The sequence below is a fragment of the Tachypleus tridentatus genome, chromosome 7, assembly GCF_004210375.1.
Source record: "Tachypleus tridentatus isolate NWPU-2018 chromosome 7, ASM421037v1, whole genome shotgun sequence".
Classification (NCBI taxonomy): domain Eukaryota; kingdom Metazoa; phylum Arthropoda; class Merostomata; order Xiphosura; family Limulidae; genus Tachypleus; species Tachypleus tridentatus.
The window spans coordinates 17992095-18064183 of record NC_134831.1 but is presented as its reverse complement, the minus strand read 5'-3'; the positions used below and the strand labels follow the sequence as shown (position 1 = coordinate 18064183).

Genomic DNA, 72089 nt, shown 5'->3' with positions numbered 1-72089 from the left:
ACTACATCTAATAAATTCCATATGCTGTTAAAACAGTATAAAACGTAATGCTTTTAGTTGAGCTTTACATATGCTAACTGAAATCCATGTTAAATATGAGCCCTAAAAAGTATGTACAGTACTGTAATCTCTTTTATAAAAATATATCGATCATGTTATTGTCATTTTTAATTAATTTGATTACGTAATATTGAAGAACTTAGATCATATATATTTGTATGTTTAATTATTTTCACAAATTATTAATGTATTTTTGAACAAATGTTCTTAGAGTACATGTTTATAAAAAAAGTAGAATAGATATACGTACTCATTTTGGGAATTAATCTGATATTACATGAATTTGTAAATAATTTGTTTACAGCTGAAGCTTGCTATTTTATTTCACATGAAACTGTAAAATAATTTTCTGAATTGAATAACGTTATCGAATGTTTTTATTTGTATTTTCTCAATAGAATGAATATTTATCAACTTAAAATGAAAGCATATGTACCACGTTTCAAGTGTAAATGTTTTTAGTCGTTTATATTTCTCGCCTCTTTTTATTTCTGGAGCTTTTGATTTCACACAACCTGTCAAACTCTTGTTGTTTATTTACTATTACATATTAAAGATGAAATGGTTATTTCTTACTGTTTACTTTTTGACACAAAGTATAGTGAAAATGATGTAATCAAATTTATATTTAACCTTATCTGAAGTCAAATGTCAAGCAAAATGTGTCCACTTCACCACTTGGTGATGCATATTAACACACACAACCTTGTTTTATTTCGACCATCACAATGTTTATTGACTCCATTAATTTTCTTTCTTTTCGTTTACAAACGTCAACCACCGTCACCACCTAATGAATATAGAAGCATATGGTTAGAGTTGGTTTCGACTTCTCTCTTGCTCCAACAGTCTCGATACAATACTTTCAATTTTGTTCGTTTGTTTGTTTTGGATTTCGCGCAAAGCTACACAAAGGATATCTGCGCTAGCCGTCCCTAATTTAGCAGTGTAAGACTAGAGGGAAGACAGCTAGTCATCACCACCTACCGCCAACTCTTAGACTGTTCTTTTGCCAACGAATAGTGGGATTGACCGTCACATTATAATGCCCCCACGGCTAAAAGAGCGAGCATGTTCGGTGTGATGGGAATTCGAACCCGTGACCCTTTAAAGAGAAAGGTTCTTGTGTTCTCTTTCAACGCTATTTGTTGTAGTTTGGATTTGTAAAAAAACTGAAGTTTAGAGCACATTATGTTTTGATTCCCAATGTTTACTACGATGTTTTACAATATTACTCAAATATTTGTTTTGATAATTGCATTAACGTGATCAAATTACGCTTCAAAACTTCGCCATTTTTAAGGTTAAATCAGCTTTCTTTCATTTTTTTTCTTTCGGAGGAAGGGGATTCTGGATATTAAATTCATGTTAACGAGAGTAAACCATGACGTAAAACATACTTTATAATGGACGGTCAGTTTTACGGATAAGCCAAACATCTTTTACAGTTTTAAACTAAAAATGGTTTCAAAAATGGTAAACGAGTGTTGAGATAAAATAAAAGAGCCTGACCTGTGGTGTACACAAATATCATGCAGGCCAATTAAACCATACCACATCGGCCTCTCTTTCTTCATTGGCTGTATATTTGGAATCATTCTCTTCTTGGAAGTCGAGCTTCTGTCTGAAAAATTTAGTTCCTCAAGGAACAGCATTGTGGAATCAGGATAGATATATATTTGTAAGTGGTCAGGATGTCATCAGTTTAATGACATAGTTGGTTGATATTTATTCCCAAACTGGTACTGATCACCAGCCACGCTTCACGATGACATCGCTCCAGTCTTCTCTATCAAACTAACTGTCGTTGGTTAGTTGTTTTCTATTTCTTTTTTCTGAGATGAAAAAGAAACTCGTCGCAAGTTTTGTGTGGTACAATGTCCAATTCTACCAAAAGGTTTCGTCCTTTACTTCCAACAATATTCTTTGATCAGTTGAACGCCAGTTTGGCTAATTCTCTTCATAGTCTTGCATACAGTTCATACTGACATATAGATTCTTCCTCTAGTTTAATACATGTAACATCCATGATCAGACAAAGCTTTGATTTCTACACACCAGCCACGCAGTATTTCGGTTCTGAAACCCATAGCTAAGTAATGCTGTTACTAATGACCACCTTCAGGTTTGTAGACATTATGCTGATCTGGCACATCCGAATGAATTGGGTAACAACCAGTTAGAGTGTAAACCATCACCTAGTGATATTACTCTGATTGATTTCATTTTCAAAAAGATAAGATGTTTGTATTCCTGTAGTATTTCATTTTATACGTTTCTCCAAATGATTTTCATAATTATTTCCAACAGTATACGCCTACTTTATTTTCCGGTAGAAACACTTAGGGCGGAATACAAGCAAACATTAGTCATGCACATTAAAACAGATCACGAGCACTTAGTTTAATTTTTCTTTGAAACTTAGATATTCGGTTCTGATTGTTTCTGCGATTTTTGATATATTGTATCTTTTATTTTGGTGGCTTATGATGAAACTTACATGTCATTTGTATTTTTATGTATTTCTGTAAGTTGCTTCCTATAAAACTTGTAAGATGTCATCATTTGTAGCTCAAGAATACACTAACAAAGTGCTGCCATTAAGATAACTTATAAATACTTAAATTCAATATACAAATGGAGGAGATTAGAAAATAAACTTGGCTCGGGTTGACTGGAAAATGATGGTTTTTATATCTAGCTTATCAGTAAAGAAGTAAAATGGTAATATTTTGATTAATAGCTCGTATTTTATCTTTATGAGATTATTAAGTTCTATGCATGTCTGAGAGGGAAAAGACGTAATGAACAAAATGACATTTCGTTTTTATAAAAAATATACTATACAAAAATAAAATTTTTACCCAATAAGATGACAGAGCAAACTTAGAGTCTCAAAGCACATTATAAATGGGTAATAAGTATTCATAACTGCCTTACTGTGGAATATTTAAAGCGTATTACATTTACTGATACTAAAACATGAACCAGTTGCGGCTGAGAGAAGAACTGTACAGAGAAGGAATGTACAACCAAGAATAATAAACGATTAAGTATATTACGATAATACTACATAAATTTGATGTTTGTTTCCTTGAATGTTAAATAACATTATTTTATAACTTATGATTTACGCCATTTGGCATGGTCTAACGTAGCCAGGTCGTTAGAGTTATTGACTCGCAATCTGAAGTTCGTGGGTGTGATTCTTGATTTAGCATAAAAATTTTCGCTCTTTCAGCCATAATAGGGACATTACAATGTGATAGTCAATCAGACTGTTTGTTGATTAAAGAGTAGCCTGAGAGTTAGTGATCGGTGGTGATGACTAGCTGCCTTCGCCCTAGTCTTTCACTGCTAAGTTAGGGACGGATAGCGCAGATAACCCTCGTGTATCAATCAAATTAAACCATTTAGCACAAAATTATTTTGAAAGTCTAAGACTTTAAATATTTATATAAATCAATAAATCTCAACTTGAAAATATCATACCAGTCTCCTTCATGCTGAAAATGACTAATATATTCAAACAATGACCTATCTATCATATACACCATTGTGCAAATTAATTGAAACAAGACGGAAAATTACGATTTTTTCAATTTTTTGCGTTTTATTTTTGAGAATCCAAAAATTACTCACAAATTAATACATGATATGACCGCCTTTATTTTTCAGAAGATTATTAATCCGCTTTTGCATCGAGTCCACGAGTTGACTGCAATCTTTACTAATTTTTCGATCGCGGTACCACACCTCAATTATGGCCTCAATTAGCTTATCTTTCGTAGTACAGTCTTTTCCCGAAGTCATTCTTTACAAATCGCCCAAAGATTTTCAATAGAATTTAAGTCCGGAGAGTTTCCAAGGCAGTCCAGCACCTTTATTCGCGTTGTAGTCATAACATTCTTCACAAGTTTCGATGTGTGATACGAAGCCAGGTCTTGCTGTAAAATGTCAGATCCATCTGGAAATCTCTTTTTCAATTCCGGAACAATTCTTCTCTGCAAAACTTTGATGGACTGTGGTCCTCGCATCATACCTTCTACGATATGTAAGCCTCCGACACCATAGTAGCTGAAAAAGCCCCAAAACATCTTCTTCAAGGGATGTTTTACGAACTGATTGATGTGAGATTCTCGAAGTTTCTCACCTGGAGATCTGCAAACATGCAGACTTCTTTGACCCTTATGAAGAAATGAGTTTCATCACTGAATAACACCTTCCTCCATTGTTCTTGCGTCCAGTTCTTGTATTTCAGACCCCATTGATACCGTTTCTTGTTCATTGAGTTGGTAAGAAGTTGTTTTTTGACTGGTCTCCTTGTTCTTTTACCATAATTTCGAATGACGTAATATTCCTCAAAATTTCGTCACATATCCCAAAAATAGATCGACCGTACTGCAAAACACAGCTAATGACGCCGTCTGTGTGAAAAAATGACTATTAAAGGAAATTAGCGGTTCCAGCGAGCCTACACCGGCCGCCATGCTGAAAATATTGTAAAATGACCATTTGTTTCAATTAATTTGCACAAGGATGTATATATTTTTAATTCCATGAAAGTTCAGCTTAAAACGTCAATACGTCTACTACTTTAAGATAAAGTAACAACTTTAGTTTGTTTTAGAGAAAAGTAACATTAGGCTATCTGGTGTGAACACTGCGGGGAATCGAATCCCGGATTTTAGCGTTGTAAGTACTTACACGTACCGCTGTTCCCTTTAAGGGCACAGCGGAATAGATGTGACATACAGTGCTAGAAACTTGGTTTCGATACCCCTGGTGAGCAGCACACCAGTTGTGTAACTTCGTGCTTAACTTCGAACAATAACAACAACAAAAATAATGATAGAAAAATCAATATTTATGAAACTCGAAACTTTCCCTGTCTTTGGAAATCATTTTAATGGTGGCCAGTGACTCCTAGCTTAAAAAATCGTCTAACAGTTTATTATGCTTTGGAGCTATTACATCTAGTCTAGATTGGTGCTTTAACTTAAAATTATCCTACACATACTCTTTATCGCTAATGACATAATCACATTCTTTACCAGAAGTTAGATCACGTTAGTCTATAAATTACTTTACTTTACTGTCTAAAAATCTAATAAAAACTACTCAAAAGTTTCTTATATTAAGTGTGTTCACGCGAAACCGATATTAATAATTATGACTTACACACGTAGCATTTGAAACATATTGCATAAAAAATGATTTTGGGTAATCAAAGCATATTACTCCAATGTAAAAACCACTGTTATATGATTTGATTTACTCAACCTCAGTTCATTTTTCTGGAAATCACTTTATTTGATCTCGAAGTCACGAGCCATTCATCCGTGCACCTAATTAACGTTTGATGTATGTAACTTTACATGTTAATAATTCACTGCATTTTACTTCAGTATAGGCAGAAGAGCAACTTGGCGTCAAAGTCACATTCCTAGGAATCCAGTTGTTGATTGATAAGGTTTCCAAATATCTTGGACTACACCTCTGAAACATAGGTTCGTTTTTAGAACGTCGTTAATGTTTGGAGTTGCCTGACGAATGTGATACTCATACCACATTAAGATACGCATGCAAATAAATAAAATGGCGTATTTTCATTGGCCAGTATCCATTCATCTGAAGGACCTCTACATGAAATAAACATCATCTTTGTGATTTAGCAATGGGTCAAACTTTATGCTTTATTTTTCTTCCAACTTCTCATAGGTTATCTCTGATCTGGAAATACAATTTCATAATGATACTATAAACGGAAAGTACGAAGTATAAAATCATTAGGTGCAGCAACACTCAAACAATAAATCTATAATTGTGTACTTGATGCTTGAGTCATTACAGTTTAGCCACCAAGTTCAATTTTAATATAAAAAAAGAAAAGCATTACAATACACGCATTATTCACTTGTCATACTTCTTATTGGTTTGAACAAATGAATATAATTTAATGTGTCTATCAGCGCACAATTTAGACGTATGTCTTAATATAGTTTTGTCAAATGTGATGTAATCAATAAGTATCTATTTTTATATATTTTGAAGTTCCAACATAAGGCTATAAAGATGCGGTCAATATATGACCTTACAACGACAGTCAATATATATATATATATTTTTTTTTTGCAAATATCTACCACATTTTGATTATAACCGTGTTTTAAATTTTAGAAAAATCAATGAGTATTGGAATAACGTACTACACTAAAAAGATTTGAATATTCTGAGAATATTTGATTTGTTATTATGATTTGAAAGTTCGTCATCATAATTTCTATTTTATATTACTTGAAAATAAATGCTTCTTATTATAATTAAGCCGCAATTAATTCACTTTATCAGTTGATTCGTCGTTTGCAAAACTGCTAGATCTAGTGCAACATTAACTAAAATAATTATGTTGTTACAAATCTGGAATACAAGATTATTAAGGAAGATTTGTTTGACCTTAACCCTTAATCTGTTTTCATAAATAACCCTAAGATTTTCTTCGTCTCCAGTGGTAATTTTCAAGGTCATTTTGTACCCTTAAAATCTGAAAGAATGACTACTATTAATATGATTCTCTTCCATAGGAGCGACTTTTCTTACCGTGACCCCTTCAAAATTCAGATTTTTATTTTTACACCACCTTAGTATGTATATATATATATATATACCATCATTTTCACTATAAACTCAATGATCTTATGTCATATTCTGCAGACGAATATTTTTATAAACGTTGCATAAATTCATTCTATAATTACAGTTTATTTAAGGAGACAGGTTTGTTTGCTTGTTTTCAAATTTCGCGTAAAGCTACACGAGAACTGTCTGGGCTAGCCGTCCCTAATTTAGCAATGCAAGAATAGAGGGAAAGCAGCTAGTCATCACCACCCATCGCTAACTCTTGGGCTACTCCTATTCCAAATAATATTGGAATTGTCCATAACAATATAACGTCTCCACAGCTGAAAGAGCGAGCATGTTTGGTAAAACGAGGGGTCAAAACCGTGACCCTCAGATTGCGAGTCGAGCACCCTAATCACTTACATGGCCATGCCGGCCCTAAGGAGATAAAATAATTTGTTTTTAGCTTGAAAATTAATATCATATTCACAAACATTATGAATTAGTTTAATAAAAATTAAATGTTAATTAGATTAACCAGGGTCACTCGCTTGCCAAAATAGTAAGCCCCGTTTAATTTTCAAATTACATTATTCACAGCAATTAACTATATGTTAAGATAAAGAGCCCCATTAAATATATATATGTCTTTTATAACGAAAGGACCGTAAAGCCTCACGTTATATTTATGACGTAGGCAATAAGTGTCTGACCATTACCAAACTTAAAGCTCGTCATTATATTACTTATGATGACACTCACTAATCAAACTAATACCACATAAACACTTTTGGCAGGTTCAGAACACACATCATTTCAGTAAGCTACAGTATTACTAATAGGCGATTATTCATAAAATTTATAACCACTGCAAAGAAATAAAATGGGCTCCAACTGTGAATTTTTAATACGCCGCCCTTATTAAAATTCAATATTACAGCTTCTTGTCTCGTGCTCTCATTGGTTGCTCTTAAACCTGTGTTGAAAATTTCTAATAAATACCTTTCTGCTAAAACGAAGTAAACAGCAAGAAAGTGAATCCCAAAATCTATGTTACCAAGATATTTATGTTGGTTAGATAAATGTAAGGTAAAAATTAAATTAATTTTTGCGAGATAACACAGATTTCTTCTCTCAGTAAATCGTTTGTTTGTTTGTTTTCAATTTCGCGCAAAGCTACACAAGGGAGGGTTATCTGCGCTAGCCGTCCCTAATTTAGCAATGTAAGACTACAGGGAAGGTAATTAGTCATCACTACCCACCGCCAACTCTTGAGCTACTCTTTTATCAAGGAAAAGGGCGAGTATGTTTGGTGCGACAGGGATTCGAACCAACGACCCTCGGATTACGAGTGGAGTGCCTCAACCACCAGGCCATGCTGAGCCTTTCTGTAAAATAACCAATAATTTGTTTTTCTTCGACTCACACTCTGAGAGGCTCGGCATGGCCAGGTGGTTAAGGCACTTGACTCAAACTCTAAGAGGCCCGGCATTGCCAGGTGGTTAAGGCACTTGACTCGTAATCCAAAGGTTGTGGGTTCGAATCCTCGTCAGACCAAAAATCTCGCTCTTTCAGCCATGTGGGCATCATAATATGACAGTCAATTCTGTTATTTTTTTGTAAAAAAGTAGCCCAAGAGTTGGCGGTGGGTAGTGATGACTAACTGTCTTACCTCTAGTCTTACACTGCAAAATTAGGTGCAGATAGCCTTTTTTAGCTTGGGGTAAAATTTTGTTCCATGAAAAGTACAGTTTTCAAATTTATGTCTTTGATATCCGAAAAATCGGAAGTCTATCGTAAATAAGTTAAAAATAAAGACCTAATATAATCAATTATTTTATCTGGAACTCTTGTAACAAAATTATCATTAAGGTTTGGTTCTAGTAAAGCATAAAGCTCCACACTAGATATCCGTCCCTCCACTCACCATTTGTATCGAAACCTGATATTTAGCATCGTAGGCCTAAAAACATAGCACTAAGCCACTGGACATGGGGCTTACCCATAAGTGAAGACGTTTAATTTCTTAACCCTTCCACACACAATGCTTTTATATAAAATATCTGAGCATGCAGTTTAATAGTTATTTTAAGATGTTCTCGTCAATAGTTAAGGAGAGTGATTTTCTTTGTCAGCAGTACGAAATTGTCCAGAATACATAAAATAATTAATAAATTTTGTATTAAATCTCTTATTTGTTTCACTTTCATTATTTAGAATTAAATGTGTCATTCTACTTCTTTTCGCTTTTTTTAAATGACTAATCACCGTGGATTGGATCCAGATACGATTTTCTTAACTTATTTCGTTTTCCCCATCTATCTCTGGATCAAACAATCCATGTTTTTTTTTTTTGTTTTACTGCCTTTACTTCGTTCGTTGTTTTAGTAATAAAAAAAAAGATTTTTCTTCTCTTTGCTCCATGATTGTTAATTAATGTGATCTTTGTGACTTCATTCAAAACTTTATAGTCTGACTATACATAAACGTTCGTAATAAGCTCACTACAAGGTTCACGGTTCTGCCCAATTAGCATTTCTAATAGAAGAGGTTTTTAACGATTTCCGATTTCCTGGTGAATTATGTTGACATGAATCACAACATTAACAAAACTACCCAACGTAATTGGCTTATTTTAGCATATCTGTAACATATTACCGTTCAACCACCGGCTAAAGCATTGACATTTTATGAGAAGCCACATGAAAAATTTTAGTTTTGTGTCAGGCTCAAAATGCACTTTGTTTCAGTCAACTACATTCCGACTAATATATTAGGTTGAGGAATAATTCGTGAGCGTTTTTAAATAATTTCATTCAAGCATTACATGCAAGACTATACAATACTTCAATGCATGAACACATTACACCCAAAACATTTATTATGATACTTTATTTCATGTAATACCTACGTATATAGTATGCATTGTTTTAAACGAAATTGCCAGAAATTAAATGCGAAAAGCAGATGGTGTCGAAAATGCTCGATTTTGTCCACTTAACATTCCATTTAATGAGCTGAAAATGAAAGTAAAAATTAAAGACATATGAAAATCAAACACACCATCTATTAGAGCAAAAAATTATCTACCAAATGACATGAAATATTTTGCGAAAGCGTTTCATTTATGAATATATTTTTTTAACTTGAAAAAACGCTCACGAATTATTCCTCAACCCAATAACATGAGAAATTACCTATAAAACGTTTGTATAAAATGTATACTATCCGTAAAGTAGTGAAGTGGAAATATTTAATGCATGATCCGCCTTTAAAATAGTATTATAGCAGTAACATTGGGCACATTCTATATGCAGAAGCATTCAGAACTGGTGGACATGTTTAAGCTATAACAGAAATACTTTGCACTGATTTTAACCAAGCTGCAATTGTGCGTGATCTGATGATTTGTAAATCGGTGTGAGAAGCCTTTTCTTAACTTGTTGAGAAACACAAACTTCCAATATGATTGTAGATCATAGAAATTATGAATAGTTAAACTGTAATTAAAAAACTTTAATGATGGGTTCACACGTTAGGCAATTTAGCAACACTTATCTTCCAGTGGTTTATAACTAGCGTTATAAACTCAAATATTTAGGACTTGGTTATCAAAATTGATAATGTGCGGTAGTCCATTGTTTTTTTTGAAGCCAAAAAGAAACACTCAAACCCTTTCCACAAATTGAATTTTTCAAACAAACGTCCAAAGATACGGATTTCGAATAGATTAGTTATTTTTATTTTTCATATGTGTGTGTGTGTTTTTCTTATAGCAGAGCCGCATTGGGCTATCTGCTGAGTCCACCGAGGGAAATCGAACCCCTGATTTTAGCGTTGTATTTTATTTACATAGTATTTCAAACAAACAGCAATTTACCCACTATACAGAGAGTTGCAGGACACACTGTATAATTCTATTTGTAGTTTCAACACCGCAATACGTGCAAAGGGTTCCAGTTGATGTCAGGACCTCAAGAAAATTACTTAGATGTTTCCATGACTTTGAGAGCAGAATGTTAGCAAGAAACTGGTTAAACACAGTTAATGATTGTTGAATGGCTATAAATTCCACAAAATGCAGTTAGCGAGAAGTGTAATCGTGCTTAGACACCACAAGTACACAGTTGTGGACAGGGCAGACCGTTATTTGACAACTTTAGACAACCTCTTGACAATATGGTCTCAAAGCAACTGGTGGACCTCAGCTTTTCAATTGTTTTGGTTTGTTTTGAATTTCGCGCAAAGCTACACAAGGGTTATCTGCGCTAGCTATCCCTAATTTAGCAGTGTAAGACTAGAGGGAAAGCAGCTAGTCATCACCACCCACCGCCAACTCTTGGGCTACTCTTTTACCAACGAATAGTAGGATTGACCGTCACATTATAACGCTTCCACGGCTAATAGGGCGAGCACATTCGGTGTGATTGGGATTTGAACCAGCAACCCTCGGATTACTAGTCGAGTGCCTTAACCACCTGGCCATGCCGGGCCCTTTCCAATTGAATTAACAGTTACAAGCAGCAACTCAATAGCAAATCAGTATTGTTTCTGACTTTCTGAAACGAGACATGCACTTATTTGGAAAAATTATCAGAACTAGAGTGAACTCCAATATTAATGAGAAAAAGACGCACTTCTGGTGGTAGTTGTATAGTAGTTTGTTTGAACATTTATCAGGTTTAATGCTCACTTTTACATTTACGTATTACATAAAGGTTCTACGAATATCATGCTGTGTAAGGATGCAGTCTTACAACCATTAATATTGTCTGTTAGTTTGTTTGATTTTAAGTTTTGCTCAATGCTACTCGAGTGCTATCTGCGCTAGCCGTCTCTAATTTAGTAGTGTAAGACTAGGAAAAAGTAGTTCTTCATTACCACCTACCGCCAACTCTTGGGTTACTCTTTTAGCAACGAATAGTGGGATTGACTGTCACATTATAACGCCCTCATGGCTGAAAGGGTGAGCATGTTTTGTGCGACGGGGATTCGAACCCACGGATCTTAGATTACGAGCCGTGCGCCCTAACCACCTAGCCATGCTGGGCCCATTATAGTTGTCATATATGGGTGCAATTAAACCATACCCTACTTCTTATGGATTATAACACTTTCGGAATGAAGGAATCGAACAACAATAACAAATCACCATAATCATCAGACTTGAATCTGATTAAAAACGTATGAGATACTTCGGAAAGAGACTTGTTCGCACGTGGTTTACCTCAAGATAATGGACATGAACAGGGAATAACTGTGATGTAGAAATATTACTCATTGATTTGCTGACTTTAGGCCACATCAATGTACGAGTTGAATTACTTTCTGATAATTTTCTCGGACTCTCACAGTATCTAAAATAAATAGACATGGACGTTAGATAATAATAGAACAAATAATGTGATCGATTACAGGACACTTGGTTTTGGAAGTAACTCTAATTAATAGCAGTTGTGCATTGTTTTAGTTGCAGAATGGAAAACACTGGTTGTATAATTATACGTTTCTTTATGTGGAAACTTACAAAATACGAACGTTTGTGCAACATTTTTTGAGGTATACGCATTTAACGTGGCAATCAAATTTCTATAATGAAAATCAATTGAGAAAGAGCAGTTTTTTCAGAATTATGAATAATAAAATTATTATTTATATACTCTTAAATGTAATATAAAGCTTGATTAAGAAATAGTAAACGCAGCTGGAGTACCCGTCCTCTGGCCGGAATTTAAGTAAACAAATATGTGATTAATGAAAGGTTATCTTAGGACATGAAAAGTTGCTTCCCTTATATGCAATTGTAGAAAACGCAAAAGCACCCATAAAAAGTGCAAAGCACAAAATGTGAAACCGCAAACTTGCATTTATCTCCGCATGAGCAGATTGTCATGCCAAATTTTGTGAAGATCCGTCAAAACAGGACAAAGTAGTGGTAATAAACGTAAAAAATGCCCAGAAAATTCATAAAAAGCAAAACTTAAAATTTGTATCTTTCTCCTCATGGACCTAATGGGACTCCATACCAAATTTGGTTAAGATACATTCCAAATCCAATAAAGTTGTCACATGGACATACAACAAACAAGCCCGGCATGGCCAGGTGGTTAAGGCACTCGACTTGTAATCCGAGGATGGCAGGTTTGAGTCTCCGTCACACCAAAAATTCTCGCCCTTTCAACCGTGAGAGCGTTAAAATGTGACGGTCAATTTCACTATTTGTTGATAACAGAGTAATCCCTCTAGTTTTAGGGACGACAGGCGCAGATAGCCCTTGCGTAGCGTCGGGCGAAATTAAAAAAACAACAACAAAAACACAAGGAACGGTACTATTATATTTATACAGACATATTCAAACCAATTATTCAATATATAAGATAAATATTTGGATAAATACAATTTATACTACTCAATTTTTACCTTCACTTTTGTTAAGTTTCTACGACTAAAAATCAAACAAGCTGTTATAAACAGAGAAAATGAATTAAAATCCATAAGTCATGCTGCTTAACAGCTGCTTAGCATTTAAGCTTAACAGCTGATCAGAGTTTAGGCTTAAGACGATAAATATCGAGTTTTACTACCTGTGGTGGAAAGGGCACAGTTCGCCCATTGTGTTCATTTTTGATTTACAACAACGACCAGCAAGCAACCAATAATCATTGTGAAATATCTACCTTCAAGTGATAACAAAATACAAGTTTGGATAAGCTTCTCATAGCAGAGATACGTTTATTGAAAACATTTTCACCTTTTTATCTTATTTTTAGTTAGGGATTGTAATGAATTACTGATTATGCTACGGAAAGCAGGGTATTTTTACCTTGAACCTAATATGCTGATGTTGATTAAACACATATATAATACACTAATGGATTACTACCAACACCTAGAGGCCTGGGATGGCCAGGTGAATTAAGGCGTTCAACTCGAATTCCCGTCCCACCAAACATGCTCGCCCTTTCAGCCGTGGGGCGTTATAATGTAACTGTCAATTCCACTATTCGTTGGTGAAAGAGTAGCCCAAGAGTTGGCGATGGTTGATGATGACTAGCTGCCTTCCCTCTAGTCTTACACTGCTAAATTAGGGATGGCTAGGGCAGACAGCCCTTGTGCAGCTTTTCGCGAAGTTAAAAAAACAACAAACAAACAACTGTATTTCACAATAATAATAAAAGAAAATTATAATTTCAACGTATACATATTTAATGAGGTTTGAACTAATTCAAGATTTCTAAGACATTTAGGACAACTTGTGATATGTAAATTTCAACGTCTAATTAAAATTATACAAAAAGCTTTAAGAATGTCTAACAGTACATCCACAATAATACATAAACCTTAAAAATTCTAAAACTTTATGATAGTTTCATTCGATACATGTTCTGTTCTTCGTAGATGTTCAACCAGAACACAGCAATTATAAAACTGTCAGAATAATGAAAGAATTTTTTACAGAATTACAAGTAAACGACGATGAGATATTTATATTTTTTTCAAAACTAATTACATTTATAATAACATGTTGTAGTCATGATTTTTAGTAGCAATATGTTTTCTTTATTATTTCGAAGTAAACATTTGATGCTATTAAAACTGTAGCGTCGCTAAACATATATACGTTTTGAATTTCGCGCAAAGGTACACGAGGGCTATCTGAGCTAGCAATACCTATTTTAACAGTGTAAGAATAGAGGTAAGGTCGCTAGTCATCATCACCCACCGCCAACTCTTGTGCTACTCTTTTATTAACCATCACATTTTAACGCCCCCATGGCTGAGAGGGCGAGATGTTTGGTGTGACGGGGACTCAAACCAGCGATCCTCGGATTACGAGTCGAGTATTTTTACTTTACCACATGACCTTTCCAAGTCACGGATACATGTACAGATTTATGTAACTGTTTTATTTCCATAAATGTATGATTGAACTGTATTAATACATATTAAAGAACGAGTGGTTTATGTTGAAAAAAATAATGTTTCTTTAACGGACACAAAGTGATTTCGACTACCTGACATTACAAGTTTTAAATCCTAACTTAATCACATAAATTAAATTTAAAGTCAGGACAATATACAATGATATGTTCTCATACATAGATTAATCTAGGTTAGTATGTTATATAGCTAATCGAGCTCATAGCTTTATAGTACCTGCGATTGTTTAGTGAAACACTGAATAACCCGCATTGTTTGAACAAAAACAAATTATCAGGGATCGTGCCAAAATTATCTTGTTAAAGCAGTTTCAAATGGATAATGCCCGGCATGGCCAGGTGATTAAGGCACTCAACTCGTAATCACAGAGTCGAAGGTTCGAATCCCCCTTGCATCAAACATGCTCGCCCTTTCAGCCGTGGAAGCGTTATAATGTGACGGTCAATCACACTCACTATTCGTTGGTAAAAGAGTAGCCCAAGAGCTGGCTGTGGGTAGTGATGACTAGCTGCTTTTCTTCTAGTCTTACACTGCTAAATTAGGGACGGCTAGTACAGATAGCCCTCGTGCAGCTTTGTGCTAAATTCAAAATAAACAAACAAACCAAATAGATAAAAACTTGAATTAGATGATATTTTAAAATTGTGAAAAAACACAACAACAATACTATGGAAGTTTCAAGAATAGACGTATTGTTTGATTATGGAAAAAAAATACATAAAAGTAACCTTTTTAGATCAAAATGTTCACGAAAAAAATATTTATTTTTGTTCTAGCGGGTGGGATGTCACGTAGTTAACATTAGTATAAAATTTAAATACAGTAACTATCTTACAGTGTGGGTGACATTGTTTGTAATTAAGTACAAAGATACACAATGGGCTACCTGTGTTCTGCCCACCACGATTATCGAAACCCGTTTTCTAGCACTGTAAATCCACAAACGTAGCGCTACACTGCTGGAAGCTACAGTGTGGATTTGAAAATTAAATCTTCTGGCTGTCATTAGATGATCTCTCGGAAAAGAGCCAGTTTAAATTATATTAAAGAAAATTTTATTAAACAGTATTTTCAAGCAATATTAGGTTTCTGTAAAACAAAATTTAATGAACAGTAGTTTCGTTTAACATCTGGTTTCTGTCTCGTATAAAACAAAGTTTCACTGAAAAGTAGGTTAGTTTAATGTCTTGTTTCCCTATTTTCAAAACAAAGTTTTACTGAAATGTTTGGTTTCTGGACTATGTAAAACAAACTATTACTGAAGTGTAGTTATGTGTGATGTCTGGTTTTCTGGTTTATGTAATTAACTGAATAAATAAAATTTAATTTCCATTCTTAAATAGAATAAGTTTAAACTCGAGTTACTTTACGTAAATATTCATAGAATATTTGTTTGAAATATTATCAGTCCTCCGAGTGTCAAGCAAGATGTCTTCGTACTGAATAAAGACGTTCATGTATGAACTTCATCAACAAAATGAGCATTCACAACCTGATACACAGAACAAAACGCATTTACTTTACTAAGAAACAATTATACTGCGTTACATACAGAACAACTGTTAACAACATAGAGTCAGAGGTAACAGAATAACTTTTTACCAACTGATACAACGAAAAAAACAACATTTTAACTGAGTAAAAAATGTTTGCGAGGCCTATAGCTTATAAAATGTGCTACTATAATATAACAGTACTGAAAACCCACAACAGTGTTGGTGTGATATTTTATAATCTTTGTTATAATATAGTTACAATCTAACATAATTTTATAATCTTTTTTTCTGATATTTGTTGTCCTAAAAATGATATTATTCAAACAGATGCAAACAAAATAATGTAATTACTAAGTTAACATCCTCAATAAATACTTTATACGACATTACGTGTTTTACAAAAATCAAATCAGAGAGCAGTGCACAAACAGTGAAGCGAGCTTTGGCCTGACGTCATTTGTGGAGCCCCAACACGAACCACGTCAGTATAGCAATAATCATGTTTTAAGCGTCATTACCAAGACACCACAGAAATCAAAGTTAATATCCTTCTAGCATTTAAATATTACATTTCAATAAGTTGAACCCAAGGTTCTTTGTCATGTCACTTTTTATGATGGACACTTGATCATAAGCGTTGAATCAAAGGTGTAAGAAATCCAGAATATAATGTTACCCAACGGTAACTACACGAAGTAGTAAGTGTGGTTACACAGTGTCTTCACATCTGAATATTTTACACTTATTTTTATACTTCCAACCAATTTCACTGCAGAATTACTCTAGATTTATAAACGTTTCCCTGTATTCTCTATAATGTTAGACAAACGTGTTCGTGAACCCTTCTCAAAAGAAGGTTGTTAAAGAAATTACCATCACTTAAACCTCGTGAATAGTGACGTAAGATGTTTCATTTACCGCAGCTTCTTATAAACATTTTTACAATTTCTTTGTATTGTAGAGTCATTGTCAGTAAAACAATCTGAAAAACGTCTTTCAGTAAAATTCAGGATTTTGTTTCACTCATGTTCATTTTATAGTGCGATTCGTAATGATGATATATGATCATTTGCTTTAAATGCAGCCGTTTTTACGAAGGTCCAGTTTTATGCGTCCCAATTCTTGTTGTGTCTGGAGTTGTGCTTATCACGTTAGATTAGTGTCGCTGTAATAACGACACATCTTGGTCAAACGTGACTGAATGCCAGTAAAGAGAAGATGTGGGATTTTTAACACTTCCACCGTCTCGGCTGGTAGTAATAAAAAGACGTCGATAGTGATAGAAATGACACTTCTATTGTTGTCTTAACTTACATCTTTTAGAAAGAAATGCCATTTCCATTATAATCGTAGGATCTTTGTTTCTGAAGTCCCATGTGAAAAATAGTCAAGCAGTCGCACAAAGTAGAATTTACGAATCACGCTTGAAGTATAATGAATTAATTATATTAATAATACCTTACATATAACACGATTGATAAATACACGAATTTGTTATATTTAGTATATGAACGATTCACATCACACTTGAAATATAATGAATACGTCATATTCAGAATACGGAACGTACAACACAATTAATTAATACAAGAAACTGTCATATTTAAAAATTCGTATAATACTTAAAATGTGCATATTTAGAATGAAATATACGAATCATTCTTGAACTATACCGCACGAATTCGTTTAACACAAATTATACAATCTTTCTTATTTTATAGAGATATGAATGTTCTGTGACGAGAGCCTACAAATCGTGCTGTTAAAGCACAGTGTTAGTGCCAAGTAGCACAAAGTATAAGAATCACGCGCGACAATACCTAATTAGTCACGTTTATTCTGCAGAATATGTGTTAAGTTTGCAAAACATGAATGCGATCGTTATCATTGTGTGTGTGGATATGCTGGAATGATAGGAGGTTACTACAGTATTCTTCCTTCTTGGAGATGTAGGGTGGGTTTCATCATGAGAGACCGAAAGCTGCGTTTTGTTATTATTGGTTACACTTTTAGTCCTAAGGGAAATCCAAATATTTTTTTTCCGAAGAAAAGATGGGTAATAAACCCACATAGAAGCGTAAGTGTGCTAGTGGCACTTACAAAATATCATTATTTAGTTTGGTACTCTTAGACGTGTACGTTCCTCCTACTGTTTCCCGTTCTACACGCTCGAAGGTTTGTCTGCAAGGATGGTTTTGTCGGGCGTAACAGGATATCACTTTGCGAAAGGCTTTCCGGAAATTTTCGGAAAGGAAAGCGTAAAGAATTGGATTAACGCAGGAGTTCATGTAAGCCAAGATGTGAGAAGAGATTTGCAGAGCGATGGTGCTTGCTTCGAGTTCGTACTTTCTCAAGCTCTTTAGCACCAGAACGATCTGTATGGGACACCAGCAAATTGCAAAGATCAGAACGACAACCACAACCATCCGGGTGACTCGCTTCTTTGATTTATGGCTCTCTGCGCTCATTTTACCTCCTGGTGCTCCGTGAAACCATAGCCGTTTCAACATGAGCATGTACAGAGCAAAATCAAGACCAGAGGGATAACATAAGAAGACAGGAAGAAAGAGATTTGAAATGCCACGTGGTTGTATCCCTCGTCGGCGAGGAACACGCACACGGAATGCTCCTTCTCTCTGAACATATAATTCATTAGCCCATGAGCTTGTAAAACTGGCACGCAAGCGACAATGATGCAGGACCACGTTATAACTATGGCGATATAAGCGTTTCTTTCCGTGCGGATAGACATTGATGTAATAGGATGTACGACGGCCATAAAGCGATCTAAACTCATTAGAACTAGAGTGTAAATGCTGGCGTACGCACACACAAACACTAGGTACTGGACGATACGACACCAGATGTCACCGAACGGCCAGTACGGAAGAGAATAGTCCCATGCTGTAAAAGGGACACAGAAAATTATAAAGAGGAGGTCCGCCATAGCCAGGTTGATGATCAGAAGATTGGTAGTTGACCTCATCTGGGGGTTAAATAGGACAACAATAACCACTAGAGAATTACCGATCAGTCCAACAACAACAATGATACCAAAGAGAACTGGAACCAATATACTGAGAATTCGTTCCATTTCTTCAGCTTGATCATAATCTAGATCTTCGTGTATGCTGATGTTTTGGGAAACAGTGAAATTACTTATAATGTTCGTTTCCAGCAGGGTTGAGTTTAGGACATTGACAACTGAAGGTGTCGTTCTTTTATACTGTGTCTCCTTCAGGGAACTGAAGTCTTGAACATCAATTTCAATGTCCATGTACTCCATTATGTTTTGTTTTGTTTTTTAGTACTGTTCCAATCGGATATCCAAAACAAATGACGTATACTCTTCCACTTGCAAGTTAACAAAATATCTGAAAAACAAAAACCAAAATTGTATTAATTCTGAGTAGCCCCGCAAGTGTTTTTTTTTTTATACATCTCATCAATTGCATTAGTATTAATTACAGTCCATAGTTTTAACTTGATAAATATTGCATATGTTATGATAAACCAAGTAAAACATTGGACTTTTTACTTACGAAAATCGGTTTAAGAAACGATTTTCAAATGAGAGTCCATATACAAAGTATAACTACTTAGTAAATAATAAAAGCATTATAGGCTAAAAAGCATTATAGACTTCCTCAAGGTATCAATTTGAAACAAATCAGTTTGGTACTACAGATCTTATCGTTTTAATTAAAAAACCAGTTAGGTTCTACAGATCTTGTAACTTTAATTTAAAAATCAGTTGGGTGCTACAGATCTTGTAGTTTTGATTTCAAAATCAGTTAGGTGCTACATAATTTGTCCTTTTAATTTAAAAATCAGTTGAAGATACAGATCTTGTCGTTTAAACTTTAAAATCAGTTGGATGGTACAAATCTTGTAGTTTTAATTTAAGAATCAGTTGAATAGTACAGATCTTGAAGTTTTAATTTAAATATCAATTGGATGGTACAGATCTTGTAGTTTTAATTTGAAAATCACTTGGGTGCTACAGATTTTGTCCTTTAATTTAAAAAATCAGTTGGATGGTAGAGATCTTGTAGTTCTAATTTAAAAATCAGTTGGGTGCTACAGATTTTGTCGTTTTAAATTAAAAATCAGTTGGGTCATAGAGATCTTGTAGTTATAATTTAAAAATCAGTTTGGTGCTACAGATTTTGTTCTTTTAATTTCAATACCAGTTTGGTGCCACAGATCTTGTAGTTTGAATTTAAAAAATCGGTTGGGTGGTACAAATCATGTCGTTTTAACTTAAAATCGATTAGATGGTGCAGATCTTGTCGTGTTAACTTAAAATCGGTTAGATGGTACAGATCTTGTCGTTTTAATTTAAATATCAGTTGGGTGCTACAGATTTTGTAGCTTTAATTTACAAATCAGTTGGGTACTACAGATTTTGTAGCTTAATTTAACGTTTAATATTTTTTGCTGTGTATAATGAATCTAAATCATATCAGTTTATTTTATTTGAAGTTTTGATTTAAGAAATGTTGATTTTTTAATTTTAAAGAAAAAAAACGTTTTTAAAACTGTCTTGATCTTTCTCGGTATAGTTTTCCATACCGTTTGATTGTTCTTAGATTTTAGTTCGTTTTTTTTGTTTGTTTTTAAGCACAAAACCATTTAATGAGCTAACTGTGGTATGCCAATTACAGGTATAGTACCTCAGTTTTTATTATTATAAATTTTCTAAAGTCTCTTCTTAAAGACAAAAAAATATCAAGTATGTTTATGCTTTTATTTTAACAAGACGTTTGCTCACACAATAACGCACACATAAGTTTCACCCAAAGTGTGTTTCCTGATTTTGAGTTTCTATTATCTGAGCCAAAAGGTGTTAAGAGTTATTTACGACAAAGTGATTTTAGCCTCAAAATAGAGATTTGGATAAAGCTTATAATACAATCATCTGCAAATGTATATAGTATTAAATGAGTCTACTGCTTTCTGATCAGGCCCGGCATGGCCAGGTAGTTAGGGCAGTCGATTCGTAATCCAAAGGTCGAGGGTTTGTATCTCTGTCACATTAAACATATTCGCCCTTTCAACTATGGAGGCGTTATAATATAATGGTCAATCCCACTATTCGTTGGTAAAAGAGTAGCCCAAGAGTTGGCGGTGGGTGATGATGACTATCTCCTTTTCCTCTGGTATTTCACTGCTAAATTAAGGACGGCTAGCTTTGCGCGAAATTCAAAAACAAAACACAAACTATACGTTTTCATAATTGTTATAGCGTATGTAGAAACGAGTTACGAATCCATCAAGTAACTGAAGCTATAAAGCAACTAAAATGTTAACTCATAAATAAGTTCAGATAGTCCTCGTGTAGCTTTGGCCGATATGCCAAAAACAAACAAGAAAAAAACAATCAATGGCTCAAAAACTTGATTTAGCCACATGTGAACATTGTTTCTTATGACCTCGAAAATCGTACTTTTGTGCAAGTTCAGTTTTACAGATTTTAAAACGTGAACATTTTTATTTCACTTGGATTCCTGTGAAATATTTACTGTATTTTTATCATTCTCCTTACTAGTTTATCCTTTACGTTTCTTCGACCTTTTAAAGGTCGAGTTTCTGTTTGTTTGTAATTAAGCACAAAACTATACAATGGGCTATCTGTACTATGCCCACGACGGGTATCGAAATCCGATTTCTAGCGTTGTAAGTCCGCGGTCATACCACTGTCTCTCACTGGAGAACAAACGTCATGCTGCATTTGACGCAACATAAGTATTACAATATAGCTTTCAGTTCTAGTTTATCCTTCACGTATCTTTCACTTTTTGAATGTCGAGTTATACTTGATGAAACCTAAGCATTTCAAGGCTGTTGAAGTATCATGTCATTTATCTCAGTGATTTATTCTGAGTCGATAATATAAAATTTTGAAAGGCCCAAAATGTCTCATTAAAATTCCGTGGCGACTTATTGGTTTTGATTAATCATATTTTAATCCCATACGTGTGTATTATTTTCTTTGTACGTTTCAAAGCATAGTGTGGGCCCGGAATGGCCAAGCGTGTTAAGGCGTTCGACTCGTAATCCGAGGGTCGCGGGTTCGAATCCCGGTCGCACCAAACATGCTCGCCCTTTCAGCCATTGGGGGGTTAATGTGACGGTCAATCCCACTATTCGTTGGTAAAAGAGTAACCCAAGAGTTGGCGGTGGGTGGTGATGACTAGCTGCCTTTCCACTAGTCTTACACTGCTAAATTAGGGATGGCTAGCGCAGATAGCCCTCGAGTAACTTTGTGCGAAATTCAAAAACAAACAAACCAAGCATAGTTTATATAGTAATATTTGAAATACCGAAAACTTTTTTAATGTTGCATGACTTTAATAAAAAATAATAATTATTATAAAATTTGTTCTTGAAGGCTTCCACTCGCAAAATAAAATCATATCTTTTTAGCATATTTAAATAATGAACTTTATCTTATTTGGAAAGTGTTACTGAATGATGACCACTACAAATACTTATTACGATTTTTCACTCTTAAATCTGATAACAGAACATACATCAAATACCAGAATAAAAAGGTCACTCCATTAAAAGGTTAAATTTATTGATTATCCCTGATGTACGTGTGTATGTATGTGTATGTGTGTGTATATATATATATATTTATATAAGTAACCAACGTGTTTTCCATTATTGACTGTTTCCTTTACCAGTGATAAAGGTGTCAAAGAAAAGCCATCCAGAATCTTCAACTATTTTTAACCTCAGGTAAACGCAGTATCATTTTCTTGAGAGACTGATGTTGTGCAGGATTCTCTGACAGCCACAATTCATCATGTACATTGCAATAACTAGAAACTAAAGTCAAGGATAGATGAATCCAGAGAACCACTATCCTGTGTGATAGATCGTCTCCTTCTCTCAATTAAGAACGATCGCAGTATTTCGGAAATAGATTCATTATCCCCTCCCGTTAGGAGATACGATTACAACAAGAAATCATAAACATGTCGACAAGCTGATATGACAGTATTCTTTGACAGGTTGTTTAGGCATAGTATTCATGATGAAACTTCAAGGCGGAAGACTTTCGAAACGTCGTCCTCTACACTTGTGGCTTCATAACAGGCAACTGAAACTGTTTTGTTCTACAAATGATAACCTTCTTTGGAAATATATCTTTAATTACTGCTTGTCGTGTACTTATATCAGCCCCGGGCTGTACGAACAAACGAACAAAAATCACTGATTACCAGTTACATATATGTAGTTTTGGCTAAAACATCAACTGGAGACATCATTTTATCATTTACACTTAATATCAACGTGCCAACGTCCAATAAAGGTGAAAATATATGAATAATATATATATATATCAACCACAATATTGATACCTGTTTTATAATGTAACATCACAACAGCATTACATAATAATTTTCGTCTAATTTGTAGAAAATCGCTATTTTTTCTTAATTCCACAGTGAATGTTTATCAAACTAAATATTCACTAATAAACACCACAGTTTTTATGAATTATATAAAATCGCATAATTATTGGTTTAATACTTGTTCTTAATTTTTGTTCCTATAAGTATTCACAAGTTTTGAATATCAGATTCAAAGAAATATGACAAATACCAGGAAGATAAATAGCAGGGGATATTAAACTAAAGTTTCCTTTGAAGAAAATCAATTGCCAAAAAATCTGATGTACTAGAGAGAATAACTCACACCATCTATCAACATCATGGTGACAAAAAGCAATTAAAGATTTGCCCCAAATAAGGATCAGAATATGATGATGATGAGCAGCCAAGGCTTTGCTCCAGATAAAGATCTGATTATGATGATAAATCAATCTTTGCTCCAGATAAGGATCAGAACATGATAATAATAATTAAAACTTTGCTCCAGTAAAGATTATATACACTCAAAAAGACTTTATACAAAACGATATACTTGTAAGTGTTTCACAATAATCTCACTATCTTAAAGATAAACTTGGTCTACTTAATACGCTTGACCTAATTTTCCTGTTCGCATTTATTTTCTCACAGAAGAATTTGTTTTCGTAGTATTTTATAAATTTTCTTTTAAACTGCAGAACTTATGTACATGTTAAGCCATAAATTTAAGCTCGTTCAACAAACAGGGTGAACTGATACTTGGAAGAGTTATTAAAGGAATTATAATAAGATAATTAAATTTCTTATGTTGTGGCGAGAATAAAGTTAAGAAAAATATGTTCATTGAATCAAAGTCAGATTGGTGCCATAGTAACTGCAGTATCTACTACAGTAGTATGTTTCAAACAGTGTTGGATTTATTTACCTTCAAACTTTTCATAAGTACAAAGTCTACAAAATTCAGACTTTTATGCTGAGAATTTTCTGCAACCTAAAATAATTCAAGTCATCACATGTCATTATGAGTGATTTACACGTGGCTGATTAGAACAGCATAGTTAAAAACCTATAGTACTGTCCAGTTACTTTGTATTCGGTTAAAATTCCAGTTTTTGTCGTCTAATCATTTATCGGTGTTGTAACATTTCTGGTTTGCGATCTCTACTCATTTTTCTGTGTTGTAATGTTTCTGGTTTGTGTTCTATACTCAGGATCCTATGGGGAATGCTTCTAACTGAGAGGAATTAAAGTGAAAAGTAATAATTACACCAAAGAACCATTTCTTTTGTTCTTCTTGTTTTTACAACCAGTAAATCGCTAACTGGTGTCAAACAAAGCTGGTGTTTCATTAAACAACTTAATTTAAGATGTCTTAGAGCAAACACTTTTAAGGTAACTTCCATTTAGTGTACTTTTCTGCTAGAATGGCAAAATAAACCACAGGACTGTGTACAGAACATTAATGGGTGGAAAACCCATACAACATTTTTATGCCACTCAGCGGTAAGCCTAATAATCTATAGAGCTGAAAATATTGTTTCGATATCCTCGGTGTACTAAGCACAGATAAGCCGTTGTATAGCGTTATTCTTAAAAATTCATTAATGATATTCTGTGGTGAGTGGACGTACATTCGTTATTCTGAAACAATATGTTAGATAAGAGATAAAGTTTTTGAAAAAAAACTTTTAACTTTTCTTAATGAGAAACTAAAACATCTCCCACAGAAACAATGTAATAACCGTGTAGAAATACCCAGAGACTTGTCGTTGTTTCGACATTTTACTAATGCAGACGAAAGGCGTTGAGTTCGGTGGGATAGAAACAAGAAAAAGGTACAATTAGATATTATGTAATGATACTTGTATTTCGTAAACATTAAGCATTTGTTCTTTAAAGCTTGGATTGCATTTAATAACGTACTGCCTAATGACATATAACTTACTCTTTTTGAATCTGAAGTCAAGCTACTCCAGAGCCATCTGCGCTAGCCATCCCTAATATGGAAATCTTTGGTAGCATTTTACCAACGAGTACTGGAATTAATTGCCATATTATAATGTCCTCGCAATTGAAAAGCCCTAAAGACTACGAATCAAATGTCCTAACCACCAGACCATACAAAACAGCATCATCTACCAAGGATTCATATTAAACGAAACAGATAATATTTACTGAGGCGATCCAATTATAAATCTAGTATCAACTAAACTCAATGATTCTGGAAGTGGGTATTGGAGAGATGTTACTGAATTTATTTTAAAGTAAAAAATATGTTTAAAATTCTCCCTTTAGTATGTGTTGTAACCAATATGACTTGGATAGCAGATTATATAAAATATTAAAAAAAATCAAAATATAAAAAGTTCGCACCACGGATATCGAAACTCGGTTTATATCTTTCTTTTTAAGTCCGCAGAGATAACGCTGTGCCATTAGGTGCGGGGGACTCACGACCCTGAAGACCATCACAATTGACGTGTGTTTGATAAAATGACATTAGAATTTATACACATAAAATATTTCAGGAGTTTCGATCAATGAAAATACTAGTAAACCGTTACCTTTTGTATTAATAACAAATGAATTTGGAAGAGTTAGTAAATGCTTTATTTACTAATTTTTAGATCGTTAGTTAATTCCGTATTTATATTTATATATGTTACAAGTGTTGCCCGCGAATTGTTAGGAACTGATACATAATTACCAGCAAACTTTAGCAATTATATTAGATTGTTTTTTTTTTAGTTATTTAATATCACATATAAAAGAAACAGTATCATTTGCTAATCTGAAATCAACTAGTGCGACTGTAGTGTATTAGACTGCACACATTTTGACAGAAGAAAACTGTATTATTACATGTTTTTGTTAAGCAATCAAACTGAGCAACTTTAAATACAAAATAAAAATTTATCGCTCTTCTTTGAACGATTGTAAGTAGCATATCGTCACATCAGTTTTTGTATTTGAATTTGTAAATAAGCATGCCCAAGTAGCTAAGACAAATATTGTAACAGTCTCAAGAACCTATGATTGATGTTTGCGACTTTTGCATTTGGACTTCAGATGACATATGAATACGAGTTGATTCCGGTTCACGTGAAAGTAAAATCAGTTTTTAATTACTTTAGGTGTTTTATAAAATCCCTGTAAGACGTCAAATAAACTATAATTGTTATAAATACTAGTCTTACAAAATATTTTGTTTATTTCGTAAATAACTCTATTGCTTAATTAATTTTTTATGAAGCACACCTTTAAAGTTAAAAAAAGATTAATTTATAAAAACTCTTTATTATTTTGTTATATCTTCTTATCATATTTAACAAAATAACAAATATACACGTTTTCTGATGTTAATATTAGTCTTAAGCGCACACATACCTTAAAAAGACACCAATGTTTCTTGATGACGAGAAACCCACTGGAAATAAAAATGTATCTCAGAACGGCTGGTGTGGGTATTAACACTTTTATTGAAAAGGAGAGAACAACGTTTCGACCTTCCTGGGTTATCTTCAGGTTCCTTCCGTTCTGAGAGACATCAATGTTTTCTTCATTCTAATGTTATAATTTATTTAGCGACATTCTGGCCTCAGGCCACATGAAACAATGACGAGAGGCCTAAACATTTTTTAATTCAAATAATCTATAAGCTTTCATCTCTATTGTTTTTTCTTGGTTTTCAGCATATCAATAAGACAATAAAATTTAATTAAAAACTTTAATCGTTGTTATTATCATATTGTACTTTAATGATCACTTGTCGTGAAAGTCCCAGAACATAGCAACTGAGGTCCAACACATACCAAGTTTAATTTTGCATTTTTATTACTTGATTTTTAATTATAAAGTTCAGATTAAAGCTTCCCTTAGATTTTTTAATAAATTTAATAATCTGATAATGAATATTTTTTTAAAGCTTTCGTTCCACTCTAAGCTGTATAATTATACTGTATATATATATATATTCAAGAACGAAATATTACTTATGTTTCTAATGATAAACCTATACGAAAATCAAAGCTTATATTTAAATTAAACACAAAATACCGAATGATTAGATGCAGTTGGTAATTATACCAAGAGATCTGACTTACATTGAGCTAACAGTGTAGCGTTTTGACTCAGAACCAGCAAAAAGAATCATCAGAAAATCGTTAATTATCTATCGTCCACGAAAATCATTGTAGTGAAAAGTTAATTTAGAATTCATAATCTAGCTTTGAGCTTGTATATGTTAATGCGTTTGTGGTTATACAGTCGTTATTAGAATTATATCCGGAAAAAAATATTTTGAAGCTTTTATTATCTATTATATTATATTATTATTATCTATTATATTATATTGTTATTATCTATTATATTATATTATTATTATCTATTATATTATATTGTTATTATCTATTATATTATATTATTATTATCTATTATATTATATTGTTATTATCTATTATATTATATTGTTATTATCTATTATATTATATTATTATTATCTATTATATTATATTATTATTATAATTATCTATTATATTACAGTTCTTTTGTCGCTAATACGTTTTGTTTTTTTTACTTTTTCATAAAATCTGCACTTTTGTCCAAGGTTATTTGTTTTGTAGCTAAGTATAAAGCTACACAATGGGCTATCTGTTTTTAATTTGTCTTATTCATAACGTATGTTATAATTTTAATAACCTGGTAATTTAACAATGTTTTGCGCATTTTCCTATTATTTTTTAAAAAACTAACGGATACATTTTATTTCATATTTCTCAACGTGTTTGTTTGTTTTTGAATTTCGTTCAAAGCGACACAAGGACTATCTGTGCTAGGCGTCCTTAATTCAGCACTGTAAAACTAGAGGGAAGGCACTTAGTCATCACCACCCACTACCAAATCTTGGGCTACTCTTTTACCAACGAATAATGGGATTGACTGTACATTATAAAGTCCCCCCATGGCTAAAAGAGCGAGTATGTTTTGGTGCGAAAGAGATTCGAACCCGCGACCCTCAGATTTCAAGTCGAGTGCCCTAGCCACCTGGCCAAGTGTGTTTTTTTAAACTTACACTGACGTTTTACTATAGCTGAGGAACATTTATAATGAACACACTGAAAACACATTCAATGGCATGCAATACGATAAACTCAGATAAACAGTAAAGCAGCCTGTAATCAAAATCTGATTACCCGCGAAACGATAATTTTACAGACCAGCTATACTATTATTCCCTGAACCTTGGTTCTGTGGATGAGCGCGCTGGTGATAATACACCATTTGGCTAAAACCGTTCAGCCAAATTAATAGTTTCAGTACAATGTGTACCTGGTATTGTGACTGAAGATATTATCAAAATATTAATACATTAGTAACTAAACAGATAAAAAAAATCTGAAAATTTTAACGTTTTAATAAGAAATTGTCTTTTTATAACAGAGCCCAGTGGCACAGCGGTATTTCCGTGGACTCGCACTGTTATAAACCTCGTTTTAATACCCGAGAAGGGGGGCAGAGCGTGGATAGTCCATTATACAGCTTTGTAATTAATGCCATACAAACAAAAAATATTCTTATAATATCATTTATTAAACGTCAGAATTTAGGTATCATAAGTATTAACAGTTTTCTAAGGTAATACATCACTGTAAGTGAATTCATTACTATCATCAACTGTGACATCAGTGAATCAATGCTATAAAAAACGTATAGTAACACGTTAAGTACGTTACGTAAGAATCAGTAGTGACCGTTTGATAGTCTGTGGTTTTACTTTAATATATAAAGTTTAAATTTCATCATTGTTTCATTTCTTCAGAGCGTTTAGATTTTGTTTTTTAGCATTTCCTACCGTTAACGTTTATGGTTCTTCTCAGGGGTTTTGTTTTATCGGTGATTTTGCTAAACATTTACCAGATTAGTCTTTATTTTTATACCCCAGTCATATAACATTTAATTTCACCCCAACAACATTATGCGGTTATAATACTGGTCTCTGTTTCTACTTGGTGCAGTCAACAGACATTTCAGGCTTATCTTAGAAAACCCAGAAGAGTTATAATGATTCTGAAAGTGTATAGGCTATGATGAATAGCATATTCCAGCAACTAATAACTTCCTTGTGATAAAATTAAGCTTTTTAAATACTTATTTAACGTACAGCAAGATATCTAGATTACTTACGTAAACTAGAAAGAAATCCGTTGTTAAATGCCTTTTCGCTTGTGCAAATGACGTTCATTCGTTAATTAAATACGTGAAATAAAATTAATAATATTACACTTATTAAATAAAAAGCGCTGAAAACTACATTAACTATCAGAAACTCTTTAAATAATGAAAAAAATACGCGAATATTGACGAATTTATTATCATTCGTAGCAATAATTTGATGAATTAACTAAACGTTAAAAGCTAAAATATTTATAATACTCCAAAACTTATTAGTGTGGGAGAAAAAGATAAAAACATGAATGTGTGAAATTTATTTTATTTTTACAGGAGGAAGCGGTTTAGCAATATGTTATTAAGGATATTCATACGTTTTAAAAATTATAACAAATATAAAATTGATATACCAGTCCGATAAGTTTACGGTGAGTTAGTGTTTATTTTTTTACAATATATAACAGCGGGGGCGTTATAATGTGACGGTCAACCCCACTATTCGTTGGTAAAAGAGTAGCCCACGAGTTGGCGGTGAGTGGTGATGATTAGCTGCTTTCCCTTTACTTTTACACTGCTAAATTAGGGACAGCTACCGCAGATAGCCCTCTTGTAGCTTTGCGCGAAATTAAAAAGCAAACAAATTCAAAATGTCTCGTGATTCAATATGAAAGGGAGATTTGTGTTTTGAAATGTCAAAATAAACCGCAAATTCTACACCGATATATTGTTCCTATCAGCCGTCCCTAACTTAGCACTGTAAGGCTAAAGGGATGACCAACTGCCTAGAGTTGGCGGTGGGCTACTTTTTTACCAACGAATAATAGAACTGACTATTACTTTATAACGCCCTCACGGCTGTACGAGTAAACATGTGTGGTGGAACTGGGATTCGAATCGGGACCCTGAGATTACGAGTCGAATACCCTAACCACCTGTCCATGCCAGGCCAAACAATTTGAAAGATATAGCAGAATATAAAGTTATTATGTCACAACCATAGTATGTCTACTTTTAGGTTCAAATGCCACTGAATGCATATTTATTTTATTATCATTTAGCTTATTATTCATGTATATATATAGCATCAGACTCCGACAGAAATTTTTGTAAATTTATTTTAGATTTTTCCAAAGTAACAACACATAAAATAAAATAATATTTATAAGAATTTTAGAATGATATCACTTTTGCAAGTTATTTTTTTGTTTGAGTTGCTTAGCTTAATATGTCTGAAATGTAAAGCTAGAATACCAGTTCTGGTAATGTTTAGGGTAGCCAAAAGAAGTAAAATCACAAATCATAAACGCTGTGAGATAGCGAATTCTACATCTTTTTGAGTGAATATATATGTGTTATTAAACTGATACCAGCTTTCTTAGCAGTGACGTACAGACGTTGATAATGAAGTAAAAAGATTATGTAAATTTATGACCACATGAGATGACCATAAGCTTCGTAGACGGATTCACGAGACAGTGAATTATTGTTGTTTGTTACTCGGTTTTGTTATTATATATTAATATATTAACAATTAATAACAATTATTATATATTAATAACAATACTGATTTTGGAATATTGTGTTCTTGTTGTTGTGGAATTAGTTTTTCTTCTACTGGTTCTTTTTTCCTGATTCCATTTCATGAAATAATTAATACTGATATTTAGTTTCATTCATTGGTATCAAGTCTTGGTCTGGCCCGTGTTTACAAACTGTGTTTTTAGTAGGCTCTAAAGTTTATTCCTACTCTTGTCACAGTTTAATGAGATGTTTTTGTTTGTTTTTTGTTGATCCGTGGTTTTAGCGACGTGTTATGTTAGATTATTATAACACTAAACTTCGAGGTTTGATCTCTGCGTTTGGCATAACGAAGGTGGCCCATTAGGTAGGTTTACGTAAAAAAACAAACAGAATTATGTCTATGTGTAAGAATTATAAAGTAAGAATTAACTTTGTATAAACAAATGTTACATAATATTTTGAACTCTCATCAGCTGACCTCGAAAAATATATTTTCCTTTCATAGAAATCCCCAGAAATGGAATATTACAAAATATTTATTATAGAAATTAATATAACAAAAATTAACATTAAGGTATAACTTTACCCTAAAACGGCGTTTTCTTGAAACATTGAGTGTCTACTTTTAAGCCTTTATTTGTCGGAATTTCCGTGCAAAGATATTACCTCACCTGGTGCTATTATCATATTACCTCAATTAAAGGTCTTAATTCATCCTCTTAACTAAGGACCTCATATCTTATTACCTTCTCTTAAAAGCTTTGTTTGAGATGGGCGTTTACTTCACAGAACAAGATAGAAGCAAATATGGGAAAACTGCATATGTCTTAGAACAATCATTAAAAGTAAAACTTATTAGCGACAAAACCTCGACTACTCAGCAAAGGAGGTAGGTGTAAGATAGCTCTTTTGTGATAATTTATCAAAAATGTGCACTGTTATCATGAATGATACTGTTAAAACTGGTCAAAAGTTCGATACTAAAAGTGTTTCTTATAATATAAATATTCTAATTTATTGCGTTTCCACTAGACTAGGAGTAAAAAATCTTGTATCTAATTACACAGTAATAAAACCATATTAAGCATCAAGTAGTTTCAGTTGTGAAATTTTCTCTCCATCTCTAAGTCCCCCTGGTGGTACAGTAGTATGTCTGCCAACTCTCACAACTATAATCCGGGTTTCGATACCCGTGGTGGGCAGAGCACATATAGTCCATAGTGTAACTTTGTGCTTAATCCAAAATAAACAATCTTTATATTATTTAGCTTATAAATAATCAGTAAATGAGTTTACGTCTAACCCTAAAGTTTATTCTAAGCGTTACTGGATTCCAGTTTTTAACATGTTTTTTAATGTCAATGACATTCGTAAATATCTATATTTAGTGCTTGTATTTATATAAGTGCTTTAAACATATATTTCAATACTCAGTTTGCCTTGTTTGAATAAACGTATTACAAGAGGTACATCCGTAAAGATGCGATCAGAATACGTCCTACCCATTTTCAAAAACGTTGATTTATGCGTAAACAAAGACTCTATTCTGTTCATTCCTATCATTAAAAGTATGTATTAGTTTTATTGTACGTAAGTGTGCCTAACACTTTCTTCTTAGCTATTTCTATTGTGTTGCACAACAGGACTATTTGAAATATACAGTTAAACAAAACTTTTAGAATTATAAAAGAAGTTATTAATATTTCTAAAATAAATCAAATAGTCTCATTAACAATTACTAAATAATCTTAAACAGAATTAAACTTGTTTGTCCAGATTACTGTAATTTTGCCAAAGCAATTAGGAATTATTATTTACAACCATAAAATGTAGTTTTCAACTATATATATACAACTACAACGGAGAGTTATAGGGTGTTATTGCAAATTATTTAGGGTTTTGTTTGTTTGGTGTGTAAAGATTGAAGATTCTCACTATCTCTAGGAGTTTCGAACTTTATCGATCAGTTTACCGCCAGAAGTTAAACGAAGACAAAACGGAAAATATTAGATCAGTTTAGAACGACATCTGTTGAAAGGAAATGCTTTCCATGAATAAAATATAAAATATCTTGAAGCCGATTGTGCTTCTATTAAAATTGAATGTCGATTGTTTTCTTGTTTTTTTTAATTTCTCGCAGAGCTATACGGGAGCCACCTGCGCTAGCCCTCCCTAATTTGGTGGTGTAAGACTAGAGGGAAAGCAGCTAATCATCACTACCCATCGCCAACTCTTGGGCTACTCTTTTACCAAAGAAAAGTGGGATTGACCCTAACATTATAACGCCCCCACGACTGATAGGGCGAGCAAGTTCAGTGTAACGGGGATTCGAACCTGCGACTTCCAGATTATGAGTCGAGCGCTCTAATCACCTGGGCATTCCAAGCCGTAGAATGGGCGAGAAGATTCAGTGTTGTTTGTGAACATGTGAAGCTTTTATACATAAATCATTATTTGTAATAACCACTATTATAAATTACACTGGTGTTTATATAATACAAAATATCTGTATTAATAAAGGTAATTGTGTGTATCATGCTTGTTGGCAAATATCATTAATTAGATACATCTCTATATTAATTAACTTCTAAATTAAAATTTATCTCAGTTTCAGGCTATATGCAATCGCAGTACGTGACAGAAGCAAACAATATAAATATTTGTTTTTACATAATTAATGGATGCAGCATGCTTGTTGTGTTTAATATTGAAAATGTAACATAAAAAACAGCATCCACAAAGAACCGATAAACCTGCCGCAGCTCCTTATAAAGGAATATATAGTAGCACCTCACACGTTAGACAAAATTTGAAATCTTTCGCTAAATAATTACCTTGCACACTGTGATACGTATTGAAACAACACATTTTTTAATTGCTTTCCTTATGAACTTAAAGAGTTCAATCCATTTTTTCTTAATGGTAAAATGCATTTGCATCAAGAACGTTTTTAATTATAAATAGTCATAGCTCGTGAAAACGTTAATATGATAAAATAGGAATAATTACTATTGTATTCGCATACAAATAGGCGAATTTCAAAATAGCAGTATTAGAAATTGTAATGTTACTCAAGTGGAGTCAAGCGTAAGTAATTCCGTTTACATAGAGTAAATACTTCTGTTTACATATAGTAATACTGTTTACATATAGTGGGTAATACTACTTACATATAGTGAGTAAATCTGTTTATATAATGTAAATAATCCTCTTTACATAGAGTAAATACATAGAATAAGTAATATTGTTTACATAGAATAAGTACTTTGTTTAACAGAGTGAGTAATCCTGTTTACATAAAGTGAGTAATCTTGTTTACGTAAAGTAAGTAATCATGTTCACCGTTTACATAATGGAATAATAATGGATCTGTTTGATCTGTGTATTTCTGTTATAGGATTTTTTTCCAAAGCTTCACAAAGGTTATCTACGTCACTACTTTTGAACTGCCAAACCCAATAAATGTAGCTAATCAACGGCAAACATAGCTTACTCTAAGACTATTATTTTCTTACAGAATTGTTGGCTGTAACAACACATTTATAGCGGACCCACAGCTTCAAAGTATAGAGCGTGTTACTTTGAAAGTCAACTGGAAGTAAATCATGAAGTCTCTGATTGAAAATCGGGGCGCTACGCTACATCAGCTCATTCAATCTATAGATTAAAGAACAAACCCAACTTCCTTTCTGCCTAAAAGTAAAGAAGTCTATTCAACTCACATGTTTGAAAGAAATTACAATTCCTACATATATAAAACAAATTACAAGTAAGAAAACGTATGCATCATACATGTTTGAACGAAAATGAACATACTTACCTTCATTATAAGCCGTGAAAGAAAACTTTATTCAACTTAGGTATTTGTAAGAAACTCTTACATCTGTTGTATATGTGTGTATATATATACTGAAAGCATCTGGCCAAATTACATATCTTAAAGACATTATTCATCTTTTATCTCATATATATACATAAGGAACCTAATTTATCTCAGACACTCGTGTGCGATAAAGCTATTCATAGAGGATATATATGCAACAAAGCTCTTACAACTCAAATATATCCTTCCTTCAGGTTGAATATAATGCGCTTAGCATCAGCGAGTTTGAGCAACAATAACAAATACGCCATTTCGTAGTATTTTCTTCCGCGATTGTTAACTGGTTGAATACTGTCGACTTCCTTTCCTGGGTCATATTACAGTACACTGCATAAATGTTTAGACTAAAAGAATATCTTGGATATTTTGACAGATACTAGCCAGTGACAAGCTTCACTTTTGTACAACAGTGATCGGATATTTTAACTTCTCACACGGTTCAGTGAGACACAAGTTACACAAGTAAAATGTGTACTAATAACCACTGTTATTGAAACTACTTTTTACTCAAATATTTACGTTTAACGACATAGAAGTAAAATCTAGCCTAATCGTATTAACTTTATATTAATCAGTATTTGGAAAGTATTGACGTATAACATGTAAAAATATCTGAGGTGCTGTATGTTGTAGTTACAGGAATAAACAATGGATTATCAAGTTAAGTCCTCGCCAGTTCGTTGTAGTCACAGGAATAAACAATGGATTATCAGCTCCATGTCCTCTCCAGTTCGTTTTACTTATAATGATAAACAATGAATTATCAGGTCTATGTCCTCTCCAGTTCGTTGTAGTTATAATGGTAAACAATGAATTATCAGGTCTCTGTCCGCCACTAGATCTATAACGATATCTTTTAACGAATCTTTTTCGAAACCCACAACTGATTAGGCCAAGAACCTAATAAAATTGTCTAATAGTAAGTCGTTACTATGACCACTTTAAATAATTAATCTTCGTGAATTTGCCATTCTTAGAAAATCGTCAGTAAAACCAAACAACATTCGATCAGCAGTATAATCGATAAAATACAAGAAATTGAAAATAAAATTCTTAAATTATTCTTGCGGTTAGGTTAAGGTAATAAGAAGGCTAAAAGCAAGAGTTGAAGCTCAGACATTTATTGTATTTAGTTACTAAACATAATTACACTTACTTACGAGCCGTTTTTACTTATATATATAATTACACTTACTGTTTGGGCTCAAACAATCCTGATTTACCCACGACTTAGGGACAACGGCATGTAACTCTTACAATGGAACTGTTTTCAGTAATTAATTTTAACCTTACTTTAATTTCAGACAGATGTAACATCTCAAAGTTGAAATTTTAAAATTGGATGCTCCAACCTGTTTCGTAAATGAAATGATGTTTATCTACTCTGAACAAGGCTTCTTAATGATGCCTAGTTGTTTGTTTGTGTGTTCAGCACAAAGCTATGTAAGAGGCTATCCATAATCTGCCCACCATGGGTATCGAAACCTGGTTTCTAGTGGTACTAGTCTGCAGATATACCGCTGTTCTGCTGGGAGGCAACGTCGAGGTGACATATCCGCTAACGCAATATATATAGAATGCATTAGATCTTCCAAGGGATGACGTGTGGAGTCCAATTGTAATGTCATCATTTTCGATGTCACTGTCAGAAGGATCCTTTGTCAAATAATAGGTTAGATGTTCGTACTAAGTAATAAAGTGTGCAGTACACTGTTTTTAATGGTTTGGTGTATATGTATATGCGGTACTCTATGTGATGTGTTAGGTGCACCTGGGTGACTGGGTTGAATTTATATGTGAGATTCGAATACAAATACTAGAGTTTCAAGTTAGCTACCCAAATGTACTTAATACATTATACAGAGACCCAATTTCTCACATATGTGTATTTCGTACATCCCATAAAGATACAACGCCATCATCGATGTCCAATTTCATTTTTAATTGACATACCTCACTTAAGGTAGCGTCTTTTCTCGATTAGCTCGACATTGCTTACTAGTTCACTTCTTACCGAGGAAAATATTTAATGTCCTCGTAGAAATCATAACGTCCGAAGTTATTCACTGAAATTGAACAGTTTATAACGTTTGAACTCCATAAAGTTCTTTGTCAAATTTTGTAGTTTTCCGATTAATTATCGTTATTCACAATTACAGTTTTTCGAGGCCTATAGTACATTGACTACATGTAGCTGAACAATAATAACAATACTGTCTCTCGGCGCGTCAGTTTTTATATGTCAATCACGCAAGACTCTAGAACCTTCACCACAGTTTACTTAAAACAGTACTATCAGTCATTAGTATTACATATACATCTAATACATTATTCATTCTTACAAGCACGAACATTCTATAAAGTTCGAGAGCAGGCGGAAGTTGCGGAATGCACAGTGAAGAATATACGTCACATGCAAAAAAATAAAACTATTCAGAATCAAGTTTGGCTGTTATACTAAATGTGATAAATCCGTTACAGTCAATAGAGATACAACGGCGTTATCCACACTTGTTCAATGCAGAACATAAATATTCCAGTTTGTTTATTAGATTTGCATTTCGTGCAAACCTACCCCAGGAATATTTGCGCTAGCTGTCCCTAATTTAGCGATGTAATCATTGATAGATATTTTCAGCTAATCCTGTACAATATGTTCTGTTGTTTGACTGTGTGACTCCTTTAACCCTTGACTGCTTTTGTACAATTGCTAATGGAGTCACACAGACAGCAATGCCCTTTTTTTTAAGCAAATAAACAAAGAAATATCCTGTTTCAAGATTTACAGACAAACAATGTTTCGGAATATAAATTGTGCTGAAAAAATAATTTTTAGTTTAGCTTTACGACTAATCTCTCAGACACTTCCAGAACTTTTATTACTGCGTAGCCTTATAAATCTGTTGAAAATTTAAATAATATACTTGTATATTATTGTTTGTTTCACGAGTTGTTTTTGTTTCTCTTAAACTCTCGAATGACTAAGAGATTATTATTTATTACAAGAGTGGCGAAATGTTTGAATCATTTAAAAGTAATGAAAATAATTGCAGATCGGAGTTTGTTAGAAAGTGAAAAAGAAAATTATAAAAGAAAAACTGTAAGAATGTAGTTATAGTAAAGTCTTAAAATATAAACTTCCACTACACTTAAGTGTGGCCCGGCATAGTCAGATGGTTAAGGCGGTCAACTCCTCATCGGAGGGTCGCAGATTCGAATCTCCGTCACACCAAAAATGATCGCCCTTTCAGCCGTCGGGGCGTTAAAATGTGACTATCAGTCCCATTATTCATCACTAAAAGAAGAGCCAAAGAGTTGGCGGTGAGTGGTGATGACTAGCTGCCTTCCCTCTACTCTTACAGTGCTAAATTAACGACGACTGGTGCAGACAGCCCGTGGGTAGTTTTGCACGAAATTTAAAAAAACAAACACTTAAGTCTAAAACAGTGAGTTAATACTAAACTTAAGTTTTATTTACAAGATAAGAACATGAAATTCCACAGTCAAATTATCAGCAAGATAAGAACGTGAAAATACCACAGACCCAATGATTAACAAGAAAGAAAGTGTGGATAGAATATACGAACGTAAAAGATAACACAGTTATATTTCAGTATAATTTACACACTAAAATTTATTAAGTGCTCATTTTGTAGATGATAAAAAATTCGGGAGAGTATGCTGGTGGTTGGAATTACTTGCTATCTCTTTTATGGTTTCACAATCCCTACAAGTTTAAAAATAACTTTCTTATAAAAAAACTTATACCCTGAAATTCAGCTGAGACTAATACACAGACTTAGACTCAACATTAAAAACTTGTTTCAATACAAAGACCAACTAGAAAGAAAGTTGGGAGAGAATAGTCCAATGTTCACCAATACAAGAACGTAAAGATAACAGAGACCAATCATTAACAAGATAAAAATGTAAAAATACTTAACGTAAGATTGGTTTCAATGTTATTTTTATTTTATTTATAAATAGCTTTGATATCACTGCATGTCATTGTTATAAGTCATTGTGCTTATTTAATTTTATGTTTTAAGGGCATAATTTCCGAAAGATAGCGTTTAATAGATTAATTACTTTAACCTATACCTTTGTTTGTTTGATTTTTTTCGTTTCAAAAATGCTATAGACCATTACGTTTGTACCACTTATTCATGAAAAAGGTGATATATCTTTGGACCTGAAAACAAAGACATTGCCATATTTATTTAATTTTTATATAGAAGGAAAAGTCTGTTTAGCTTTTCACTAATTTCCGTATATGGTTTTTTCTTTTCATTGAAATTACTCCTCCCCTTTCAGTGGCACAGCGCTAGAAACCGGGTTTCAATACCCATTGTGGGCAAAGCACAGATAGCCCGTTGGGTAGCTTAGTGCGTAACTACAAACAAACAAACTGCTTGAAATGTGTGGAATTTTTTGTCACACACAAAAAATCAAATATTTCAGAAAAAGTATAGATCTTAATGACAGACTTCTACAATATTTTATATACAACCAAAACGTTAGCAAAACTACCACTGTACTTTCAGTAGGTGTTGAAGCAGATAGTGAGTTACCAACCTTTTTTATCTCTACATGTTTTAATCATCACGGACAAACCAAGGACAGCTTTAAAAACGTTGTAGCTTTCAATGAGTTACTCCCTTTATCATTCAAAACTTTAAACAGTAAACAACATTAGACACTTGTTAATAATAGAAAAATGTAATATTTTGGAGAAGACAATCACAAGGAAGTTTTTATCCATACAAGACTTAAGTCTGCTTAAATAAATAAGCATAGATAAATTTACGTATACACACTTAGTAAACGTACATAAAATGCACATTAAAACACATAGTAATGAGAGAATATAACTATACACAATAATATATGTATTAGGATGCACATTATAATAAAATCCATACTGTTTTTTTTTCTGAATTTTATGATACATAACGTTTTCCTATGATTATTTGTTTGTTTTAGAATAGAGCCACATTACCTACTGTGTCCTTTGCGAGAAATCGAACCTCGGATTTTAGCGTTATAAGTCTGTCCCACAGAGAAACGATATTTTATTAAATGAATTAGGAGATTGTTTAGATTACATTTAGGCTGAACTCTATTCGACCTGCTTGGCTGTTTATGACTTAGAATATTTATTCTCGTCGTTTTCACTTGTAACTAAAAAAAAACGTGTTACTTTTAGTAATTTACAAAACTCAATTCCTCTATCACAGTTTAGTTACTATTAGTTTATAATGTTGGACTATTTTCGCTCAAAATTACCTGAAACTTCGTCCGCTTATAGGGTGAAGTTAATTTTTTACTAACTATTTTTATTTATTAAATATATAACATTCCATAGTATGAGATTAGCAAATAATCAAGTCCCAAATATCTCTGTTATTTCCAAAATTAAAATTAAAAGCAATAACAGCATAAACTCTAACTATTTAAGATAAATTTTGGGTAATTTTGGAGTAATGGAGTAATAGCGGAGTACTAATTTCTGCATAACCTATTATCGTCATCTACTGTCGGAATATGAATCATACAGTTTATGAGGTTTTTCGTAATCACATATAATTTATCAATGGACAGTACTTGTGCACAAATCGTTCTATTCGTCTGTTCCACGTTACTTGTAGCTCATAATGGTGACTTGAGCTTATGTTTTGAAAAGTAAATAAAAGCTTCACGTTTTCCCACCATGTGAACAGCATATTATGGGAATATCGTTTACTAAATGAAAGCAATGAAGGAGTAGGTTCTGTGGGATATTTATCTTCAGTTGGAACCCGCAAAAAAATAATACCGTCAATTCCAAATGGATAAGACTTCAGCTTGAGTGAATTAACTTGCTGAAAAAATAAATTTGATACAAACAAAAATGACTTAGTCAGTAACAAGAACATTCTCTCTCATGGAACTGATAAGGTCACTGTAACTGAAGCGGGTACTTCTAATGTGTTTACCAATAATGTACGGTGAATTTATTTCATCACTAAGTCAATGAAAATGGTGGGTTAAGACGCGAAATTAAACGACTTTTGGTGAAGTTCTAAAGATGTTCAATGGAACTTAGATTAAGACTTTTGCTGTCTAATCCATAATCTTCTATTACATCATGTACAAGGCACTCCACTACAATAATTGGGAAAGTGACGTCATCAGTTACAAAGTCTGGTCAGATTTTAACTACAAAAAGTCGAGCAACTTAAGCCATTGCGATACATACTGTTGAGCAGTCAAGTTACCCATCAAAAGCACAAGGTCTCAATTTCAATTTACAATGGCACAGCCCGGCATTGCCAGGTGGTTAGAAAGCTCGATTCGTAATCTGAGGATCGTGGGTTTGAATCCTCATCACACCAAACATGCTCGCCTTTCAACCGTGGGAGCACTATAAAGTGACGGTTAGTCCCACTATTCATTGATAAAAGGAGTACACCAAAGAACTGGCAGTTGGTGGTGATGACTAGCTGTACTCTCTCTAGTCTTACATTGTTAAATTATAGACGGCGAGTGCAAATAGCCTTCGTGTAGCTTTGTGCGAAATTAAAAAACAAACAAACAAATGTAATCATACCTCTTCATTCAAACCCTAATCCGCTACCGAAACAACCATCTTCGATAGTAGTGTACTGAGTACACGTTCCACTTCTGGCTCTTTAACCATTAGTTCGCCAAATAATAGCACAGATACGGAACTTTGGTCTACCTGTTAAAATGACAGGCGCCAGGAGCTGTTGTTAACAATTTTGGTAACACTGAAAAAAAAAAAACTACCTACATGTTTGAACAGGTTAAGCAAGACTGGTTAAAATGCTCTTGTAGCCAATTATAGCCATTCCAATTACCCACCTCAAGTTTTAACTGAGTCAATAAGTATCAAACTCGCAATTCCCATATTGCGGTTTAGTACACAGACCAGTGATCTGTGTTCATGAAATTTACACCACACTAAAAATTGACTCTTTGTTCGATTTCTAATATTACAATAAAGATGTTAGTTTAACGTTTCGGGATAATCTAGCCACTAACAATGTGAGAGAAACAACAACAAAAACAACAGTTAAATGAATTCAAAGATGAATAATGGATGGGAATACTAGTTTTTCCGAGGTAGTTATCGAATGCAAAATGCGCGGAAACAGCTATGAAATGAAATGTCATATATATCATTGATAAATATTAACCACACGAAAAAGAGTTCACATATTTCATTACTCGTTTAGAAAATACTTAAGTAGTGTCTTTATCAATTTTGATACAAAGTCAACATAATAAGACTTAGTGATGTCGAGAAAACCCACTTGTAGAGAAATATATATGTAAAAACGGCTCGTTTGGGTTGAGAAAATATTTTACGAAGAGAAGCGAACAACGTTTCGACCTTCTTCGGTCATCCTGAACCTGACGATGATCGAAGAATGTCGAAACGTTGTTCGCTCCTCATCGTAAAATATTTTCTCAACCTAAACGAGCCGTTTTTACATATATAATAAGACTTACTTGCTGTGCCACTTGGAGGCTACTGATAACAATTTATTACTTAGAATAATAGAGTAATAAGAGATATTATAAGATTGCCTCTTTCAATGCAACGCCATTCGTAGCACTTTCGTCAACATTACTTTTGATATGCAGTTATTTAGGTGTTATTAACAAAGCTAATTTATCCAAATTTTAAAAGAATCGAGTAATAGCTATTATTCCATAATCCTGTACGCTGAGTTCCATTGATATATCGTATGTGATTGATCGTGTTAAATATGTCAAGAGGTAAAACGTCAGCTTTAAAAATACAAGTAAAACGTATCGTTTCAGTTAAAATTTAATTTTATTCGCACCTTTGTAATAGTTATGTGTACAAGTCAGATCTTAACCGTTTTGCAGCCGTGACATAAGTAATTTTGAGAGTTAAATAAGTGAGAAGTTGTGACGGATTCACTGTTATATAGGTTTTTACTTCAGTATTGTTGAGTCAACTAAAATATCTAGAACCTTGGCACCGACGCGTCAAGAAATAGTTTTATGTTGATGGTTTGCCGCAGTTAGTATACTATAAACTTCGGAAGCTATAGCTGTGATAAACGCTTATTAATATGAAAACTACAGGTATTAGACCAGGAACGTTTGTATATTTTGAACATTACAAACCGTTTAACTTCAGCGAATTAGCTTCAGACGTGAGTATTCCTAAAAAGATATTGCATAACTTCAGCATTGAAAAACTCACGTGTGAAGAGCTAGATATCTTACCCGTTAGGTGAATTGTATTTATATCAACTCAGAATTAATTCATTCGTCGTGAACCCATAATGAAATATCAAGGAAGTTCCGGATAAGATAGATTGTTTGTTTGTTTTGAATTTTTTTGTTATTAGGCACCAAGTTACACAAAGGAGTATCTATGCTCTGCCCACCGTGGGTATGAATTGTTTGTTTTTTAATTTCGCACAAAGCTACACGATGGCTATCTGCGCTAGCCGTCCCTAATTTAGTACTGAAAGAATACAGGGAAGGCAGCTATTCATCACCACTAACTCCTGGAATACTCTTTTACTAATAAATAGTGGAATTGACCGTCACATTATAACGCCCCCAAGACTGATATGGCGAGCATGTTTAGTATAACAGGGATTTGAACCCACTACTCTCAGATTACGAGTTCAGCACTCTAATCGCCTGGCCATTCCAAGCCTTAGGATGGGCTGGAAGACTCATGTTGTTTGTGAACAGGTGAAACCTTTGTACGTAAATCGTTATTTGTAATAATCGCTATTATAAATTACACTGTTGTTTGTAAAGTAATATTAAACATATTAATATTAATAAAGAAAACTGTGTATATCAATATTGTTGGCAGACATCATTAATTTGATACATCTCTATATTTAATGAATTTTTAAATTAAAATTTATCTCAGTCTCAGGCTATTTTTAATCGTAATACGTGACAGAAGCAAAGAGTATAAAAAATTTGGTTTTATATAATAAATGGATGTAACATATCATGCTGAAACCTCAAGGGCATTTTCTGCCAAAAGAAGGAAAGTTTATGGATTTTCAACGCTAACATCCAGGATTCTATTCCCCGTAGTGGAGAGAGTGCAGATAATCTATTGTGTAGCTTTGCGCTAAAAGAACAAAGATAAGAAGCAAGTATACAAAGTTTGTAATGCAACAAATATCTGTGTTCATCTCAGATAGTGAGACCTCAAACAAATATGAGCAAAAATTGTAAACTTAAAGGTATTATTAATATAACTGTTTCATCAGAATATGTTTAATTAATGTAACTAGAGTTACTGAAATATATTCTTAATGACTGAACCTACTGATTTGGAAAATACGTTGTTATAAAGTGTCAAATTTTAACAAGAACATGTTCGTTGATCCTGAATGTATCCGCTACAATGCACTGCTTGAAAAACATGACATTACGTTTCGCTGTTAATCAAAGTATAATCGGTAGTTCCAAAATAATACACAAAATAGATTGAATAAGTCGACGTTTTATCGGATATTTACTGAGCTGACATCCTTCACACACAACGCTATGACTCATTGGAACCTTACAGCCTTGGAAACAATTTTACAATTTTAGTAAATGGTTACCAGAACTAGTGCCTCTCATTTGTATTCTAGATTGATAGAAGATAGAAAAAGAACAAACATGTAACAAAACCAGTACTTATGTGATCTCAATACACGTGTTAATAACCACTTTCTTTTCCCGAATGAAAAACTGTCTTCATGCGAAATTTTAAAAATATCGCTCTTGACGTACGTAAAAGTATTTCACTTCCTGTTGCAAAACAACGCGAATTTTATATGTTTTTCTTAGTTTAGGATATGTATTCATTGATAAAATAATAAGTTATTCAATTTCGCGTCTATCCTAGAAAAGTATGCTTTAAATATACCAATACAGATAAAGTTTAATGGAAAGATACGTTCATCAAGTGTATTTTACACACGAATTTGTCGTTTTAAATTACTTCAGCATTTATTGAATATATATTAAGAAAAAAAACTATTATCTTTAACCTTCAAGATGGTCAGTTATGTTGTACAAGTAAAAAGATCGTTTTTCATCTCAGATATTATCTGAAGCCCTAGGCCCGGCATGGCCAAGCGTGTTAAGGCATGCGACTCGTAATCTGAGGGGCGCGGGTTCGCATCCCCATCGTGCCAAACACGCTCGCCCTTTCAGCCGTGGGGGCGTTATAATGTGCGGTCAGTCCCACTATTCGTTGGTAAAAAAGTAGCCCAAGAGTTGGCGGTGGGTGATGATGACTAGCTGCCTTCTCTCTAGTCTTACACTGCTAAATTAGGGACGGCTAGCACAGATAGCCCTCGAGTAGCTTTGTGCGAAATTCAAAAACAAACAATTATTCTGAGGCTCCCTAGTGGCTCAGCGGTATGTCTGCGGAAGTACAACGCTAAAAACCGGCTTTCGATACCCGTGGTTGGCAGAACACAAATAGCCCATTGTGTAGCTTTGTGCTTAATTCAAAACAACAATATTATCTGAGAAATTTTTTTGAACGTACAGTTTTCTCTTCTCTTACGTACAAGAATCGTTATCGTATGTAATTAACGACAGTTTTATTTTTCGTTTCTAACCTGCCTTAACTATAATCTGCCTATACTTTATCAAGTATAGATAAAGTGAAACATTTTCTCTTAGATTCATAAAATTATTCACGCAAAATAATTAAAAAATACTATATATCTAATATAGAAGAGGAATCAGATATGTAATTAAAACAGAGCTTTGCTAATCTTCGACAAACAATACTTGCTAACTAAAAGTAAATTATTTTATAACATTTCAAACCATGAGAACATTTAACGTAACATTTTTATTTTTTCTATAAAAGAACGCTAGAAAAAATCCGAATATTTTGTGTCATATCAATCTTTAAAAAATATTACTGGAACACATTACCAAAAAGTTCAGTATTAGCAGATACATATTAGATGCGTAATACAAATGAATCAACTCAAGAAACTTTCCTCTGAGCTACCGAGGAACATAATACAAATACAGCCGAAGAAACTTGTGTTATTTCTGAACTCTATTTAGGTTTATCCAAGAAAAGAATACACTTTGAAAATAGTGTTATTCTCTTCAGTTTAAAAGCATTATTATTTTGAATATTATCTATTTAATGAGGTAATTCTAACCCTATTATTTTTTTCTTGGGTTTGTTTTTTTCCAAGGCGCTGGTAGATACATTAAAATGACAAATTATGCAAGTAATTCCAACGAGTCATTCCGCTTATGAATTTCAAAATATACATCAAGAATCGAATGGCGTGAAGATTTTCATGAATCTCAGGTAAATAGTTGTTACAGTTTAATGTAATGAATGTTCCTTTAAAGAACTATTTTGAATAGTTTCAGTTATTAAAAATAAACAATAATTTTTCTTCCAGAGTTATTGGGAATGACTTTGGTGTTCGATTGAAGTCAGGCACAAAACTACACGATAAGCTATCTGTGCTCTGTCCACCACGGGTATCAAAACCCGACTCCTATCATTGTAAATCTGCACACATCAGAACTGCAGCTTCACTAGATACAAACTGTATTAAACCAAAACTAAAAACACGTTTCTCAATTCTGATTCGAACGATCCTATACATAAATTTGATGTTCCAACTACGCAGCTCGAAAAGCTTAAATTACTATTACAAAACACAACATCTGTTCAGAGGATAAGTGAGGAAATATATAATAAATACTAACTCATAGGAGAAATGAAAGAACCAAACACTGCTTGGAGTTATGTGACCGCTTACACGTGAAGTATTTCTCTCTATTAGCTGGATTTATCTAACCCTCGAATTACAAATTGTGTTTGCATACTGTTTAATACTGGTAGGGTGGTCCTGCTGTAATGTATTAAGTAAGGTTATAATGTTAAATCATTTAGAGCTAAGAATTTTACCAAACACCTAAACTAAGTCACTAGTTCTCTATGTAAATTGATAGAAAAATACAGCTTCAGTTGATAGGGCTAATAAATGAAATATGAACAACTTGTTTGGTTACATTTCAGTTATGTGTCGTTGGTTATTACGAACCTCGTAGGTACAGACGTTAAAGTTGGTGCTTGTTTGTTTGTTTTGGAATTTCGCACAAAGCTACTCGAGGGCTATCTGTGCTAGCCGTCCCTAATTTAGCAGTGTAAGACTAGAGGGAAGGCAGCTAGTCATCACCACCCACCGCCAACTATTGGGCTACTCTTTTACCAATGAATAGTGGGATTGACCGTAACATATAACGCCCCCACAGCTGGGAGGGTGAGCATGTTCGGCGCGACGCGGGCGCGAGTCCGCGACCCACGGATTACGAGTCGCACGCCTTACGCGCTAGGCCGTGCCAGGCCAAAGTTGGTGCACAAAACGTTTTTTAAAACATATTTATATGATCCAAGATTAAACCTTGCAAATGAAATAATAGTGTATTCTTCTAGTATTAGATATGTGTACCTCCATATTAAAATGATCTAGACAGTTTTTCTATTTACAAGGAAAGTATCTGAGAAGAAACAATTTGAAACATAAACGATGTGTATTTTATTACACTTGTATCACAGTTTGATAACTAATTTATTATATCATCAATTTCTTTTCGTTTTTAAGCATAATCCTTAAGTTTCGCTCACTTAGGACTGCAATGATAAGGTGTTGCTTAAATACGGTTATTAACGAAGCTCCTATAGTCAGCTTCATAGCAACTGTTGCGCTTTACTTTGTCACTGTACTTTAACATTTAACAAGACATTGTACATATATACTCTCATTATAAGAACTGTTTGACTTTCCAACTAACGAAACACTTACTAGGATAAACATTATATACAAAGGCGAATTTCTAGTAAGCCTGAAATGTTTCGTACTCTAGTGAACTTACTTAATATCTTCAGGTGAGAAGACGACAGTGGGATCAGCTCGCTTACTTGTTGATGGAGCAGGATCTGTGATGTCAGTGAACATGGAGAGTGGAGCTCGTACTGTCGCTGTAGCGATCGTTATCCTAAACCAAGAAGCTCTGCCTATATGTGTATATATGTCTAGCTCGCACAGGCTGTGATAGTTGTAGGGAAACAGTCATACGGCAAACCGATTAACAGCCAATGATTGAGTACTAGGCAGAAAATACCGCCAGTCTAGTTAGGCGGTTTCTCCTATCATTCCTAGTCTGTAATGTGACAACTGCCTCTCACTTCCAGTCTGTTATATCTCCTCACTCTGATAACTTCATCTTTTGCAGAAGTTCTACAGCAAAAATAAACATTTGTTTAGCTCATTTAGTTTTATGTCGTAATAAAATATCAGGTAAGATATGCAATCATAATATCCGAACACAAAGTGTTTATGTTATGGTAAAATGTCTTTTTCTTCGTTAAATTTCTCTTGACACTTAAGATTTTCATGTATAACATATGGTCAGAGTTTGAATATAAGCTATACTTCTTATATGTAACGTATGGACAAAGTTTATGTCGAATGGTCAGTCCTGATGTACAAAGTGTGAACAACATTTAAACACGAACTTTAATACAGCAATAAGGTAAACAAATACAGTTGCACATTTCACGAAACTGTGGTCTTTATCAATGAAATATTTGTGGAAAGTACAATTGTTTGTTCAAAAACTTCCTTTCCAGTTTGTTTTTCACAAGCTTTTAATTCTTTTAAGTTAATTTTTTCACAAATTTTCGTCTTCTCTTTATTTTCAATTGATTTCTCACGAGTTTTGGTCTTCTTTTCATTCATTTTAGTTGATTTCTCACGAATTTTGGTCTTCTTCTTATTCATTTCATTTGATTTCTCACGTGTTTTGGTCTTCTCATTCATTTCATTTGATTTCTCATGAGCTTTGGTCTTCTTCTCATTCATTTCAGTTGATTCCTTACGAATTTTGGTTTTCTTCTCATTCATTTCAGTTGATTTCTCGTGAGTTTTGTATTTTTTTTATCTTTCTTTCATGTTTATTTCTCATGTTTGTTTGTTTAGAATTAAGCACAAAGCTACACAATGGGCTACCTGTGCTCTGCCTACTACGGGTATCGAAACCGGATTTTTAGTGGTGTGAGTACACAGATATAGCTCTGTGCCACTAGGGATATATTTATCACGAGTGTTGAAACACTATAAGGTAATTTCTTAAAATCTTAACCTCACAAAATACTGCAGGAATGAAAGAAATGATATTTAAAAGTGAAGTCATTCAGATTACTTGACATCTCACTTCGTTCCTTACTTCTTTTATCAAATGCGTAAAAATATATTAAATACGATGATTGTTACTCTTTACAAAGATATTTCATTATCAAATCTGCTTAAAAATGGACTATTTCATCTGGAAGGTTTAAATGGATTTTATTCGACTTCTCAAAGATGTTTCCTTATGTATATCTGAAACCATACAGTTTATTTGTAATAAAAATATCTAACTGTATTTTAGAAAATAATGATTCATTTTAGTTATTCTTTGTTTAGTTTAGCACAAAACTGCAATAGGGATATCTGCGCTAGCTGTCCCTTATTTAGCACTGAGCGACGAGGGAGAAGGCAGCTAGCCATCATTTTCCACCGCCAACTCACAGGCTTTTCTTTTTTTCAATTAATAGTAAAATTACCAAAGTTTTAGAAGAAGGAGTTAAGAACTCAATGAAGTAGAATGAACCAAAACAGAGTATTATTGAAATATCAGTCGATGATGATTTCTTGTCTGAGGAAGTATAAAGGGAATTCTTTGGTGTTTCTACTAGCCTATAAGAAGTGAGTGATAAAGATAAGTTAAAGATCCAGCTAAAACTAAAAAACAAATCGACCTTGAACAAACTTGTATCGAAGCCAAAAAAGAAAAGAAAAAAGTTCGTATCGAAGCTGAAAGAGAAAGTAAACGTCTCAAAACCGAAAAAGCTCGGATTGAAGCCAAAAAGGAAAAAATAAATTAACTTGTAAGAAATTAAAATTGGACTCAACTGCAATCAATCAAGGCAAAATGACAGCTTTGAACTTAATATATAAGTTAAAGTACTACCATTCAATAAAATTAAAGTTGATAACATGTTGAGAGATTACCTAAGCCACGGAATGACCCATCGTAAAATGGTCATTATTATTGGAAAGTGTTTTACCAAGTAAAGCACAAGAAGCTTATGCCTCTCTCTCTTTAGAAGATTGTGCGAATTATGATAAGGTTAAACCAGCTATTCTCAAAGCATGCGTGCTAATGCTGAAAGCTTATAGCCAAAAGTTTCGAGTTTATCACACGTAAGATAATCAATCTTACATAGAATTTACTTTCAAAAAAGCGTTTATTTTGATTGATGGTGTAATATTGTGCATATTGGCAATATTTTCGACAAACTAAGACAATTATGTCTAATTGAAGAATTTAAACGTGTGCATGTGACGATCTTAAAACGTATTTGGATGTGGAGAAAGTTTAAACACTGTATGAAGCAGCTGCTCTTTCCAGTGATTACACTTTAATACATAAATCTCTTCAATCCACTAAACTTGTGGATTCTTCTAAAAATTTCAGATCCTCTAGTTCGAAATCTTGTGTCAGGCAGGATAAAACTTAATCTAAGCCTGACAGCCATTTTTGTAAAAACAAAATATTCATGTTATGTCTGATTTTTGGCGTTTGAAAAATTAAAACGGACAGGAGACAGCACCCAGTACGTTCGCGTCTACACACGAACGTAATTTCACCAGATCATACAATATTGTTGATTTGGTTACTGATATACAGGCTGATGTAATCAGAAAGGAAGTTAGATCGTTTATGTCTTTGACAAATGTCACTGCCAATCCTGTTCCCATTTGTATTCTGAGTGATACTGGAATGACTTAGTCATTATTGTTAGAAGGTGTTATTGCCTTTCGATTTGAGTTCTGCCACTGATGAATCTGTTATTGTTCAGGGTATTGAGGATGGCTTTGTTAATATTCCTCTTCATAACGTTTATTCAGCATCAGATCTAGTTTCCGAACCAATTGTGATTAGAGTAAGACTTACTCTGCCAATTAAGGGTATATCATTATTGTTGTGCAATGATTAGGTTGAGAGAAAAGTTGTTGTCGAGCCAAAAACGGTCAGCGAATCTATCACTGTTTCATCTAAAGATGATGTTGTCATTGAGGATAATCCGAATGTGTTTTCCTTGGGTGTTGAGACTCGAGCTTAGACTAAAAATTAAGTGGAAAACAAATGATATGCATGATATTCAGAGGACAATATCATAGATTTGTCTCTTACATTTTTTTGTATCCTACAACAATCTGACGATTTCTTGTTGAGTAACAATAATGGACGTGATGGAACTGGTACACCTAGTGAAGTTACATTTGCTGAAGGTAAACTGATCACTAAGAAAGAAAATTATCCGCTGATATCTTCATTATATAAGCATGCACTCCAAAAAGATGAACTGGAGAAAGTTGCAAATGGTTATTTTTTTCAGAAATGGTGTGCTCATGATGAAATAAGAGAGGAATGGTCTGTACCCAAAACATATAGCTATGAACTATTGAAATTTGCCTATGTATATGCATCACGACAACCTATTGTCATATACACTCATTACAACCAGTTGACGTTTTTGAACCAGAAGGATGTTAAATTGGTGTTTAACATTACAAGAGTATAATTTAAAGATAATCTATGTCAAAGATATTGGTTGCATCTGTGCTTATGCACTTTCACGAGCTATGTAGTTTTATTATCCTGAAGTTATTTATATTGAATGATTTATAAACTGTCATTATTATTGAAGTTATGTAATTATTTGATAATTTATTATGTTTATTTTGTTGTTATCAATGTATATATACAATATCTTATTTTAAAATTGTTAATAGCAATTTTTAATTCTCTAAGAAGAGAGGTGTGACAGATTTACTATTATTTATTTGTTCTAACATTGTTTAAATTAACTTACACATAGAAACGTACTTAATCCACTTTAGCAAGAATAAGTGACTTTTACCGTCATATTATAATGTCTCCACAGCTTAATAGGCGAAGATATTTGGTAACATCGGTTCCCGTGACCCACAACTTGCAACTCGAAAGCCTTAACTATACAAAATAATGAATAATGTAACAAGAAAGGGAATATTATTCCTTTAAAATTTTCACAACAAATAGGAAAACGCGTGAAAGCAAAGCATATTCCTGACCATTCCGAAGTTATTGCTTTATTTTGGGTTTTCTTTTTGCCAAAGCTGCTTTACACCATTGAAGATAGTAAGATGCCAAGAGAAATAATTTTTGAATAAAAAGAGGCATTTAAGCATATGTTTGGCTGTTTGATGTCGCTATGTCTACTTTTAAAGCAGTTTGACTTTGATAATTTAGTATTCTTGATTTAATGACTTATTATTCGACTTTATAGAAATAACGTGTAATGAAAAAATAAAAAGGAAGTTAAATAACATGTTTAGAATAGGAAACTGTTATCTTGTGTAAATTACTCGGATGCAGGTTATCTTCTGGTAGAGTTATAACACCGAATATTCTCCCGAATTTTAAGCTGTGGATGCGTTATAAGAGTGACAGTTAAACCCTATAGTTGGTGGGAGGGCGCTGCTGACTGGTTACATTCCTTGTAATCTTGCTATAAGTACAAAGACAATAAGTATTATATCTGTTATGTTTATACAGGTCACGAAACCAGAAAAAAAGATATTATAATCAAAACGTGAAAGATTGCAATTATTTCATAATACATACGTTTTACGTGATGCATGTGGTATTTTGAAAACTTAGACAAGAAAATGGCTTACCGTAAGATATTCTTTACATACTTGATTCGTTTGAAGAACGATCGACTTATATATAGTTTTAATTATAATATTTATCACGTATTGTTTGATTTAATATATTACAAAAAACATTGATTGATATGATTTTATTGCACATGTGACATTTCAAAAAGTCAATCTCTACGTAGATAAGAATACGGGTGTGAAATTGGTGTATCTGGATTTTCAGAAAGCATTTGATAAAGTGCCCAATAAAAAAAAAATGTTTAAAATTTGTTTCTCTAGATGTGGCGGATATGTTGGTTCATTTGATAGAAAACTGGCTGGATGGGAGAGAACAGAGGGATGTTATCAATGGGCTTCGATCAAACTTTAGTGTGAGGTACATCATGGTTCAATACTAGGATCATTGCTCATTTTAATTTGCATCAATGACGTATAGGAAAGAATAGTTCGTTTTTTTGTAATTTTGGTCTAAGCTACACGAGGACTATCTGTACTAGCCGTCCTTAATTTAGTCTTGTAAGACTAGATGAAAAGCAGCTAGCTAGTCATCACCACCCACTGCCAACTTTTGAGCAGCTCTTTTACCAATGAATAGTGGGAATGACCGTCACTTTATAACGCCCCACAGCTAAAAGAGCGGGCATGTTTGGTACTACGAAATAATACTAAATAAAGTATTTATTAAGGTTTTCGGTGTTGCTAGCTGGGCAGAGAAACTTTTGTTTGCAAGAGGTTTTGGATTATTTGGCAATATTTGAATGTCCTACTTTTATTTTAGAACTCAATATAGTAGGTCGGACAGCCAAGTTGGTAAGTTGGGCGAATAAATTGCAGATGGCTAATTATCATAATTAATGCAAGCTAATTTATCAAGGATATCACAATTTAAACTGGAGGGTCAACAGTAGAGTCAATACCACAGCCACGTAGTGTTGATCATGTGTCTGCATATAGTCCATCTTTATCAAAATACACGGACCATTTTTGGCATAACAATTACATATAGTATTCGATATATGTCCATTAAGTTTCACCAAAATTTGATCATTGTTTACTGAGTTATAGTGAAAAAAAATGTAAAAAGTCAGCCCCCCTCCTTTTTGAACAGATAGCTATTTTTAGATTTTCGTGTTCTTGCTGTGATTTTGACCTTCCGAAAACTAATAATTTCTTCAGTCCAAATTTATTCAGCTCTTTTCCGAGAAATCCTGCTAACAAATTACAAAAGGTTGAAAACATAACCTCTGTTCACTCTCAGTGGCAGAGGCTATTATGAATGTAATTATTGAGGATAAAAAATCTTAATAGTATGCTCGAAGAAAAGGATCTTGATGTTGTGGTTGATCTTACACCGCAAGGTGTCGTTAGTAATGGCAAAAAAGAATAGAATTTTAGGTTGTATCTAAATAAACATTGAATACAAGTCTAAATATGTTATAAAAGTCATTGTATACGTCATTAATTAGGCTATATTTGAAATACTGTGTATTCTTGCTCGAAGTTCGCAAGAAACCAGCAAACCCAAACTTTCACAATATACCTGCTTCAGCTAAATATATTATTACATTAGTGTTATTGTGTTAACTGTTGCTACTTATACTCTGTGTGTATCACACTACCAGTTAACATATTTCCATTTCCAGCTAAATCTGTCAGTGCTGTTGTGTTCACGTGTAACATTGTGTTATTTCTGTATATTTCAAAAAATAAACGTTATATATTGACTCATTCGCTAATTCAACTATGTTTCTAAACACGTGTGGAAGAAATATGTAATACAACACCGATATATACTTAAATTACTCCTTAATCTAACCATTAATCATCAAGTGTTGGTACCTGAAAATAATCCTCTTAAGTCAATAAGATATCCACTGTATGTTACCTAATTATACATACTGAGCAGTGCAAGCTAACTGATACTACTTGCTAAACACATACGCTTATGCGTTAAGTACAACACACTAAAAAAATTAATAATTCTGTTAAAACGACTGGTATGGGCATTAACACATTTATTGATAAGCAAAGAACAAACCTGTTAACCTGAAGATGACCCAGGAAGGTCGAAACGTTGTTCTTTGCTTATCAATAAAAGTGTTAATTCCCAAACAGCCGTTTTGAGATGCATTTTTAATTCAAGAATCATCAAGAAAAAAATTAATGGCTTAGAAGTTTCGATTTATTAAAATGGTACAAGCATGTTTTATGTGGTATACGAAGTTGTGTTTTATGATATCATTTAATCTTATTAACAGTATTAATATCGAATACCTAGTATCCGTTGACAAATATTAGAAAAAATACGTTTATCTAGTGATGACGTGTGTTATGGTTTTCTGATTGCAAACGTCATCGCTGAGAAACTTCAGAGTCTCTTTGTACACTCTGTAAGTGGTAAGACAGTTTAACCACAGTAGAGACTTTCTACAGTTTCCTAAGGTATAACTAGCAGTTGTTGTTATAAGTAGTATTTACCTTCACTTAAGCCTAGCTGCCCGAAAAGGTCAGGTGGTTAGGGAGATCGACTCGTAACCTAAGATCGTAGATTTGAATCCCTGTCGCACCAAACATGCTCCCCCTTTCAGCTGTGAGGGGATTACAAAGTAACGGTCTATTCATTGGTAAAGAGTAACCCAAGAGTTGGCGGTGGTTGCTGATAACTAGCTACTTTCCCTCTTGTGTTGTCCTGCTAAATTAGGGACAACTAGCGCAGATAGCCTTCGAATAGCTTTGCGCAAAATTCGAAAACAAACAAACGCTTATTTGTTTGTTTGTTTGTTTTGAAATTTCGCACAAAGCTACTCGAGGGCTATCTGTGCTAGCCGTCCCTAATTTAGCAGTGTAAGACTAGAGGGAAGGCAGCTAGTCATCACTAACCACCGCCAACTCTTGGGCTACTCTTTTACCAACGAGTAGTGGGATTGACCGTCACATTATAACGCCCCCACGGCTGGGAGGGCGAGCATGTTTGGCGCGACGCGGGCCGGCCACCCTCGGTTTACGAGTCGCACGCCTTACGCGCTTGGCCATGCCAGGCCCACCAAACGCTTAAGCCTGATTCATAATAAATCAGTTTGTAATTACTGAAAACTAACTGGAACCTCCCTTGTACGCTATGTCTCAGATGCCACTCAGCCTTAAGAGGACCAAGGACTGAACCTTGGCAACTACGATCTTAAGATACCAATCTTCCTGAAGATGACAGTAAGTAAGCAGACGAAAAGTAAGATATAAAATATTTATTAATTAATATGTTGTAAAAGAAGTATTAACTGATAAATAATTACAGTGAGGTATAGACTACTAACAAACAAATCTAGGATTAATGTCGACAAGTAATTTATTCAGTCCAAACTATCATCATAACATCATTATAAAACAATACCTTGTGTTATCATATCTCTCCTCTAACAAATAGCCTTTGAGTGTCCTCTTAATTTCAAGTGAAAAATAAATTACGGGAGAAAACACGTGCATTTGGTTATTAGCTTAACTAATGGAAATTTCTATGAGGTCTAATCTAATAATTAGTTGTTGTTTTTTTTCAGCAGTGATTTCTGAATGTCTGTGTTTGAAGTTTTAATTATACTTTTAATTATCATTTGTTATTACAAATATGTTTGTTTGGTATAATGACGTGGATTATGTGGCAATTACTCTTTAAATAAAACAGTTCTGCAAATGGATATTTTAAACCAAAACAATACTCTTTTCATGAACTAATACATTTCAATTTATACAATTGTATGAACTTCCCTCCTTCAAACCCTGGCAGTTTAATCTCCACTTTATCATAAGTTTCGTTCGATTATTCCTTAAAAGTTTAAAATTCACAAATAATTTTCTTCGTGATCAAGAGTTTGTTGTTAAATTGCAAGCTTGTGTTTTATATTGTTTTGTAGTCAATATATAATTTTGAAAAGCTACAAAACATATAAAATTTACCAAAAAACCTACAAGTAAACTTGTAGTGTTCCTATAAAATTAATTGTACAGTAAAAATCTTTTAAGCTCATTTAAATCACATCTTTTAAATCACATTAGAAGGAATATTGTAGCATAGCAATATAAAATTCGAAATTAACCTATGGAATCAGTGTAAGATAAAGGGAGAATGACTATTGATATATATTTATTTATATATAACGTTCATGGATTTTACACATTTTACTCACTCTTGGCGCTCCTTGTGTCCCAGTGATACGTTTCAGGTATTACAACGCTAAACATCAGGTTTCGATATCCGTGATCGGCACAGAACAGATAAGCCATTGGATAAATTTGTGTTTAACAGCAGGAAAACAAGCTTTTGAATCATTTTTGTCAATTTTATCGCATTTGAAAATATTTTTATATGATTTGATACAATTTATATCCCACATTATGGCCTATACCCTTTCGATTTGCGTAGAGTTTTATTATTTTTCTTTGGACTCCTTTTCGTTTATTAGGATATATATATATATATATAAACACACATGAATAGATTTTATTTTTTATTTTTTGAAATATTTGTTAACAATAGGCGTCGATCATAGCCTAGTAGTTAGAATCTCGGATTGTAATCTAAGGTTTGTGTCTCGAACGTTGGTAGTTGGTTTTCTTACCTAGCTGTTTCTTTTTTGTATTATATGACTTCAAAAATTAACAAAAATACGAGACCCTATAACCGGAACGTTTTCAAAAGGTCGACTTTTCTTTTTCAGGGGAACCTGTTTGCTCGTATAAAAGAAAGGTCCACCTTTAGAAAGCGTTAGGGTTATAGAGTATCGTGTTTTTCTACCTTCAAAAATTAAAGTAACGCAGATAGTTATTGTATAACGTTGTTCGACATTTTAAAATAATAAACTCAGCTACCTACTAGATTATAATATTAGACGTTAAAAACCAAAATTAAGATATGTCACGACCGGTGACATTTTAAAAACTGGTTATAACAAAAAATCTTTCCAGTGATTGCATTAAATCAATCGTTGTTTACGCTTTCTTTCGTTGTATCATTAGATTTGAAGTGAGTGTTACGTTAGCATGTATATATGGACTACAAAAATAGTTTTTAATATCATTTTGTACGTATGATAAGGGTGAAAATATGTTTATTCTTTATAACAATACAGACAAGACCATTGAATATGACAAAATAGTTTATGATATGAAAATATGTGTATTCTTCTGTCACTATACTGAGAAATCCAGTGAATATTTTCAGGTGATTTATAAGTATGAAAATATGGGTATTTTTCTGTAACTATACAGACAAATCTGCTAACCTCCATATTTAGGTGTATAATATAATCAAGTACGAAAATATTTTTATTTTTCTGTAACTAAACTGATAAATCCCTTAAATAATTTTAGACATTCAGTGAGTTAATGTATTTACTTTTTATTTCTAATTGGAAGAAATCAGTTAATTATTAAATCTGAATTTGAAAGTTTTACTGGTGATGATTTTGAAATATGTTTATTGTTTATATTTTCATCAATATAAATTTCATAGAAAAAATGAGTGTCATTTTTCTATATATTTATAAGCGATTTTTTCATACTAAAGTAATGTGTGGCAAGAGGTCTGTATAGTTTAAGTAAGATTTATATTGTGGAATATAATTTTTGCTTACTTGAATTACGTTGAGATGGAGCGGTTGTACCCTTTGTGAGCTAAGTATTCTGATGTAAATCATAAGGTGCTTTGATCACACTATGCTCTTCCAACGGTAGTCGTATTATAAGCTAGTTACTCTTGTTTGTCTGTTCAAAGTGAGACAAAATCTCTATGATGGAGAGTGCTGCTAACTGGTTTCCTTTTGTCTTGTCAGTTGTTCAAAGTTAGGGACTGTTATATCTCAACGTTATATCAGTTAGTAGATGTGTCACATATGGTGTGATACAGTTATTTTTCCCCCTCCCGTGTGGATCAGCGGTGAGTTTACAGACCTATAACGCTAGAATACGAAATTACACATCACAGATAGCCAGTTGTGTGTCTTTGCGCTATAAGAAATATAAACAACAACAAACTCTCACAAATGTTTGTCTTTCTATGACCTAAAACAAGTCAGAAATACAGAGGTATAAAACTTATATGACTAACTATAAATACACTAACGTTAAAACAGTTGAAGTTGGATGTCTTGAAATAGTTTTACTGTTTACATTATAAGGCTATAATGTTCATACGTTTTATATAAATCACAAACCGACAAACACGTGAAGCTCCAATATTTAAAACTTTCTTTTTTTGTTATAGTCTAAAGGTACCTTTTGCATAGCCTGCCCTAGCCGACAGAACATTTAATATACACTTGAGATTGTAGGTTTAAATTAGACCCTGTTATAGGTCACAATCCATGGAGCCACACTGCTCTTTTTTTTTTTCAGTACTCTTCCAGGTTTAGGGTCAATACGGTAACTGTAAATCTACATTTCACAATTCGTGGAGCCATACTGATTATTCGACATTACTCAACCACGTTTAGTTTTGGTACTCTAACAGTAATTCTATACTTCACAATTCATCGAGCCATGTTTAGTGGTAGTACTGTAACTGAAATCGTAGCAAACATTATGATAAAATGCACAAGCGTTACTATTTTCTAATAAGCAAAAACAAGCCCAAACAAATATCACAAACCCTGCACAAATCAACTATATCCTCAGAGGACAAGCTATGATGTGGGGTATAAAATGTACCCTAGGTTTTGGAAGTGAAAGTAGAACCAGCACAGCGGTGGGGATAAACTGTCTATCAGTCTAAATCTCCAATTACCATGTGAGATGTTTCATTATTTTTTACTTGACTGTTGAGTATATCTCTGGATTTTCTGACACAAGTAAAATTTTGAAAAAGGTAATTTTTTCTAGGATACGGTTTATTTGTTTGTTTGTTTTCGAATTTTGCGCAAAGCTACACGAGGATTATCTGCGCTAGCCGTCCCTAATTAAGCAACGTAAGATTAGAGGGAGAGTAGCTAGTCATCATCACCCACCGCCACGTCTTGAGCTACTTTTTTACTAACGAATAGTGGGATTAACCGTCACATAATTACGTCTCCACAGTTGAAAGAGTGAGCATGTTTGGTGTGACGGGGATTCGAATCTGCGACTCTCAGATTACGAGTCGAGCGCCATAATCACCTGGCTATATCGGGCCAGAACCTAATTGACAAGACAAATCATTGTTCTTGCTCTGTAATTACAATACAGTCTGTGATAGTTTCACTTTAGAAATCTTTGTTATACGCTATCTATGACTAAAGATACAATCACGCTGTTTAGATGTGTCTACATTCGAACTACATATTTGACGAGTATTCATAACCCGATCGAGTCTTAGAACGTTTCACACATTAAGATGTTATGATGCAATAACACTCAATTAAGGCAACGAGAAAAATTAGAAGGTTCTAGTAACATGACAGAATAATACAGCAACTGAAATATACAACATATGATTAGAAAAAGTTACGCAAACAGATCTGCAATAAACAACGTCTCTAAAAAATAAGTAAATTTGACACTTGCGCCACATTATAACATCTAAATCATAACACTTAGAGTAAACTTAGACATTCATGTATACCTAACAGTACAGAAAAGATGTCACATTTATCTATCATTTTTTTGATGTTTTCATCTGTAGATAACTAGCTCATAATTCCCTAACATAGCTGTTTGGCCACTGACACACAGTAAAACCTCATGCACTTACATACTATGAAAAATACAATGCGCTAATATATCTTTAAAAAGAGATAAACACCTTCCATTGTCATAACTGTATTGAGACACACTGGGTAGGTATAATATATTGCCATAAATTTACTGTTAGACTTTCTATTATAATTTCGAGCAATGTGTTTACTCTCTACTTAGATATAATGAAGTTGGTCGTGTTTCAGTGATGCTAGGTTGATTATAACGTTTGCTGGCTGTTATGTAAAACACGCCCTTGTTCACCAAGCGGATATTCGCTCCTTCTAAGCCATCGGATTTCACATGTCGCAACCATCAGTTTTCACTTCCTCAGCTTTGCAAACTACTAAAGCTTAAAAGACAAGAACATCTTTGTTTTCAACCACTAGAATCTCTTAAAACGTAGGATGTTAATAAATTATGACTCTTGAGAAAGAGCGAGGTCCACTGTAATGTTTATTTGTTACCTGGTAGTTTCAATTTTCATTCTTTCTAAAACCATTGCAACATAACATAGAACGGTATGTCAAGCTTAACATTTCTGATTGGACGAAGTGCATTCTTTCTGCAAGTACAATACTCTAATTTGTAGATAATTTTTCGTGGAAATGCCATTAAATTTTTGTAATGTTACTTTCAACGTTCAAGAACGGTATTAGGGAATTTATACACACTAAATCGAACGAAACGTTTGGTACATAAAAATGACGATCCAGAGCTTTATATATAATCCAATTTGCTGACTTAAATCCCTACGGTATTTTTATTTTTATTCTTTTACCGCTAACAAAGTTCCAGGAACTTGGATTGGATTAAATATCGAATTACCGTGCTTCACTGGGTATAATTGGCACATAATGTAATTTATTTATTCCATTTTTCTTTGTGGTTCTCAAATTTTGTCAGATAACATAATTATTTATTTTTTGATGATGAAATAAAAGTTTCGTTTCGCTACATTAGGCTTAATGTGCTTATCATGACATTGTTGTTTTTATTGTTTGCAATTCGCAAAAAACTACACGAGGGCTATCTGCGATAACCATCGCTAACTTAACAGTGTAAGATTAGAGGGAAAGGAGTTATTTAGTCATTACCACCAATTGCTACTCTTGGACTATTCTTTTACCAACGAATAGTGGGATTGACCGTCATATAACGTCCCCACGGCTGAAAGGAAGAACATGTTTGGTGTGACGTGGATTTTAACCCGCGATCCTCAGATTAGGAGTCAAGCGCCTTAATCACCTAGCCATGCCAGGTTAAAGTTAAGCAAACTACTTTTCACGGATTCGAATCCCCGTCGCACCAAACATGCTCGTCCTTTCAGCCGTGGGGGCGTATAATGTGACGGTCAATTCCACTATTCGTTGGTGAAAGAGTAGCCCATGAGTTGGCGGTGGGTGGTAATGACTAGCTGCCTTATCTCTAGACTTATACTGCTAAATTAGGGACGGCTAGAGCAGATAGCTCTCGTGTATCTTTGCGCGAAATTACAAAAAGCAAAGAAACAACTTTTCTGTAACTCTTTAGAATCGACCTGGCATGACCAGGTGATTAGCATACATGATACGCACAAAGCCAGCAAATGTGTTTGCACCTGTAGCAGTGGAACAAGTGTGACTGTCAGTTTCACTTATTCTTGGTAAAGGGAAACTCAAGAGTTGGTTGTTGGTGGTGCTGACTAGCTACCTTCTTTCCACTCTGTCCTTTCCAAATTAGAAAAGGCTAACGCAGATATCCCACGAGTGTACAAAATTCAAGAAACCAACAAACACTTTACATCATGAAAATGATCCTTAGTTCTCGTATACACACAAAAAAATAATTATTATATTTAGATTTATTATCTTGGAAACAGTTTGTTATATTTCAGACACTCGCGCAAAGCTACTCAAGAACTAATTGGCTAACCATCACTATGTATGAGCACATAGACTAAAGTAAGACAGCTAGTCACGAACATCCACCACCAAATCCTAGCCTATTCTTATTGTCCGATAAAATAGTGGGATTTTTTGTCACTCTTATAACACACCCACGGCCCCGAAGTGAAGAAATCTGTAGTCCGGCATACTAGCCACTGGATCAATACGGGCAATTTTACAACAGAAAATGGTGCGCATTTCTTAAAATTGATGTTATTCTATATTTTCCAAAGAAATAAACTTCACGAGAATACTAGGAAATTTTTCAATAATTATCATTATATTTCAATTTAAACATGTTATTTTAAGCATAGTAAAAGGCTATGATTAAAGTAAGCAATGCGACACTGTTACACACAGTTATTATTTACTTAAACTAGCTTTTAGCTCCAACTGAAAGCCAGAAGTGGCCTAATAGTTAACATGTTAAACTGCACATTAAAAGATTCAAGATTCGAGCCTAGAATCCACTGAACATTCACCATATTATAGAAGTGACACCTAATCCCGTTATTTAATTCAAGTAACATGTAGCGGCGGATGTTTCTGAAAATATTAATTGGTCAGACAGTTAATTTGAAACATAAATGTATTCATTAGACGTTTATTTTAATTAAAGTGTTAATACCCATTCCAATCGTCTCGATAATACATTTTTACTTCAAGAGAGTTTCTCGATATCACGAGATGTTTATTTTGGATATTCGTTCAAAGCTGCTCGAGGGCTATCCTTGCACAGCTGTCACTAGTTCTGAGTCACAAGACCAGAGGAAAGGCAGCTAGCTAAATGCGTCCTCCACTGGGAGCCTTTGAGCTACCCGAAATGTGCAATTTGATAGTAAGTCCTATAGAGTATCCATAGCCCTAACGTGCATAGAGATGTTTTGTGACAAGAGTGTGTGAATCTCGAATCATCTGATTCACAGTCCCGCACACTAACCACTTGGCGACACCCAACCACAAATAAGTAACCAAATCGTGAAAATAATATTATCCAAGCTTGTGCAAGAAACTAAGCATGAAAAAAAATCTCTCGCCATAATTTTTTGCACACTGTTGTTTACGTTTTGAACAGTTTTCATTTTGGATCCGTGGCATAAGAAAGACATAAAGGTATAAATAAAATTACACAAATAATATTACTTCATAACTACAAATAGCCAAGTGAGTTAAGGCGTTCGACTCGTAATCTGAGAGTTGCAGGTTCGTATTCCCATCACACCAAACATGCACGCTCTTTCAGTCGTGGGAGCGTTATAATGTGACGGTCAATCTCACTTTTTCTTCGTAAAAGAGTAGCCCAAGAGTTGGCGGTGGGTGGTGATGCCTTTCCTCTGGTCTAATACTGTTAAATTATGGACGGCTAGCGCAGATAGCCCTTGTGTAGCTTTGCACGAAATTCACAAACAAACGAACAGAACTGCAAAATTCCAAAGAAGGTCATCATTAACATGTAACTAAGAAGTATATGAGTAAAGTGTTACTCGTAGGCGATACTAATTATGTTCACGCAGGTTCTAATGACACTTCACTGCGAGTTGTTTAAGAATCAAGTACGGTGTGACCTAAACTAAAGCACCAATTCTTACACACTGAAAACGTGACAAAAGTGACGTAAATGAATAAAAGCGTCTCATCTCCCGAAGCTGACAAGTGTGTTCTCACAGATAACAAACGAAGAAGTCTTTTCTTGATAAGAAAAAACAAATATAACTTTTATATACTTCTTCGCCTACGATCACTTCGCTATCTACTTATTCTTTCTGCGGTAAACTACTCTAAATGAAAATTTGTCACGTAAAATCTGGTATGAGTTTCTCTTCTAATAGTCTATATATGGTGACATCGCCGCGAAAACGTATAAGACAAACTGTCCTGATTTTAACTTGGAAGCGATGTCAGTTATTGAGGCAATATTTAGAGCAGTAGCTCAGATCCTAATTGTGTGCCAGTGCCTTCCTTGTTTTCTTTGTGCAGTTCTCTACAAAACGTATCAATGTCTATTAGTTTGCAACTTTCTACTGATGAAATACTGAGATCATTTAAGACTATTCTGAACTACAGTTTATCTGGATTTTGCTAATGCACACACACAAATATACAAAACTCTAACGAGCCACATATTCTATCATTGAGTTAGATTGAGCTAACACGGGAATTTGCTGTCTAGTGTGAGAAAATGTATTCTGTATAACGAATCGTGGCTATAGAAAAATGATATAAATGTATTAGTTTAGATATTTATATTTTCATAAGTTTCATGTCGAAGCTCAGAGCTGGTTTACTTTTATTAATTCTGGAAGTCAAAGTTTTGTTAAATAGTTGTTGTATTTTAGTAGCTATCCATTCGTGCAAACTTGTTAGGGAATACACGCTAAAACTTAACACCGATTTCATAAACAACGTATCTTCCATATTTTATTATCAAATGAAAACGTTTTGTTACCTAAAAAACTGCTCCTGTGTTGTTGTCATAATAGTGAACTGATTAAAAGCAGAATCAGACTCTGGAAGGATAATTACTTCATATAATTACATTAGAAGCTCAAGTACAACAAAAACAGTTCAACAGGATCATTTACAATGCCTTTATCAGTTAAAGCAAGAATAGATAAATAATGAAGTCGGTTTAAACCAATGTTTAATATAAGCTATCTTTAATTGGACGATCTGAAATACAAGCCATGGGTTGTTGTTTGTTATACAACATTTAACTTCAATAATTTAATCAAATCATCTACTTTACTACGTCCTTAGTTATATAATACTTAGAAATGACAGCGTAACGATGTTAAGTAATAACATTTGATACATATTTCAATATTAGGAATTGTTTTTCTTAATTACTTGTTTTGCTAAATAATGTATATATGTATTTATATTATAATGAGGGTTAAGAATTGAAAGGTAAATATTGTCATATTTAAAATGTTCTATTCGTAGGCTAGGCTTAACAGAAGTACTTTTTGTCCAGAAATCTTTCCATAGCGTTGCCATCTTAAAATAAAACATGGTTATGCTATTACATATAGTTACGAGATATATTATCAAATAATATTCGAATAAAAAAACTAAACGTAAATTAAAAACAGATTGCAAACGGATATGGTAATATCTAAAAGAAATCTACTTAAAATTGTGTTGTTACCTTTGTCCTATCTTAAACATCACATGGCAAAGTAAACATAAACACGTCAGATAAACAGTTCAGTGCAGGTTAACTTAGTGTGGTTTAATATGATAAGTCAAGTGTGTTTTAATACAGAAATAGTCAAGAATAAATACACAGCTCTAAAAGTAAATTATAACTGAGATTCTCTTCCCAAAAATGGACTTAACTTTGATATCGCAAGACTCGAGACAAAATTTGGTTCCAATTACCGTATTTTAAAGACCGTATTATTTTCTTTAATAAGTATCTACTTTTATACCGTGTTTAAAAAAAAAAATCCAACTGTAACACAGTTTCATAAGTTCACTAGAGTTGTAAAATAGCGGCAGTTCTCTTAAAAATAATGTCTTTATTAATTTATTTATTTTACACTACACCAGACTCAACATATACCCCTCAAACCTGTAGCTCATTAGTAAATCTGAGGAATTATAACGCTGAAGTACGGTTTCTATACCCGTAAAAGTAGTCTATAGTGTAGCTTTGTTCTAAGAAACAAACACATCTAATATAGTATGTAACTAGAGTACACTGTAATGAAATATGAAAGAACATTAATTTTAATCATTAGATCAGACCTTCGTGCCTGTTAAATAATTAATACGATACTCTAATCAAAAGTAAGTTGCATGTATTATGATGAGAAAAAGTTTTAAAAAAGTTTACAGAATGACGAAGCTAATTCTGTACATCAAACCGATGAGAAATACATAATATTATAAAACAATATATGAGAATGAGGCCTATAATAATTAGAACGTTTCTTGTAAGGACTGGATTCAAAATAAGCTAACAAGCATCAAGTGCCATCGCAATCTTTCGGTATAAATGTTTTTTTTATTGTTTTCCGAGTGCTATTTGTGTAAAACATAATTTAAAGAAACAAAATTTCAAGAGTTAGAAATAATGAGATTATAGCTTTGAAACGAAGTATTCGCATCAGTCTTACTTGTATATGATAAATAACATACGTGGCTAGATGTATCAATAATTATACCACTGTAATTTGGAATTCGTTTTTTATTCCTGCAGATGAAAGGTCATTATTCTCTCGGATGTCAAGCCTTATCAATATTTTTTTTCTATATTGGTATCTATAAAGCTCACGTTAAGAGCCCACACACATACATTACATTCAGTTCTTTTAAAGGTTTCAAGCCTAGATGCGCTTTAAGAATTATATTCAATTCCTTTGCAGGTTTAGGCTTAGTTGCGCTATAAGGGTGTTGTATTCCATTCGGTCAGACACGAGTAGCCCAAGAGATAGTCGCAGGGAATTTTGACTAGCTATTTCACCTATTTTAACTCCACCAATTTAAAATTAGGTAAGGCTATGATCAGCTAGCCATTTGTGTAGTTTTACACAATAATGTCGTTGTTATTGTTATGTTTAGCGCAAAGTTACACAATCCTAGCTGCAATCTGTCAACCACGTAGACATGGGCGCCTACCCCAAAACATTCTTAAGCAAAAATTCAGAAACAAACACAAAAAGGACAAAATGTTATAACTCTTCACTTTTCTATACATTTCAGATTTTGGAAGGGGTTAGGTCCAACACAACACCATAAAAGACTGTCCAGATCACCCTATGCCTCTTATTTACAGACATAATTCTTTGTGGTGTATTTATGTGATTTGGCTCTGTCTAGTGGTACGCTAATGGTGAAATGTTAGATTTATCTACGCAGTATGTTTGTATGTTTGTTTATTGATTTGTAATTAAGCACAAGGCTACACACACAAAAAAAAAACGTTATATATCCTAAGATACACCGCTGTGCCACTTGGGGGCCAGTATTTACTTTTCATAAACTGCTAAGTATTATGTTGTTATTGGTCAGTCAATCCAAATGGATTGACGGTAAAATTAGTAAACCTGCCTTGTCGCTTTGAAATTAAACAAAGAATCAAAGTATTTGGTTAAAGCAGTGAAAATAAATCTGTGAGACATCATGTTTTACGAAACGATTTCCCGTTTACAGAAACTGTACGTATTATTAAAGAAATTAAATTCATCGTTTTAAAAGCCTTTTAACCTACATCTCAAGTTTATCCGATCAATCTAAAACATTAAGTAAATAACTCGTTCGCTACCTTCGTTTTCTACAAGTGAAAGTTGCTTTTAAAGCCTTTACACGAGAGAGTTGCTTATAAGAAAAGTAACGCCAACATTGACATGAGAGCCTCTCTGACTATTTAACTTGATTTCCTATACAGGAAATATCATAGTGTGTGATTGGAGCAGAGCGTGGTCACGCAATGACATGAGAGCCTTTCTGACTATTTCATACAGGAAATATCTTGATTTCCTATACAGGAAATATCATAGTGTGTGATTGGAACAGAGCGTGGTCACGCAATGACATGAGAGCCTCTCTGACTATTTCACTTGATTTCCTATACAGGAAATATCATAGTGTGTGATTGGAGCAGAGCGTGGTCACGCAATGACATGAGAGCCTCTCTGACTATTTCACTTGATTTCCTATACAGGAAATATCATAGTGTGTGATTGGAACAGAGCGTGGTCACGCAATGACATGAGAGCCTCTCTGACTATTTCATTTGATTTCCTATACAGGAAATATCATAGTGTGTGATTGGAGCAGAGCGTGGTCACGCAATGACATGAGAGCCTCTCTGACTATTTTACTTGATTTCCTATACAGGAAATATCATAGTGTGTGATTGGAGCAGAGCGTGGTCACGCAAGTAGTATGCCTCGTTGTATATCCGAAAGTCCGTGATTTGCGTTGCCACTGAATCGCGATCCACACTTTGGAGTCAGGGGTGCGTCATAGAAGTAACAGTTAAATCCCACTAGTTTAGTAGAATAGCTCAAGATTTGGTGACGGATGTCTCCTTTTTAGTCTATTAGTTCAAAATTAAAGGACGTCTAGTGCACATAACCAAGGTGTACCTTTCGAATATCCGAAACAAAATATGTGATAAGGTGAGAACCTTTTGCTCAAAGCTCTATGACATTTAATAATCATTGAATGCTTGATGACTATACTTCTTGCAGAAATTTGTTTTAGTGCTTTTTGTAATAACCATGGAATGAAATAAATACAAACCTTGTAGATTTATTGATTTCAACTTTTTCAAGAGGGACACGTTCCAGAATCCATATTAAACTGATGCACTTAGTATTAAGCGCCTTTATTTTAAACTTCTTACAATTGTCTGATATCAAATGAAACTTTATATTCTCAAGTGGCTTTCATGTTGTACATTTGAAGGATATTCTACATCTATTTTGTAACTTTTGTTTTATTTTGTAAAACGATAAACAACTGAAATTGAAAACTATGCTATGGCACACTATGTAGTTAAAGTACCATTCTACTGTGCTTAAATTCCACCTACTCAATAAATACGTATTAAAACAACTATAGATGTATGTGTGTCTATGTGTACTTATAATCCAAAAGTACTTTGCAACTTAAAAGCTATTACGTTTTAAAAGCATTTTCTACTTAGATCTACAGGCTCTGAAAACTTCTATTAAGCAAATAATTGATGAGTTGAGTGAAGTACAGGGCTATTTGCATTATCTAACCTGGCATCATTGTAACTTCATTCATAACAGATAAACAGTAGAAAACAGTTGTAAACCTTTGTTAGTTATGTCCGTACAAAACTAGAATACAAAATATCATGTCTTCTTTAATTAGTTTTGTGTCTGTGAATCTGAGGAACCACTGTTGAGAATTTACTGCAAAAACGTATTCCTTACTTAGGTTCGAGTGACAGTTAAATCCACAATTACATAGGATAAAAGTAGCCCAAAAGTTGGTAGTCGATGCTGTTTACTAGCTGTCTTCCCTATAGTCTTACACTGTTGAATTAGGGACAGCTAGCGCAGATAGCCCTCAAGTAGCTATGCGCGAAATTCAAAACTAAACCAAAACTTCTCGTCTACCGGTTTAAGATTAACAACGACAATGCGCAAAAAAGTCTTGTGTGGCTTTGTGCAAAATTCGGAAAAGAAAAACCTTTTATTGTACCTTTAGCAAGAAAAGAAATAATGTTATTTGTGACTCGATGTCCTCTAATTACTAGTTGCTTTAAATCTTTGATTTATATTTATATCTTTATATCTTTGATTTATATTTTTATCTTTATATCTTTGATTTATATTTATATCTTTATATCTTTGATTTTGATTTTATCTTTATCTTTATTTCTTTGATTTTGATTTTTATCTTTATTTCTTTGATTTTCTAACTTTCTCTTCGTGTTTGTAGCTTTAATTTCTAATTTCTTTTTTGTTTTATTTCTACTTTTGAACAAAACCAATTTTCAGAATTTGTTAATACTCAGAAAGTAAATATTCTTTTTTTGGGCTTTCGTTGATTTCATTTATATTAACAATTCCTTTCATAAAATTAAAAAACAAACTTTTTGCCAAATAGACAGTTTGTTAACGGTGTTGCCAATGGAACTATAATAAAGAATTATTGTTTTTTGGTAACTATTTCCTACACGTTAATCATTCTTTTCAAGTCATACATCATGCCTCGTGCATTACACAATTATACTAAAAGTCTTTATTTATTGATTGATTATTTTTGGTTTCTCCCGCCAGGTTTAGTGTCTTGTATCTATGATACTTTAAAATACAAACTTGGAATTTTTCTAATAATGAATGCACACATGTACTATCAGAAAAATACATATCAACTTGTCTTTCACTCCTAACGACATGTAAAATTTTATTTTGGAAACAGTCCTTATACATCCTAAAAAAGTAAATGTGAAGTCTGATCTGTCACTCGATCTACCACGTATCATTGAGTTACACTTGTTTCGCGAAATTCTGCTTCTCAACAGTAACCTTGACAAGGGCAAGTGGAAAAAGTAAAACTAGTCTTGATATAGCGGTGACGTGTATACTATGTGTGGCGTTTTGAAATGTTTTATAACAATATTTTGTTAGTAAAAGACGCTTCCAAACATTATACATATTCCTTATTATTGATCTAGCTGAGCTGATGGAACTGATTCGATTCTGAATTTTAGGCCTTAAGTACCTATAGTATAGAGTTTGTTTTACAATAATAAGAGGAAGCTATACTTTATAAAAACAATAAACCAGGCTTCGTGTTACTCTTGGAACTATTTCTTTCTTTATCGCCTGTGTTGATTCTCATGGCCTTAATTATACATTATTTTCTGACATTAGAGTATCCGTTACAACATGCTCGGGTACAAAATGGTGAAATCAGTCTTAGATGAATTATCTTAATCAATTTTACAAAGAACTTCCACTGTATGTCAACTTACAAAACCACTTTTAAATACATGCTGAAGGCATGAAGATTACTAGAGTTGCATCAGCGAATTTTGCAGGCATGTGGTCAGATGAGATTGGTGTAATTCCAGCGTTTAAAGCTACATTTGTTTTAAAAAGAACAGTTCAGAATATGACTAGGAAATCAGTCAATTTCAAGTCCCCGTTTATTATTTTACTTGTCTTTTATACAAAAGAGGATACATGACTCCTTTTGTAAAAAAAGACAAATAAGATACTAGCTTGTATTTTTACATTTTAATTTTTTTTTAAACTTTTCTTCGGTTGAAAGATGCTGTTACGTCCTACATCTAAACAATAACCTCCACCAGACGCACTCCAACATCCTTCTTTACTGTTGGAATTCGAGTGATTAAAACTCACTGTCGACCATCCTGATACCATTAAGCGACATTGTTGCAGCTTTCAAAATTGAATTTTGTTTTCCGGCAGACTCCATTTTCTTCTACTAGCTGTCTCTATTGGACACTAATGGCCCAGCAGACATTATCGTAGTTCACCTTCTGTAGCACCACTCTCTTTCTTATTCTATGTTGTAATTTTTTTCTCAAAGAGTTGTTTTCCCGTATCACATTCTGTTTGTCTTTTTTCTTTTTGTTCGTTTCCTTTTCCTTGCGGCTGATTCCTTCGTTTTCTTTTCTTTGCGGCTTATTCCTTCGTTTTCTTTTCCTTGCGGCTGGTTCCTTAGTTTCCTTTTCCTTACGGCTGATTCCTTCGTTTCCTTTTCCTTACGGCTGGTTCCTTTGTTTCCTTTTCCTTGCGGCTGGTTCCTTCGTTTTCTTTTCCTTACGGCTGGTTCCTTCGTTTCCTTTTCCTTACGGCTGGTTCCTTTGTTTCCTTTTCCTTGCGGCTGGTTCATTCTGTCTGATTTCCGTTGTTCTCGAATCATCATCGTTTTCCAGTTACTTCTTATAACATGTTTGTTTGATCATTTCGCCTTTCACGGAGTTATTCTTTCTAATATATTTCCTTCCTTAACATGCGACATTCGAGTTAAAGAAGGTGCCAATACAACTTGGACTATTCTTCTCCACGCGCATCTTCGTGTAATTTTTTGGAACTGTTATACTACAATTTATAGGC

The 72089-nt window shown here is 33.6% G+C and overlaps 1 pseudogene across 1 annotated transcript; it reads right to left on the bottom strand.

Moving 5' to 3' along the window:
* Window positions 1-16179: 16179 nt before the first annotated feature.
* Window positions 16180-48258, bottom strand: LOC143255225 (allatostatin-A receptor pseudogene; annotated as a pseudogene). The gene is made up of 2 exons (XR_013030471.1): window positions 48009-48258; window positions 16180-19492 (listed from the first exon to the last, which is right to left on the bottom strand). The product of XR_013030471.1 is annotated as an allatostatin-A receptor pseudogene (transcript).
* Between the last annotated feature and the right edge of the window lie 23831 nt (window positions 48259-72089).